The 70679-nt window shown below is 41.7% G+C and overlaps 1 protein-coding gene across 2 annotated transcripts; it reads right to left on the bottom strand.

Annotated features, from left to right (window-relative positions):
- Positions 1–42341: 42341 nt before the first annotated feature.
- Positions 42342–60301, bottom strand: ZNF438 (zinc finger protein 438). Of its 2 annotated transcripts, XM_010712473.3 has the most exons (4): positions 60208–60285; positions 52517–52621; positions 45879–47739; positions 42342–44308 (listed from the first exon to the last, which is right to left on the bottom strand). In XM_010712473.3, the coding sequence occupies exons 1-4, from the start codon at positions 60233–60235 to the stop codon at positions 43696–43698; spliced, it is 2607 nt and encodes an 868-aa protein (XP_010710775.1). In that variant the 5' UTR covers positions 60236–60285; the 3' UTR covers positions 42342–43695. The 2 variants fall into 2 exon arrangements, with proteins under 2 accessions (XP_010710775.1, XP_010710776.1); XM_010712474.3 differs by lacking the exon at positions 52517–52621 and having other exon boundaries at positions 60208–60301.
- Positions 60302–70679: the final 10378 nt, after the last annotated feature.

The following is a 70679-nucleotide window of genomic DNA, read 5'->3' as shown; positions in this document are numbered from 1 at the left end:
AGCCGGGGACGGGGGTGGTCGAGCCGTGCACGCAGCCCTTATTTGTAAGCGCTTGAGGTGCTGAGTTAAGGGTTTCCTACTCTGCGGTGGGAAACCTGTCGGAAAGGACTAAAGGAAGCAACAAGCCTCGCTGCTCTGGTGGCGGTGTGCCTTCATTGCGTTCCACAACATCTGCGACTTCTAAGATAGTTTTCAGTACCCAGGAGGGCACGGGAGGGCTGTGACATCAGGGGATAAGGGAATGTCAGCACCTCCAGTGCTGTGTTCAGTTTGGGGCCCCTCACTACAAGAAAGTCATTGAGGCCCTGCAGCGTGTCCAGAGAAGGGCAACGAAGCTGTGAGGGGTCTGGAGCATAAGGCTTATGGGGAGCAGCTGAGGGAGCTGGGATTGATCAGTTAAAGGTCTTTTCCAACCTTAATGATTCTGTGGTGTGTCTAGGACAAGAGAAGTAGGAGAATGAAGGTAGAATGAGAGCCCCCAGTTCAAGCAATGCTGGTGATGCCCAGCCTACCGCGCCCAGCCCCTATGTCAGAGCATCAGCCCCTCAGGTCAGGTGCACTTTGGGGCAGTTTCTTTGCCCCAGAGCTCTTCCTATGGAGATAGTGAGGCACAGCACAGGAGTCCCCAGAAACCTGAAAGCTGAAAGTGGTTTCGTGTAAGGGAGGGCAGAAGCGTGGCACATCAGAGGCAATTGGAATGGGCAAGGAGGGTGGGATGTGTCTGTCTGAGGTGGGAGCACTGGGAATAGGTGATTATTGGCAGTTTGCTCATTCCTGAGACAGAGATCCAAGTGGATGACCAAAACCAGGCTTGGATCTTCTTGTGTCTCACTTGCTATGACTTATTTATAGGGTTTATTACTGTGTAAATAGATGTGGGAGGGAAGTGGGCCTTGCACATTTAACCTGAAGCCAGCAGTGGCAATAAGCTGCATGTTCTTACCACCAGCAGCCCAGAGCTGCCCTTGCACTGAGGGCTGGTAACAGTGTGAGGTGTGGTGCTTCATAGACATGGCAGTGTGGCCATGATGGCAAGACTGATGCAGTTGCTGCCACCTGAGCTAATAAGCTCCAGGTTGTTAGCTTGGGCAGTGTGCTGCACTGACATCAGGAGCTTGTGCTGGCTCCCAGACCACCAGCATGGATGCCTCTGGGCTGTTTTTCCTGGTTAAGCACAGACTCAGGGGCCAGGGTAACTACATCGTTCAGACTGCCTACCTCGCTTTCTGTAGCACTTCAGAAAGATGAAATAGTTCCTCAGCTTTTGTTCTCGCCTACAGAGGAGGAGATGACCAGAAAGAGGTAAGCTAAGGAAGAGCATGGGACCAGCTATAAGCAGCTTTTCACTGCCTACCCACTCTTACTTTTGTCTGTTTTCAGTCTTCAGATTTGCAGAGGCTTTGCATGTGAGTCCGCCTCAAATCTCCATACTGAGGCTGGGAAGAGGCATTGGATCGGACCTGTAGCCAGCAGAGCTCTACTCATTGCCACTGCTTGATTCTAGGATTTTGAATTATCTCATCCATAAGAAAGCGGGACAATCAGGTGAATTGTACCCAAATGACTTTTCTCTCTCACCACTGACTGTAAAGAAGCTCAGCGTATATGCCACCTCTAAGAGCACTGCTGAAGTCTGCAGGTACTGAAGTTTTCTCAGGGCTTTGCAAGGTCTGCCTCAAACCCTGCCATTGCATCAGTGCCCCTCACTTCTATCTAAAGCTGTACAGGAGCTCAGCATACTCCTTCCCTCCTTGGAAGGACTCAGAATGCTCCACTAATGAGTTCTGCACAGAGCGCACCAGCCCTGGCTCCTCTCATGATGAAGCAGAGCTGGTGGAGACAGCACCCAGTAACACCATAGTGTCTACTGCAGAGACTTTGCTTTCAGGTTATCTTCCTGACCATCTGATGATGGCCATCTGCTCACCATTGTACCCTACATGCTGGGGGAGCAGGAAGGGGAGAGCTGAGGGAGGTTAGGTTAAGGCATAGGGAGCTCAAGTGTGCAACTCCTCTGTGCGTTATCCAAGCCCCAGGGCTGGGCTCACACCACACTCCGTGGAGCTGGCCCTGCCTGTCAGACAGCTGGGTGCTGGGAACCTTCCCCAGATTAGGTCAGACTTAGTTTCCAAGATCATTTGCAGTCTAGTGAAATGTAAGCCATTTCCTGCTAAAGAGATGGTTGTCTAAAGGCTCAAGGCACGGAAATTAATAACGTGCACTGCGTGTCGGCAGACACGATGCCTCAGTTGTTGAGTGGGAAAAAGCCCCGGGGAAGTGAGAGCTGCAATGATGAAAGGCCGTGAGCAGCTGCTGAAAATGTTCATGAACCAAGAGTAACTCTACATAAAGAACTAAAAATTAAAGCCTGGTTTGATTAAATGGATTTGAGAAGGCCAGCCACCTCCTGGAGAGCAGGAGGTGTGAGACGATCCAGGCTCTTTCTGAAGAGAGAAGATGTGCAACAGCTTGCTGGCCAAAGCACTGTGCACTGTGCTCCTGCTCCTGAGGCAGGCCGCGGGCTCCCAGAGCCAACTTTTCATCTTCCTTTAGTCCTGGTGCTCTTTGGCAGTACCAGTGTCCCTCTGCTCTTTGTCCCCCACACCAGAACACACACTCATGCACAAGCAGTGTATGATCGTGGGTGTGTGCAAGTAGTTCCAAAACTGCTGAAGTTTGGTCACCTTCACAAAAGTAATTTCAAAGGTGGTGAACGTTTCTGCTCTCAGTTAAATCACACCCAAAGCTCCAATTCTTTAGGTAGTGGGATTGCCAACACCACTGGTGGAAACTACGAATACTCAACATCTGAAAATCAGAGCACATTCACTTTTGTGTCTGACCTGAAAGAGCTGCCTGGGAATAATGCCTGATCATCTCCCCTGAGGATCAGTGCACCTCGCAGGGAGCCTGGAACCTTTGTCCTGCACACCACACGGGTCAGTGGGTGACAGCTCCTGCCTGAGTAACGGAGGGCTGCAAGGGAAGGGGCGTTTGTTAACACACAATGTGTCAGTGTGCCTGGAGAGGTGGGGTATTGTGGAGTGGGTGACCTCTTTGCAAAGTGGCTTTCAGAGTTCCTGGGCGCGCATCTGAGGTCCTCTTGCCTTTCTCTCTAGTTTGGGCCAAATGGGCTAAAGCAAAGGAAGAGAGATATAGCCATACAGGGGGAAACTGGAGAGATTGGAAATAGAAACAGAAGATAACAAAATAAGACTGTGCCTGGGAAAATTGAGGTTAATACAGTTGGGGGAAATAATCCAAACCACTGCTACTTGATAGGACAGGGAAACCTGGAAAGCAGACTGCTGGCTGCAGGTATGTTGGTTAGCATCCCTGCTGCAGTGCAAGGCAAGGCTGCAGTTGGAGCTGCATGCAGAGGTGTCACATCACAGATGGGGATGTGCATAAGGCTGCACCAGAGCTGCACCTGTGCTGATGTGAGCATTTCTGTGCACCTCTGGCACGGGGTGATGCAGGTGGAGTGGGAATTGTTCAGAGAACACCACCACAAACCAGAGGTGGGAGGGAATGGCTCATTGAGAGAAGGCTGAAATAGTTCTGCACAAATAATATGTCCAAATGATGAGTAAGGGAAGAGGATGTGATAGCCCTCCACAAGTATTTGGAAGCTCTGAACACCAAAGGTGGCTCATTTAGGATAAGATTAGATGTAATTGAGTGAATTTATGGGCAGGAAAAATGTGTTTTATGTGAGGACACAATGTTCTGAATGGTACCAGAAGATACTAGTGTTTCCCAAAGTAGTGTGGAAATCCCCTTGGCATATACAGAACTGCTCTGGGTGTAAAAAGAATGTTCATCATTACCTGGAACTTTCCCTGCAGTCAGCTTGTACCGTAAAGGAGGGTTTTGCTGGGTACAGCCAGGAGAACATGGCAAGGGGCAGCTGGCTACAATCTGCTATCACCTGCAGTACTGGCAGTATCCCAGCAGTGGCAAGATGGTTTCATCCTACTGCATTCTTCCTGGAAATGAAACTTAAATCTGGATGATAGCAGCAAAATATTTCTCCTGTCCCATGGTGGTTGATTGCCCTCTGGGAAGTGAGGAGAAGACGGGAAGCGGTTTTAGAGAAACGGGATATGCACATATGCTGCTCTGTTGAGAGGAGCATCCTACAGGGCTGTCAGCCCAGATAGAGCTGTACTGTCAGTGTAAGATACCCTCACACTGTGCAGTGGCAGATGAGCTATGGACAACAAGTTAGGGAAGGGAATGGAAGGGGAAGGGGAAGGGAGGGGAGGGAAGATTTCCTTCACCTTACCGATGACAAGATGGTTCATGAGAGGACATAGAGCCCTTCATCTCTCATTTGAATTGCTGCAGGCAAGGCGAAGCCCCATCTTCTACATTCCAACACCTATCTTGGATGCTCTGAGTCACCCTTTGGGTGTCACTTGTGTTTCCATGACCATACAGACAACTCAGGTACTCAACTTTGGGTGCTCTGAGTTGTACTGCAATGTGACCATCTAACATACGTAGTGCAAACATTCCCTGTAATCTTTATTTATTTTCCAAAAGAAACCTGTGGCCAGGCACTGCATGATTTAAGTGCAGCAAATATTTTTGTTAGAAAAAAAAGTGGTGGGACAATTAAACAAATCTAGAAATTTTCTAGTGTATAGAGAGTATCTGTCAGTCTATTACGGTAATTCCTGGGATTGCAGGTCTCAGAGCCTCCAGGGAAGGGTCGCTCCTGTTCCACCACTAACTTTTCCTCATGGCACAGCTGAGCAAGGCAGTGTTTCAGCTTATGTTTTATTCAGTCCCTTTGCAAGTTGAGGCTTTTAAAGGCATTTCAAGGGAAAGATTCTAGATGGATCCAATCCTATCACCTGCTGATGTCTCTCTCAATCTAGTTGGTATAAAAGAGGCAAAAAAGGTGTTATTTTCTATCTCTTTTCCTCTCCCATTCCCTGAAATATGTCACCTATAGAGGCCAGGATATTCAGTACTACAAATCCTGCACATTGGCTCATTAAAATGTCAGACTCACCACTGCAGACTCAGTGCGCTTGTTCCTACTGACAGCAACGGTCAGTGGGAGCTGGGGAAGTAGAAAAAATCCCACAACATTCTTTATGGTGCGATTAGAGATCAGAGTAGCTTTAAATTACATTAAAATCCGCTCGTGTCATTAAGCAGAGCTTTCAGGCTGTCCTGTCCAACATACGCGTGCAAACATTTCAGTAAGTTTTCCCTTCTTGTTTAACTCAGGAAATAGATGTGTGTTTGACACACCCCTGCACAGTGACACTGCGTTTCAAAGTGTTTGTGTCGCTGCTGATCTGCAGTGCATGGGGAAAATGGATATTTCTGCTGTGCCTCCAGCTTCTCTAGCGCAGCACCACACAAACTGCTTAATAAACACAGAGTAAAGTGAGAAATAAATCATTCTGAGGAAAGCTGGAGGTGCTCTGAGAGCTGAGCACAAAGCTGTCACTCTGCTTCTCATAGAATCACTGAATGGTTTGGGTTGGAAGAGACCCTTAAGAGTATCTAGTTCCAATCCGCTACTATAGGCAGGGACACCTCCCTCTAGACCAGGTTGCTCACAGTCCCATCCAGCCTGGCCTTGAATGCTTCCAGGGAGGTGGCATTCACAACCTCACTGAGCAACCTCTTTCTTTCTGATATCTAGTCTAAATCTACCCTCTCCCAATTTAAAACCCCTTATAAAGTCCCTCCCCAGGGAAAAACTCTTCCCATGTCTATTTTCAGCCTACAGAATGGAGTCAGCATCTACTACAAACTCTGCTTTTCCGCTTGCAGCCGGGCTCCTTGCACTTCCAAACCTTAGCTAACCTATTTCTTAGTGTGTAAACAAGTTTCTGCACGCAGAAATAGTGCAGTACCTGAAAATAAGCACTGACATTTCAGTTTGGAAAGCTGACCGATTGCTGTCACCTTACTCACATATACGAGGATGCCCATGCTCTCACATTCAGATGAAGGCATAGTTTCCCATATGTGGGACTTTTCTGTCCCCAAATATATCTAATAATGTTTCCAGCTTAACTCTGGAAATATCTTTAACAAGGACTATCTCACTTCTATTGAACTGATACAAAGGAAGCTCATTCAGTATAATCAAAAGGTTCCTCAGTTAATAAATTATCATTTTATTTTGTATGAATGTGCAAATGGTTCTCAGTATTGTTAAACATCTCATACTTGAACCAGTCTTTCACAGTATGACCAGGGAATTATTTTTTTTTCCCCAAAGGAAATCCAAGAGTTAGTGCTCCTGCTTCAGCCTTCATTTTCTGCTGGGACATTTCTAGAAGTGAAGGGAGCAGCAGTGACTGCCATCCGGGCTGGGGCACGCTGCCCTGGGGACAGCCCCCGGGAGAGGTGGTGGCCTGGGCAGTGCTGTCCCACGCAGCCATCGGGCACTGCTGAGTACTCAGGGTGCCTGCACTGTGGCACACACCATTTAATTATCATGTTAAATAGAATCGTAGAATCACTCTGGTTGAAAAAGACCCTAAACATCATCAAGTCCAACCACAACCTAACCATATTACCGTAACTCTAACAACCCTCTGCTAAATCATGTCCCCGAGCACCACATCCAGACAGTTTCTAAACACATCCAGGGCTGGTGACTCAACCACCTCCCTGGGGAGCCTATTCCAGTGCTAACAACCTGTTCTGTAAAGAAGTTTTCCTGATATCCAACCTACACCTCCCCTGGCACAACTTGAGGCCATTTCCCCTCATTCTGTCACCTGTCACCACTGAGAAGAGACCAGCCCCACTCTCGCTATGATCACTTTTTTAATATTGGAAGAGAGCAATAAGGTCTCCTATCAGCCTCCTCTTCCCCAGACTAAACAGTCCCAGTTCCTTCAGTCTCTCCTCATAGGGCATATTCTACAAGTCCTTCACCAGCCTTGTTGCCCTCCTTTGGACCTGCTCCAGTACCTCAGTGTCCTTTCTGTATTGAGGTGCTCAAAACTGAACACAGTGCTCGAGGTGAGACCAGTGCTGACTACAGGTGCAGGATTACTTCCCTAGTCCTACTCACTACAACATTCCTGATACAAGCCAGGATGCCATTGGCCCTCTTGGCCACCTGGCCGCACTGCCAACTCATATTCAGCCATCAGTACACTAAGGTCCCTTTCCATCAGGTAGCTTTCCAGCCACCCCTCTCCAAGCCTGTAGGGTTGCCTGGGGTTGTTGTGACCAAAATGCAGGACCCGACACTTGGTCCTACTGAAACTCATACAGTTAACCTTGGCCAATCGATCCAGTCTATCCAGATCCCTCTGTAGTGCCTTTCTACCCTCAGGCAGATCAACACTCCCTCCCAACTTGGTGTCATCTGCAAACTTACTGAGGGTGCACTCAATCCCCTCATCAAGATCATTGATAAAGATGTTGAATAGAAGTGGCCCCAGTACTGAGCAGGTTTGGCACATTCTAGAAGGTTCCTCTTTTACCCTGCCCACTATTTGTTATGGTCTTCCATGCTGAATCACTATATTGCCAAGACTTCAGCTTGATATTTGGTTCACAAATCAGTGCCAATGATGATGCCCAGAGGTGGTCCCAGAGTATTCCTATTTCATGTCAGCTGCAAGACAGTGCTACAGCATTTCTTACTTAAAAAGAACTAAGGAAATTACACTCATGAAGCTGTCTCTGTCTCTGGCAGCACTGCTTCCAGACAGGGTAAGAAATTCTGCCATTAGGCCATCTCACCCTACACACTGGATCGTTCCTTTCAGAAAGATCATAATAATGGTGGGTAAGATTTCTTCCCATCATCTGCCTCGAAGCCATGGCTGTCTCTGAGGTTATGGCTGACCCATCCCCACGCATTCTCTCTCCCCACATTGGCTATGTGGCAACTTGCCACCCCCACAGGTGCATGGAGGAAGCTCAGGCTGGTACCCAGGAATGCCCATCCTGCCTTCCCCATCCAGACTGCAGGCACATCTCACTGACTTTGCAGTGCTTTGGCCTAAGCTGATGTGACAGATCTGGTGTATTTCCTCTTGCAAATGAAAAATGGCATACACACCAGTAATACCAATATTATTATATATATTTTTAATTTGAACTTCACACCTAATTTTTACGTAAAATATGCATTTTGAGATGTGTCGTCCATTGTAGCCCAGCTTTCCTCATTGACAACGACTGCAGTTTTGGGAAGAGTGACTTGATTACTGTGCTTCCCAAGCAGTGCCCACCACTGCCAAGCTCTGACTCAGTGGTACCAGTGTGCCACTGTGCCATCTGCACCTTCAATAATGCCACACGCATCCCAAACACCCACATCTGCTCAATAGGTTTGCAGCTTAAGTGATTTCTCAGATACGCAAAGCAACATTCTCTACCTGGAATCTTGCTTGGAAAATGTTTGACATTTCTATAGCAGGCATTTGCTCACTTAGGAAAAAATTATCCAGAGAAAATAAGGCCTGTGCTGCCCAGCCAGCTCCTACGCAGCTTGCGAGCAATTCCTGCTCTTGTCTCCATTCTGTGAGCCATGGGTTCCTGTGGGAGGGATTCCTCGGCTGCCCACAGGCTGCTTGCTCCCCCAAGGAGCTCTGCTTTAGTGTTCTTAATCTGGCATGGTCTGTATGCTTTTTTCTTGACAGCTTGCTAGCTGAGGATCAGCAAAGCTTTTTTTTTTTATTATTTAACTTATAATTTCTCAGTAACGTAACAGGTCCTGTAAGAGGATTTCCATTTTCACTTGAATATGAAAATCCCCAGCAGACAATCCATACTTCCCACTTGTTAAGCAGGCCTTTTGAAAGCCCAGCTCTATTTTAAAGTATCTCATCTTTTTGTAATTTTTAAAAATTTTTTTTAATAGAACTGTGTACATATGGTGAGGTTGGGCCATATCATCACATAAAGACTTGGATAAAATCAAATACAGATTAATACACATCAGCATGAAGATGCAATCTCCTGTGGCTGGTTACCAGCGCCAGTATTGCTACTGGAGGCAGTACTGGTGGGTTGGGGTCCTGTTGTATCCTAACTGGTATGCAGAAGGGTGTGTACAGGATTGGGATGAAGGCTCGGAGTAGCCTGGTGCTGGCAGCAGAGGCACTTAGCTTGGGAAACGGAAGCCTGGGTGGGAAAGCACAAACGTAGCGCTGGTCACAGCTGGGACACCAGGTTGTGATGCCCTGTGTTGTGTGAAGAGGGTGAGCCCAGCTGTTACAAAGTGCATCCTGCACAGGGAAAGAGGAACAAGAGGATTTGCAGATAACTGCCAAACACTCAGGTGAGGACAGGAGGGCAGAGCTGGTGTTTGTAGCAGTGTCTTTTCCTTCTCAGAACGCAGAAATGCTGGAAGCAGCCTAGGAGGTGAGGGATTGTTAGGAGGCTAAAGATACCTGGCCGCTTCTCTCCCAGCTAACACCATAATGCACAGAGGCATCCCCCTCTGGCATGTGTGTTGTAGTCATACACATACATACATATCTACACAAAGAGGGGAGGGAGGCAGCACCGTGGCTGTCCATAGCCATGTACTGACCAGGGCTATCTGAGCCCCCGGCTCTACCTTCAGACGAAATGTAGCCTCAGGCAGCAGGACCTGATGGCACAGCATGGCCCAAACATGTATTTCTTCCTTGTAAACCACAGACTGGGGAATTTGGCTGCTGTTACCTGGGATATAATTAATCCACCCTATCTTACACTTTTAATTACATCTCCACTCGAGTATCCAAGTCTTTCACAACCCCAACACTTCTAAGGTGAAGAGAAAATACTACAGCTGTGGTGTTACAGGGAGAGGGAATGCAGCATGGAGACTGAATAAGCAGGGCAAATGAGAGGAAACTTGTATAATGGCTGAGAACAGAGCCCAGATGTACCAAGGGTTTGTGCTTTAAATACAACTCTAGGATCCTTCTCACTCATGATGCCAGTATAATGGCATTTCCTCTCCTGGAATGGTGTGTTTGGCTCTGGCCAGCATCTCTCTCTCTCTGGAAAGTCAGGGGGAGAGAATGAGAAGGAAAAAAGGCCAGAGAAGCACAGTCCAAACAAATCTTGTTGGGCAGAGTATCTCCCTACAAGGCAGTTGTGGGACTGCAAGGTGCCTGCAAGGGGCTGGGCTCAGGAGATGGGGTCAACTCACACTCCGCTCTGCTGCCCTGCAATGACACCTTAATATCACTGGGCTTCTCTGCCAAGTGAAAGTGCTGCAGGGTGCAAGGTGAATGTCTGCCAGAGGTGGGTGTCCTACACGTATGCCCTGGGGAGGGACTGAGGTTGCTGCCTCTGCCATGAGAGGGAAGCATGCAGGTGGGCAGTTGTGGAACAACAGATGTGGCACAATGGATGTGGCATGATGGGCATGGCATGATGAACGTGGCACAGTGGATGTGGCATAACAGACATGCCACTTGGCTCCCCTTCAGCACCGTGTACAGCAGTCCTGGCAGAGGCAAGCCCTCGGTCAAGAAAACCAAAGCTCAGCTTTATGAACTCTGAAGGCTCTGATACGTGGTGGTGATACAAATGCAAAGTGTTCTTTTTTTCAACCCTTTATTTTTCCAGCATGATCTGCCTCAAGTAACCCATGCACTTCACTGTGCAATTGTAAAACAATGTTTACACAAAGGAAAGTCTTGAAAAATAGACAAGAAAATAGGTTAATGAGACCAAAACAGCCTTCTTAGTTTCTTAGCAAAACACTTCCCAGATGGGTTATAAAAAAAAAAAATCTTTATCAGAGCTTTTGACACTGCGTAATTACATAATGGATCTCTTCCAGTTTATGCTTGCTACCCACTGAAAACAGCAAATTATTTATCAAAAATTCTTGGTTTATAGAAAGCCACGAGGCTCAGTGTCAGAAATACAGGCTTCAATGGAGATGTGCTGTGGACGTTAATGAGGCCAAGCTCCCCACGTCCATACAGCCAGCAACCCAGCAGGCTGCAGGCCCTTCTGCCCAACCAGGTGCTGCCGTGCTTTCAGCACTGTCACTCACTCAGGCCTTTGCCTATCCTGCCAGCCTGCTGAGTTGCTATACTGTGACAGAGACAGAAAGAAAGTTCTCCATAAAGTCTGTACCCAAAGGAGTGGCTCCCTAATACAGATGGGGAAGTGCAATTGCCTGATTTCCAGCCTTTTTTAGAGAGCCCTTCAGTGTTCCTGTGGTAAGCAGCAGCTCAGAGCTGTGGGCATCTGCTTCTGTGCTTGGAAATGAGGGAGACCAGCAGAGCCCACAGCATCAAAACCCAAGGATGCTTCAGCTCTTTCATCCCACACATCACCTATCCCAAAGGCATCCTCTCCTCAGCCACATCTCGTTTACCACCACTGGAGGCCAAGGTGACCCTGCCATCCTTTGGCTTGTTACCTTTGGCTCTACAAAATCCTGTTTTCCCTCCTGACATATACAGCAGAATGAGCAATTTATTGTCCGTAAAGCTGGGGTCCCTCTGTGAGAAAGCATCTTTTCCCACATCTGCAGGTCTTGCAATCACTTTGAAATCTGAGATACACTTATGGTTGGCTCCGTTGCTTTCTGCACATGTTAGTGTTAGTGGCTGTGGGATTTCCATGCAACTTGAGACGGAGTTGCTTTGGTGACCACATTCGTGACCTGCCTGAACCCTGTCACTGAGGGTCCTTTGGCAGCCTCCAGCCCCCATTCTTAGTTTGCACAGCTCTCTCCTCTCATGCTCAATAGGAACTTCCTGTAAACATTTGCCAGTTTCTCTAAAAATCTCTTCTACTATGATGGCTACAAAAAGCTTTCTAAACACCAGTGTTGGGTATTAATGAGGCTGATTGTGTCCCACAGTCCCTTGGCCCAGTATCGTACACTGCCTTTGCAGGACCAGCATCATGTCTATCCTCTGCACTGCTCCTGGAGGGGATGGTCCAGTATGAGCCATACTGTGTAAGACTGCAATTAAAGAAGTGAGCAAGTGCTCAGAGCAATGCTGGGGAAGGTACTTACTGGAGCACTGGTAGGAGAAATCAAGAAATTCCTCTGACAAGTAAGTTATTCTAGATATCTTCCTTCATTCAGACCAGGCTATCAGGACCTGTGCTGATCGGTCTGACTGCCTTTACCCTCATCACAACCTGCTTCTTCACTGACTCCTCAGCCTCTGACACTCTTCACTTTAAGAGCCTGCAGACATAAATCAATTGGAAATAAAAGTTAATTTGCAACATCAAAAACAGTCACATTTGGAAACAGCCTAATTTCCTGATACTCAAAAGCACATCACATTATAATTTATCAACCATCACATTTTTAATGATGTCAGACATTTGTCATAAAATCACCGTTAGATTGGTATCTAATGGCTTCTAATAAATGTCAAAATGAACTTGCAGATGCCTATTTGAAATATATTAGGAGCCATTAAACAGCAGTTAAAAGGAAGTTTCACAAATAATGTTTTATACTTGGTATGTCACAGAGCCACACCAGGAAGGGACAATGACATTTTGAGGAACCTTTAAAGTACTCCCTCGTTTCACACACTTCTGTAGCAATGCAGTGCATACTTCCCCATAGAGCAGTTCCCATCCAGAGCCCTTCCTGCAGGACAAGCAGGGCTGTGAGTGGGAGGCAGCTGAGAAAGAATCATAGAGGCATCATAAAATGGCTTGGGCTGGAAGGGACATCAAAGATCAGCTAGTTCAACCTCCTGCTGCAGGCAGGGCTGCCACCCAGCAGCTCAGACTGCCCAGGACCCCATCCAACCTGTCCTTGAACAGCTCCAGGGATGGGGCACCCACAGCTTCTCAAGCTGAGCAGAGAGGCAGCGTAAGGCTACCATGGTGCACATGCACTGTGCCCTGAAGCACATGCAACTCACTACTGACTCAGAGAAAAGAGCTCACACCACTGTGCCACCCTCCCTGCTGCCCTTTCCGTTTTTGCTGAGTCCATGTGCGAGCAAACCTCAGCTCATGTTGATGGCACAATGTGGAATGGTCGTGTCCCAGGCTCTCCTGGCAGGGCACTGCAGAGCCCTTTGCCTTCTAGCCCAAACTCCTGAAGAGCAGTGCTGTGCTGAGAGCAACCAGGGGCCAGTGCTCCATGCTGCTCTGGAGCTGTTGCTTGAAAGGTGCCATTTATCTACATATATGCAGACAGATATATGTTTTACATAAAATATATTCCCAGGTATGATGCCCTTGGTTTCTCTCACAGCACATAGCCTACTTTGAGCTGCTGTACCTCGTAAGTGTCTGACATTTAAACACCAGGAATCCCCTGACAGTCACATGCCTTATCAGTCCGATCACTGCTCAGACAAGGTTAAAAGGAAGGGCTTAGTCCCACCACGCTTCATTCTTAAGCGAAGTTCCCTCTCTCTTCACATCAGCCCCCAGAGAGGAGAAGGGAGGTGCGTGGCTGGGCCTGGGCTCCTCCTGCTGGGGCTCAGGGAGATGCAGACAGATGGGACAGGACATTCGGGGGGGGGGCAAGCGGCGGGTTAGTGCATTACAATGAGGTGTGAGCAGCAGTGACAGCCTTTGTGTCAGTGCACAGCTATGTTGCTACATTCCACCTTCTCTCCTGTTTGTTTCTGGCGGTACTATGGATACTTTCCTCACCCATTTACGCAGCTGAGATCTGATCCCAACTCAGAAGAGTGAGAAACACCACTGCTGCCTCCACCCACCCCGTCACCTGCTCCTCAGAGAACCCATTTATACAGCAATACAGGAGGTGTGTATTTGCATATTAAACGGATGGAGAAAATATGTGGCATATGTTGCAAACAGAACTAATGTCTAAACACACATGTAAACCTGGGCTAACGGGTCCTGCCAAAATATTGTAACCATCTGTTTTTACTTAGCTGTTTTTGAACAAATTATGTTTATTATGTTAATTTATTTTACTGTCAACAACACCAAATGACAGAGTTGCTGCTAAACAGCATCATTATATATCACATTCTGGCATAATACCAGCAGGTTTTTTTTTAATGTGACAGGAATAAATGCATATTAAAATGTCAATTTGTTTAAAACCTAGTTCGGGCTGGTAAATACATCTGCACAAACGCAGCGTGTTCCAACATACACTGTCTGCACAAAGACTCCTTAAAGACAGGGTGCTTTGGTGAGGCTTGGAGAAGGATGTGGGGTGCAGGGGTCCTGCCTGGATGCCTAGAGGTGGTGTGAAGGGGGGCTGCTAAGTTCCTGCTCTGCCACATTGAAGAGCTTTGAGAAGCTTCTTGCATGGCTGCCTTAGTTTGCAGCATCCTGGAACGCACCCTTTGACAAAACAAGACAAAAAAACTGAGACCAAGCATGGAGGAAGCGATCTTCATTTCAGGACCATGTCCTCTTCCCCAGCACACCCTGTGTGTCTGGGTGGGAGTCCCCAGGAGCAAGTGACAGTGAGGGCTGCTTTGGGGACTCAGCACTCTCTCACTACATTGCATGGTGTTTTCCTGCGGTGGCACAGACTGCTTCTGGTGGCCACATCTGCAGTCCTTTGCACAGGGGAAAGACCCTGCTCCTCCCCGCAACCAGGTCGAGGAGGTGACTGGAAAACCCCAGCCCACCTCACTTCCTCTACTGGGAGAATAGGCTGTGGCCCCACACAGCAGAGAGTTTCATGTTCTCCAGAAGATGGCTAGGGAAGCGAAGCGGGGAGTCCTCTGGCCCATGAGCCAAAACCAGGAAGAAGGCACCATCCCACCCAAATATTCCTCCCCCAGAGGAATGTCTTCCTCCAGAGGATGAAAAAGAAGCAAGTGGTAAAGGTCAAGGCAAGGCCACAAGGGCAAGGAGTGCTCCGTGGCCTTTACAAACCCCCATGCCTCTAACAGTCTGTTCGGGTAGCTGGAGGCGGTTGTGACATATAAGCCAGTGACAAGGTGATATATTGCAGGATATGGTACAACATAAAATGCAATCAGGCTGTGGCCCTGCAAAGACTCGTGGGTTTGCGTAATGATGCACACAAGCAGTGCTGCAAGCCCCATGGATGGCTGTGGCACAGATGGTTAAAAGCCCTGCTTAGGTATGGCCAGTGAGGGACTATCCAGCCCTGAGAAATCCTAAAATAGCTCAGTGCTGCCACTAATGTTGAATTAATTAGCTGAGAAACAATCAGAAATGTGACACTGCCTTCTGGGATCAGGAAGCAGGCATCTCGGGACAAAATTGTAAGACGAGGAACAGGCTCCCTTTAATTAACCTCAGGCTTTTGAATAGCACAGCGAAGAAATACCCAGTGTATAAATATTTTGATATCTCACTAACAAATATTATAAGCCATCACACCTTTGTTTAAACCTCCGTCCCCAACAAGTCCGGGGCTGATACGCAGAACTGTAAAGCAATCAGTGTTAATAGCGTCCATTACAGCACTGGCCCTTGCAAAGCGCGGCGCCGCGTGAGGCCGCACACCAGGGTGCACACTTGGGGCACTGCCCCCTCCTCTCTCTAAGTTCTGTTTTTACTAAGAGAAAGGTTACAAGGTTTATATTTCAGGAGTTGAAGTCCTGAGAAAATAAACCTCAGTCCAAGTACTTGTCCAGCCTACAACAGATATTCCATAAAACGTATGGGCTGATTTCACGCTTATGGCTGCTCATTTTACAAGGGGATGATTAAGATGGTCATGGTTATGTTGGCGTTTAGTCCAAAAATGCCTCAGCTGCTCTGGATTCATTTAAAACCATAATGTACCTCTGTGTGCAGAACGAGATCAGCCAGCACTCCCCTGCTCTGCAGCCATGCAGACCCAGCTCTTCGCTTTTGACAGCCTTTCCAGCACGGTTCATTAGACACCGTTTGCTCCATCTCTCTCCTCGCAGCCTGCCATCTCCCCCTCCTCTGGTACCACAGAGACCCAAAGCGGGCAGGGTGCCTTTGCGAAGGGATGAGCTCTCATTACTGCTTTCTGGATGCCATCTCACACAGTCTGTTAGAGCGCAGCAAACTCGGACGAGCAATTTCTTGACAAGCAGTGGGAGAACAGTTCTACAGCTTTGTCCCCCAAGGCCTTGTGCCCCAACCCAAAGTAGAAAGGAGCTGGCACTGTCAGGAGAAGCAGCCCTCACCCCACCGGGGGGAGAAGGCTTTCATGGCACACTCATTTCTGGGCTTTATTCCTGCCATGGCCCATCCCCAGCAGTCACACAGAGAGATTAAAAGGGCAGACTATGAGTCAAAAGGGGTAACCACCTTTTCCCACTTTAATCTGATTTGGTTGTCTCCGGCTCCTCACACACACTACTTGATACTTCCTGCTCTGTGAGATTGTCTGCAGCTGCCCAGCATCTCCTCCCCTCACCTCCTCACAGCAGGACACTGCTCTAGGTTTATCTCCTCACTGTAAAAAGCAGAGGCATTTATTGCTGCATTCATGTTATGTGATTACTGGGTAACAGAAATAAACTGCTTGTTCCTATACTATCATAGATCACTTTGCAGAGCACAGGCTTCAAACAACAGAGGTAGAACTCTGCAATGTTTTCCTGTGAAGCAATCTTTCTTTCTTAAAAACAAAACAAAACAAAATCCACAACAAAACCTAAAAACCTGAAGTCAGTATCTTCCCACAACTGCAGCTGATTTCCTGTGTAAACTAAAACCATGTGATATTCCATAAATGCTTCCAGCTCTAAATTACAGGAAATGAAAACCATTGTGGAAAAGGAAAGCTTTGGAAAAAATTCCCAGATCAGATATTGCTATAACTGCACTGCAGCCCAATGACAGGTCGCTGCTCTCTGACATACTGGCAGACATTAAAGGAGCTGATGGCCGACAGTGTGTGCTGTCACCCAGCCCCACACAGCACCTGGGCATCTCCCACAGCCAGAGCAGTGCTGCTGGGGTGAGCAGCTGGAACCGGGGCTGAGGTCCCTACAGGGAAATGTTTTTACTTGGCTTTGTGAAGGTCGGTCTCTGAGCTTTCAGCTGTGTTGAACTGCATGTGCCCTGTGCTGTCACAACTTGCAGTTAGCGGCCCACACACACCCACAGCTGCACACACACGTGCTTTCCCACCACCAAGGGCTTGGTGGCTCTGAAGCTCTGCACTGCTCAGTAACTTTATCTGCAATAAGAAGCCAGGGTTGTACAATGCTGTATGAGCCCATGCTGGTAGAGAACATAGACAGTAAAACGGTAGGAAAGGACAGCAACTGAGCTCGCCCCATCCCACCTGAGTTTTGAATGTATTCTTGTTTCTTTGCAAGTGCTGTTGCCCACAGCTAGCAGTGGAGGCTGTGGGAAAGATTTCATAGAATCACAGAACTATTTGAATTGGAAGAGACCTTTGAAGGCCATCAAGTCCAACCCCTGTGCAGTGAACAGGGATACCTACACTAGATCAGATGCTCAGAGCCCCATCCAGCCTGACCTTGAGTGTCTCCAGGCACGAGGCACTCACCACCTCTCTGGGCACCCTGTGCCAGTGCCTCTCTACCCTTACTGTAGAAAAACTTTTTCTTTATATGTCCAGCCCTATATATGCAGTCTTATATATTCAATCTTATATCAGCCATGCTTGCATGCTACTGTGGTTTGTGGTGTAATTTCTAACAATCTAGGTTGTCTCCAGTTTTTCATAGGTCTCTTTATGGGGAGCCACTGCAGCCCCCACGGCTGTGGTAATCCCACCGCCAGGCAGATCCTCCTTTCAGCCTGGCTTTCTGTGGCTCTTACCATCTTCCTGGCAAGGCCAGTGGCCAGGTTGAGATTTATAGATGCTTTTCTTCTCCCGGTGTCCTCCCATGCATGGCTGTAGAAAGGGGACTTTCATTCCAGTGACCTGTGCATTCTGCTCATTTCTGTGCACCCCAGGACACTAAATCAGCTCAGCACCATCAAGAAATACAGATTTCAGTTCAGCAAAGTAATTGCAATGCCCTTAGATAAATTTGCTAATTTATGCTAGGAGTATTTTTTTCAGCTTGTTCAGCCAAAATAATTACAAATCTCCCCTTGAACTAATGCAGTGAATAATTATGAGAGTGAAAAGAGGTTGCAGTGAATTACTCACGTGAAGGACAGTTCTTAGGTACACTGTCATTCATTTCTCATTCCAAACATCAGAGGAGCGACGCATCACCCACCCTGTGCACATGGCTCTCGCTGTGTGTCCAACTGACACCTGAGCATCACAGTGCCCCTTCAGATGCTTTAAGCATTGCCATCACTTCTTTACATGTACAACATTTAGGGCAATCTCTAATGCTGAGGATGCTAAGTTCTAGGCGAGCCTACTCTTGGTTAGATGATACAGACAAGCATATTTCAGCCATATGCATGTGGGCTAGCACTGATTTCAGCCTTGATATCAGCATGTGGCAGATTTCTGATGGGGCAGAGGGCCACACATTTGATGCCAAAGGAACCCAATTTGCACAAACCGAAGACTTCAGCCAATACTTCTCATAAGCTGTTCTTGCAACATCCCAAATAAGAAGCTTCAGTGCCAGCAGAATCATTAAAGTGAGCTGCTTTGCCCACTCCCTACCCAGCAGACATTTCTGTTAGTGTAGGTCATTAGTTATTCCTGAGGTAGTTGCGTTATCGCATTGAATCTTAATCCATCTAATTCATCCCAGCACACTCCCATTTGTTTCGAGTGCTTGCCTTTTAAAATACCATTAAATCATGTCAGAGGCCTTCTCTGCACCTGCCAAGCAAGCTGCATGCATGCTGCGTTTGTCTTTGCCAGGTGAATTCTATTTAGCCTGTTCCTGGAGAAGACAGCTCGTTGCAGATCCCATTTCTCCTTCTCCTATTTCTCCTTCCCAAGCAGACTTCCTCACATGCAGTGACGGGCTTTAACTGTAACGCCGCTGGGCTGCAGGCAGCCAGCACTGTCCTGAGCAGCTGCTGGTGGGTTCTGTTGCCTTCAGGAGCCTGGGTGTCCCACTTTCTCTTGCTGAGAAGTTATCAGAGGGAAGAGAGAGGATCGCCTCTGATAGTGTAACACAAAAATAAAGAAATCCCAACAAAGCCGCCTTATTCTGCATAAAGCCCTTTGGTTAAAAATTCTTAGCAGGATGCTAAAAATAGAGAAACTGCTGAGATCAGTGCACAGCTTTAAACCAAACATATAAATTAGTAAAGAAATGGCATTCTTGATGCTAGATAGCCTATAAGAGAATTACACAAAGGCTTTTACAGAACAAAGGAACCCAAAAAACCCTAATCTCACTTTGATGGAAAAAAGTCTCTGATTGTTCCACCTGCCACTTCTCTCTGTGCCAAGAAAAACTCGAGTATCCACCAAAAATACTGAAGGGGAGTTAAGCATTGCATTAAATTTATGTACCACCAGAGACTAGGATTGTATGTGCTGACTGAATTTATTCTAATAATGTAGATGGGAAAAATCCATACCACAAATCACCTTACTTAGGTTGGTTTCACAAGAACTATTTACCCAAGAGGGAAACAGCCCTGAGTGCTGATTATTTGCTCTCTCACCCCAGAAGCAAAAGCTACACAGAGCCTCAGATCTTTTTCTAGTATATCCCAAGGAGCTGAGGGGCACTCCTGGGATCAGGGGTGGGAGAAGGAGAAGGAGAGGGAGAAGGCAAAGTTCCCAGCGTCGGGGTAAGGCCCCTGGGAAGGCTCAGGAACAAAGCTGCACAAATCCACCTTCCTTAACAATTGCAGGACTTGGTAACCTTGTGGGGAAGCCAGAACGTCTAAGGGCAGCCTACTTTGCAACTGTGTCTTCAGCAGCCAGTTCAGTGCCTCTGCCCATACAGGGCTCTGCAGCCAGCAAAGTTTCCAGTTAGCACCAATTTGGGGTTTTAATTGGGCAGATACACATCCCTGGGAGGCAGTATGAGACCCCTCCACTCACACTGTGTAAGCCACCAAAAAACATTAAATTTAGTAACCACTTTCAGTCACTACCAACCCACACTAGATTTGAACCATCCACTGAAAGGGGAAAGGTTAATGTGAGCTAATTTTTTTAATCATTGCTGTAACATTAGGAAGAAGCTCTGCTAACCTTTTGCGGACTGCTGACTTATTGCCTGGTGTTCATTTGGCTGATCCTACAGGCTACAGTCATGATAGGGGAGTTTCCCAAGGGAGCAAATAAAATCCGAGAGGTCCATTTTTCTTCTCAGCACTTGCCTGCTATAACACTGAACCCTTTATTAAAAATGTGATAAGCCATGCAGTATATTTTCCTGTACATTACAGCCTTTAATCTTGAATGCTAATGACAGAAACGTTACCATTAGCAGGACCATATTTTGCTCCACACTTTAGACATTCTTTTATAACCACGTTTTCCTGTCCTCTTTCAGGCAGATGGTAACTATTTCAGCTTGAATTCCATTTTATATTAGCATTAAGAGAGATTGAAAAAACAAGCTAAGTTATAATATAACTAAAATAGAAGATGGTGAAAGGTCAAACAGTTTTTTCTTGCCATGACCACACTCCGACTTTGCTGTTACTAGGTGTGTGCCTCAAAACTGAAGTGAGTTTTGTAAATACTGCTGACAAAGAGGATTCAAGCCACCTCAGTCACCAAATCATGCTGGCTTGACTTGTGCCCTGTGCAAATGTTGGAGGACAAATTATTGGATGATCAGCTGGAAAAATCGTGTGTTTATAGAGCACGTAAAAGGCACGTTGGAGAGTAGGGCTTGGTCCAACAGTTAATAATAATGCTAGTAAAAAAGGAATTCCTACAGTCTAATCCCAGCTACGTGTTTCTCTGTGTACTTGGCACAAATCTTTGCAGCTTCCCCTTCTTTGACCTTTTTAGCTGTTAAACATAGGCAATAGTACTGAATCCTGTAAGTCACAGTGTTGTATTTATTAATGGTGTTGCCTCTGTTTAAAAGGTTACCGTCACATTTCCAGTACAGTTACAGCCAACACCTGAAAGATGCCATGGGTTAACCACCACACTTCTCCAGGCAGGAAAGCAGTCACAAAGAAACGTGTCAGGTGTGAGCTGGGGACTGGGGGTTGGAGGCACAAGGAACACCTACCTAGGAGAGGAGGGACACCAAGGCAGACATGTGCTGTGTGGCTCATGTACAGGCAGCACCAGGAGGCACCTGGAGATTTGAAAAGCCAGTAAGAGAGCCTGTCAGGGAAAAGTGATAGGTGTGACAGGCCTTGATCTTCACAGGCAAGACTGAAAGATACAGCACTGATATAGCAAAGCAGAGGGGAAGAAACCTGCTCCTGCAGTGGGCCTGATTTTCTCCTTGTCTCTGGACTCAGAGCCCATGGCTTCAGACAACACTTCATCTCACTAATGTGCAGGAAAGGCCAAGCACAGCTCCTCTCACTTTAAATCAGTGTAATAGTGTTGGCATGGACTGTATACTTTATCTTTGAAAATCATTATTTCTTAGTACCAAGACTTTTCTGCAGGCAGCACAGCTCCCTGGGGCAGCAATCCTCAGTGCCTGGGCTGCAACATCAGCTCCAGCTCCAAGAAGCTGGGGAGCAGCTGGGCTGTGTGAAGATCAAAATGAACTGAGACTCGGCAGTGCTAGGAAGGCATGGGATCAACCCTCTGCTTGGGAAAGCCTAGTTGCCTTCCAGCTGCTTGCCTTTTTGCTCAAGGCTGAGGAAAAGGAGAAGAGATCTCTGGATTTTAAGGCAGGGACATGACTGCTTGTACTGAACACCACACATTTTTTGCATTTATGGACAATTTTTAACTCTTATATGTGATTTTTTCTATTAATTTTAAGTGGATAAATCAAATATTTGAAGATCAGCAGCCTCATAACCACGGTGTTTAAGTTTTTTCCCCCAAATCTAAACTGTTCAAAACTCCATTTTGAATTGTAGGGGGGTCAACATGTGAGAACATGAGCTGCTGAGAGCCCTGCGTTACTGGAGCATCTCCCACTAGCCTTTCAATGGGAAGATGCTCTCATTAAAATCTTCATGTTTCTGGCCCAATAAATCAGTATTCTTTCAATCTTCTGTTTTCATTAACAGCTCTATATTATAAGCATCATAAATATTACCTGCTGCTGAGGTTCTGTCGTGATTGATAGTCTCAGTGTTTTGCTGCTACTTGCATTTGCAGCCATGCTTGACGTAATCAGTGCTACTGTCTTTGGAGGATCACAGAATCATAGAATGGCCTGGGTTGAAAAGGAACACAATGATCATTTAGTTTCAACCCCCCTGCTATGTGCAAGGTCGCCAACACCAGACCAGGCTGCCCAGAGCCACATCCAGCCTGGCCTTGAATGCCTCCAGGGATGGAGCAACTACAACCTCTCTGTGAAACCTGTTCCAGTGTGTCACCACTCTCTGTGTGAAAAACTTCCTCCTACTATCTAACCAAAACCTCCCTTGTCTCAGTTTAAAACCATTCCCCCTTGTCCTATCACTATCCACCTTCATTAACAGCCATTCTCCCTCCTGTTTATATGCTCCCTTCAAATACTGGAAGGTCACAATGAGGTCTCCCTGAAGCCTTCTCTTCTCCAAGCTAAACAAGCCCAGTCCCTCAACCTTTCCTCAGAGGAGAGGTGCTCCTCTCTGATCATCTTGGTGGCCATTCTCCTCTGGACTCATTCCAAGGTCTTCGTGTCTTTCTTGTGCTGGGGGCCCCAGGCCTGGACGCTGTACTCGAGATGGATCCTCACAAGAGCTGAGTAGAGGGTGACAATCACCTCCCTCTCCCTGCTGGCCACTCCTTGCAATTACAGTACAGTAGTACTAAAACGTGATCAGTTTTCCTAACTAGCAGAAAAAACATTGAGTCAGCAATGAGCTTAATTAGCACAAGACAAGAAACTTTTGCTCTCCAAGACGCTGTAGGGCTCTTCCTTGAGAAGAAGGCACACTGACCCTCCTTGCTGTCATCAGTTTGGTTACAATTTATTTTGTTACATAAAGTTCCTGTCTGGGAGATTTTATCTGTGCATTTCCCTGTAAATCAGTACACACTTTTTAGCACGCTCAGTAAATAACAACAATAAATATTCATTATAAGCAGTTATGGTTTCATCACACCATACCTGTCAAAAGCCAAAAGTTTACCTCATCCTTTACTATAATATTAATTACCTTCCTGCCGGTTCTTCGTTTGATTTTCAACCTCTCAGTGAGAGACTAAGACAAGGAAAAGAAGGCAGGTAGCGGTAAGAATAGCACTGTTCATCTTGGTAATGATTTCCCTCTAAAAAATTACTTGGGTTTCCAATCTTTTAGCGGGCTGCTGAACATATATAATCTCCCTTTTTTGTTTCTTGGACTTTCAACAACTTGATCTCTGCTACTAATGACTTCTTGCGTCTCCAGGGGGAATAAAGTAGCAGAAAGAAGATAATGATTTAATCAAAGGCAACTCAAACGGTCGCTTTGCTGAGCAGACCTCAGCAGAATTTCTGACTTTCTCTAGATTCCTTTTTGATAGCGATAAAGAAAATGCTGCACTTAATAAATAAGAGTTAATACACACTTTAAATAAATATTTTTCTCTTTGAGGAAAGAATTGGTCTGATGTTATTGGTTGAATCATAAAATTAAAAATCTTCGTGATGCTGTGAAGATGTGTTTATTATACATTTTATCTTCACTTCTTCCTTTATTCCTTGCAGTAAAATCAAATAATCGTCAAAAGCCTGATATTTTGCTGTAAAATGAAACCTGAACCACACAAGAACGTGCAAAATTGCTCTGGTGAACCTTTAGTGCTTGAACCTTGGCTAAATAATGGACCGATTCAATGTTTTACATTACTCTGAGATTCTCTTTCTCTCATTTTGAAGTGCTACTGGCTTAAACAGGCAGTTAGTGTATGGAGGAGTTTCCCTGCCATTAGTAATGATGGATGGAGGCATTTTAAAAATTGATTTACCTCATGTCTTCATTTCAATTTGGGAGAAAATGGCATAATCAAAGATATCGTACTAAGGATACTACAGATTAGGTATCTGCTTTATTGTTCAGCAATAAAAATCTGTACATTACAGTGATGATTTATTTCAGTATTGCTTTCACTACTCCTTTTTTAATGGTGTTAACTGGAAATTACTAGGGAACTTGTAAGTGCAAATTTGGTTTGACTTGTTGGAGACTAACTAGACGAAAGGTGAATTTAGAGTAAAAATAGTGTAAGCAGCTTAAAGGCTTATAAGTATAGATGAGAGATTATATTCTGCATGCGAGTTTGGCAGAGAACTTGGGGGAAAAAAAAGTGTAATGTCACTCACAACTTTGTCTCTTTGCATCGTAGAAATGTGTATTTCAGGATAAGAATCCTCAACAAATAGCTATAGCAGTGTTACAAGCTGCTAGAATGCCTCATTTCCTTTTAACCTGTAACATTTTGCAGATATTTTATTTTATTCCCTTTCTAAAAAGTAAATAAAGGCAGACTGTGCTACTTAATAGCATTACATATCAGTCTGCTCTTCTGGAAGGACCCAAATCAAACTGTGTGGATCAAAAGGAATATAAATGCTCCTGATATTCCAGCATATCCAGAAATAAACCACATTCAATAGGACTAAAGAGAAGGAGGATATACATTGCGTATTTTTATTTCCAGCGTTCTTTCACAGTTACTGGATTAACTCACCCTTCATCCCTGCTTTACTCATTCACATCTTGACTCCTTTATCCTCTGCTGGCAAATTGAAGGTCTGCCTTGCGGTCAGAGGCCACTGAATTAATCACTTTAAACAAGAGCTTTGCTGAGGTTTCAGAATTTCTAGCATGACCTATTTCTCCTTTCTGTTTTTCACAGCTTTCCCAGCTTTTCTCGTGTTGTTTGTAAAGGAAAATCAGTGGAATATAGTCAAAAGACAGAAAATGCCAGGAAATAAGTGGTGCTGTGGCCTGGGTTACAGGAAAATGAGCGGCCTGCATCCCCCATTGGGAGGGGTGGTTTGCTCATGGCGTTGCTCTGGTGCAGGAGAGCACCCGTGGGACTCATGGTGCAGTGATGCCAAGCCCCAGATGCTAACACTAACATCCACCTCCTGCCCTGGCAGCTGCAGACAGAACCCAGTTACGTGGCACATCCAGCTGGAATTGCACTATGATTGATCTTATGCCCAAGGTACTTTCCAAATTGCCATTGTATGAGTGTTGCAGTTGCTTGAGTTTCAACGTTTTTCTTTGTTGGGTATTGATAATAGGCTCTGCAGAGAGCAAATTACTAGAATAAAAGAAATCCTCGGTCTGAAGCATTTTGGAAACCTGGAAGGTGAGCAGGCAGGGAGAACTCAGAGGAGCTGTGCTGCCTGCTGGGGGCTGAACCGCAGCAGGGCTGCTCTGAGGTCAATCGGAGCCTGCGATAGAGACACTGGGGCTTTCACTGAACCAAATGGGACTTAAAGAAAGTGCTGTAAGACTCAGTGAAATTAAGGCTATGGCTGGGAGCCAGCCCTCAGAAATACGTTCCTTGCTTTAAGGTCTTTTCAGACATAGAGAACGAACTACAAACCCAGCATTTCCCATTCACACACAGGGGAGGGGAGCAGATAGGAATTGCAGGCTGCTCTCAGCTGTTCCCTGGCCCCATAGTTCCTGCCCGGTGCCCGCAGTGCTCTCAGGCATTCTGCAGGCAGTAATTAATTGCCCTTCGCTGATCTCCTCTATTTTCTGTTCTTTCCTTCTCCAGTACAACTTGAAATATTGCATTTAAAATGTAAAATAAAAAAGAACTAAGTCTATTAACTCAAAATAGGTCTCTAATTGACCTCTTAATACAGTGTATTTAACATGACACCATACCATTTTCATATGCAAAGAGGATGGTTCTCAATAATTCAGCACGTCTGTTCTCATTCTATAGGATACATCTTCCAAGGGAGTGGGGAGAGATGTGTGAATTCCTCTCATCTGTCACCCAGCCACAGAAATGAACCTGCAGCTGCCACTGACGTGAAACAGGGTGTTTTGTGACCACCTTTCCTCACTTTGCGGTGCTGGAGCTCCCAGATCTTTACAGTTTTCCTATTAATAAACACATCGTCAGAAATGTGTATGCGAAGAAATCCTTTTAAAGCCCTGCCAGCTCCTGTGGGATGTGGCTGCCCGTTCTGTTGCAGGGTGGGCCAAGCCCTGCTGCCACAATGCCTGGCCATGGCAGCACCCCAGGGATGAGCCTTGCTCACCCCCGCCTGCCTGGCTCAGGCACTGTGCCCTTTGCTCCCACAGCAAAAACTGTTTAAACAGGCCTGATGTTGCAGGAATTTGTTTAAATAATTTCTAGTCCTTAATTTTAAGCCCCCAGATCCACCTGAAACATCCCCTCGCTGAGGCAGTCAGCAAGGCCTTTAATTTGCTTTCATTCAGCCTTGCATTCAGCTGGGAACCGGGTGTGGTACAGGCCGCCGCACGATCGATCGTTGTTTGGTAGATACAAACACTTAAATGAAGCACCATCTCACTGAAGGAAGGGCTTTGTGCAGTCGTTGCTCTGTGCTGGGAGCACTTCCATCACACTGTGTCTATATTCATTGCTCCCTTTTGTCACTGGCTCGCTGAGGGCCAGCAATGACCAGCATGAAGTGTTCTCACACAAATAGGGTGCAACAGGCATGGGATGTGTCCTCCCAACATGTGTCTTCCTGATATGTTTCCTCCCAGGTGGCAGCAGCTTTGCTAGAGAGCACGCAGGTCAGAGCGTCCCAGCCAGACATGCAGCATTACCCCATCTCATGGACCTGTGCTGTACGTAGCTGCAGGTGTGTTTGTGAAGTCCCACCTCAGCAGGTCAGGACACACTGTCGGGGTGCACCCAGGCCGCAGCATTTCTCCTCTGTTGGTCCCCGACATCTGCCATACACTTGCTGCATGGCTGGAACATGAACAGAGCTTTTAATTCTGCTCTTTGAGTCTCACATTCCTGTTTTTAAGTGCTGTTTGTGTAATTTATGCCTTGCAAGACCACAGAAGTATGGTGGAAGTGAACTTCTTCTTTATTTCAACTCCCTGACGTGCAATATTTCTTTTGGCTTATTTTTTCTCCTTCTTCTATGCTTATACATTATCATCTGACAAATTGGATGTATTCTTTTCCAGCAAGTTATTTGGACATGTAACTGCTTTTAAGAACAACACAGCTTTCAGACAATTTCATTGTTATTTTATGTACCAGATGTAGTTTGTTTTCCACAGCTGGAGTATTAGATAAATGTTGTGTAACATCCATCCATTTTTCTACAAACAGAAATTATATTCCACAGATAGAAGATAAGTGGGTCCCTGAGTTGCCTGCAGAACCCCATGCTGCCTTATTCCACTCCTCTCTCCATGCTGAACTGAGTTCAGCCTTGTTATCACCTCCCTGCCAAAATGTGAGCTCACTGCTCATCTTCACCTGGGCATCCACAGCCATGCATGTTCTCTGCACTTAACTGTCTGCATTTGACTTAACACACCTACTGATCAGAATATGAGACACCAAAAGTCATCTTTGCTCCCACCAAAGCAAGCCAAATAAGCCTCTTGATCAAAGCTGCCATGTTGTACATGGGGTGCAGCCAGCTCTGCTCCATCCCACCCATGCCCCAGAGCGCCATAGCAGCAGCACTGTGATGATGCAAGCTGCCACCACAAAAGCCCAACCTGAGTGCCACCCTCTGTGCTGATCTCCTGGGAAGGCACACAAAGAAATATTCCTTAAGAAAAGCAGTTCACAACAGAGATCCCCATGGCAATGGCAAACAGCTCCATGGAGCTGCCCAGGAACCTGGAAACACCCATCCCCTCCATACCCAGGGTCTGTATCCCAATGGAAAGACTCTCCTGGGAGAGCACATCTGGGGTGCACAGAGAGAGGACGAGCTGCCGGCCTCTTGTTCCCATCAAAGGATGCAAAATGCAAACAAACACATTTAGCTCAATGGAAACCAAATTGGGCAGCCAAAGCGTGCATCCACGCTGAGAGCTGCACAAGGTCTGGATGACACCAACTTCCTTCAAAAAGAAGGACAGAAAAACAAACGAGTTTTATGAAACCTACAAGAGCTGCCACTGGAAATAACAGCTAGAGAAAATGGAGGTGTCAGCTGAGCAGAAAGCCGGAGTCAGACCCGAGCTCTAAGAGAACAGTGCTTTGTTTTCCTCCAGGAACTGCTTTTGTGCATGTCTCTGTGCGTGCACCACTTCAAACATCTGTGACATTGTATTTGTCACTGTTTGTACTTCAGAAAGGAGTCAGCATCACCAGGGCGTGCACGGAGCAGAAGGGCCTCCATGGCGCATGTGGACAGGCAGAAACAGAACGATGCAATGTGTGAAACCAGGCAGTGTGTAAATCATTGACGTGCCCAATTTGCAGAAATCTTCAAAGCAGCATCTCTGAAGCATTCTACTTATTTTAACATTTTAATTAAATCCATTTTATGCATTCATCCCATAAATGTTGTATGGTCACTGACTGTGCAGTTTTCTGAACTTCTGTGATAGGGAACACGTGGAAGGGGAGTTCTTCAGACACCAGGATTCAATATCCTCCTGTTTTATTTTCAATTTTATAGATAAAGCAGGTCAGGAACTCACAGACCAAGTATGAGGGCTTCAAAAGGTTTAAATGCAAGCATGAAAAAACGACATGCACACACAGCATTTTCCCTTTTTGAAGTGTCACGCACACATTAATTAACAGATAGATCTTGCTGTAGCTAAGAAAGTTCTGGCAGTCATGGTTGTTCCCCTAATGCCAACAGAAAAGACCTTTATCGGAACTGCTGCAGTTGCACTGGGCACAGATTTTATCTTGACTAACGGGATGTGATGCAATAAAAAGCTTTAGAGATAATGAAACCATCTTTTAAAGTAGGCTGTAATCCATGGCAGGACAGGGTGGGTCACCGTGCCTCTGCTCCCAGCAGGCAGGACCCAGGAGCTGCTCTCTCTTGACCCCACTGCACACCCACCAGCACACAGCAGCTTCTCTGCTGCCTGCTTAAGTGCTGCCGGAAGACATTTCTTTCTTTGGGCACTCAGCCCTTGAAGGAACAGCTGACATAGGTGTGTAGGGTGCAACCAGAAAGCCTGGCATGCTACTTACTTCATTATTCCCAAGCCAATGTGTCATATAGGTAAATCTTAAACTCACTGGGGCTGAGAGCTTGTTTTTCCTAATTACCTCTGTTGGCTCAGCATCACTATAATTAAAAGGTTCTGCTCTTTTCACAGCGTGAACTTGACACCACATACAAATTGTTCAAGATGAGCCCATGATCAGCACACGCTGGGAGGAGGACCTGACAGCTCTGCTGGCACAGAACCAACGCGGCTGGGCAATGCGAGCCACTCTGCTGATCACACCATTCCTTAATAGAGATATCTCCAGGAGAAACATGCTAATGCCACTTGGACAGGACACCTCTTCCCCTCATCACTCTAAAAGTCATGGTATAAAATCATGCTTTGAAACAGACTCCAAGAAAGTCAACATCTGCGTGCCCAGATTTGTGTCCCTTCACATTCTCAGGAGCACTAAGTGGGGAGGGGACTGAAACACCACTGCCCTCAGCATCTGCTAACAATCTCTGTTTGGCTTTATGGCCCCTCGTGCAGACACCACGCTAACACACTTCATGGCACTTGCAAAGCACTTCTGAGGTCCAATTTGTTGCATTATTCAGAATCATTTCATTAAGCTGCAGTCATGCTGGTCAACCTGTTCTCCGGCTTGATGCTAACTTTGCAGTATCCCATGAAGAGACTCTTGCAAGAACTGCAGCTCACACTCACTATGGTGGAGCACAAACAAACTGCCACTACTGCAATCTTTACAGATCAAAATTACTTGGAAAAAAATATTTTTAAGAGACAAAGTACAGGATTAAAAGAACAGATTAGTGTTATTATATTATTATTTCTAATAGCACCTCTGTCTGGTTAATTCTGCCCATTATTTTGTGATCAAGCACACAAACCTTACATGTCCTATGTGACAAACATTTATCTTAAAGAGAAGTTCCACTTGGGCAGGTAAGTACTACACTGACTTACAAAGTACCTCCCTGTTTCCTAGATAACATGAAATGAATAACGTAGGGAAAATAATCCCCTGGCTGCTGAGAAATGATGCATACAGCACAGGGACAAATGGAAGATATGCTCTGTGTACATATTTATACATTCCCTTGCTGCCCCTGCTAACAGCTTGCCACATCAACTACACATCTGGTCAGGTATTCTTCTGACATGGAAAGCTCTTGGTCGAGCAGGAATTTTTATCTTAAAAGCAGCTGAAACCTTTGTTTACCATCTCGTAGGACATACTGTCAGACTCTCCTGCTGAAGATTGCTTTTAATGACATGCTCGATGGGTCTGAACAGTGTATGTACACCAGCTTTCACCTTCACTATTAATAACAGCACAGTTCCTATCTGAAATGTCTTCTATAATTGTGTAATTACACACCTCATTTATCCAATTGTTAAGCCAAGAGTCTGATTAAATATTAACAACTGCTTGGTTCTCCTGGTGTCATTATTTGGAAGGCAACCCTGTAATCTCAGGTAACACATGATGGTAATTATCCTTCACAGTTGCACTTAGCTGAAAATCCAGCACCATCGGTGCAGATAAGGTGCCCAGCAGAAAGCACATTGCTCTCTATCCCCTGTTATCTTCATGGTGCCTGTACTTCTGCATGGGCTTTCCGCTACATAAAAGCAAGCAGTCAGGGAGCCGTGCAGAGTAGGGCACCGGCTGGCTTTGCTCCTCTAATCCCATGCTGCATAACCAGATATTGCAGCCCGCATTCAAAAGCAAAGATGTGATTTTCATTTCGTATCAAACACGGGGCAGGTTGGTTTTGCATCAGCAAGCAGCCTGCTCTGTGACCCTCACAACTTCACTGAAATACATAAACCAGGAGCGAGTTACATTTCCAAAATGCTTTGCTTGGAAGGATCGCCAGAATCTTAAAAATCAAATGGAGCACCAAGATGTTATAAACAACCCAAAGCAATGGCACACAGATGTTTGCTTTGCAGCAGCCCCTAGGCAGGAGCTGGGCACGGGGCTGCGTGTGCGGTGGGCATCGCTGACTCCCAGCCAGCACCCCCCAGCTGCTGCTGTGGCGTTAATAGGGACCGCCGAGAGCAGCGGGACTTTTCCCCCATTAACATCTGATTACGATGAAAGGCAGCATTTATACCTCCTGGAGTTATTGCTTCCAGCCCGCCTGTAAACACAGGTGAAACCAGATGTGGGCATCTGGATCAGGTTTCCAGGCTTCCCAGCGAGGACCCAATTCATGTGCAAAAACTGTGGAGATGCTGGGGGTGGTGGGCACAGGGCTGCCATCCCCTATCTGCAGTGTGCCGCCATGCAGATGGCAGGCAGCACATCTGAAATAAGGCTTGTAAGATCGGGGTCAGAAATCAATGAACTCCATCAGCAGGGCCCTAGCAGCTATCTGAAACAACGGGCTGCAGTGGCTGATGGATACTTGAAGGTAGGAAAATGAATTAAAAATAAGGGCAAAATATGATCAGAAAACATGCTCTGCAGCTGCCAGCCCTACTGGAGAGAAAGACCCAGGAGGAATAACTACATTCAGGTATGTCCCTTAAAAAGCAGTCAGAGCAAGCTCTGAGAGGATAACACATTTATCTGGGGAGCAGGTTATGCTTGCAATTACCACACAGTTCTTTGAGTTTCAATTGCTCAGTTTTGCAGCTCATAAAACTGAATTATCAGTCATTGTGTTCTTTCTGAAATCTGCTTTGTACGACCCTCATCTGCCCCTTCACAGTAATCTTCCCATGATATTTGCACCATTTGTATAAATAAAGGCTTTGGTGAGATACAATCATCACTTACAACTCAAGTCCCCAACGGGGAATTTGGAGTTTCTGCCTCTCCATCAGTTTCCCTTTCTGGCCAGAGCCATAGGAAAAGGGCCCCATGCCCAGAGTGGTGCACGTGGGCAGGAGGCAGGCATGTCCTGTGAGACGGTGCTGGTCAGCAAGTGGGCACAGAGACACCCCGTGTCATTTTCCGAGGGGAAAACCCATCCCAGGAGGAGTGTCAGATCGGATGGACAAATGAAGACTTCGTGGTTGATGAGCATGAGAGAGCATTCAAGTGTTGAACTTGACCGGTTATGGTTTCTGATGCCAGGACGAGAAGAAATGCAGCCTGCCATTCCTCTTGGTGATGCAAACATGAGCATGGCTGTGCAAAATTCTGCATGTTTCCCCAGAAGATGTGGCCAGCAGAGCCAAAGAGGAGCACGCACAGCCCAGTGAAATGGTTGCAGCTCCTGATCCTTCTTGGCGCTGGCTCCAGCAATTACAGTGAGAGGAGATGTGTGATCTCAGGGAGCCACCTGCAAAATCCCACACAAAACTGTTCCCCAGAAACCTTCCGGCCTCGTAAACCTCTCACGGGCCCCTAGAGGCCATAAATTCTGCGGGGGCTCTCATGGCTGTTTCACAATGCTTAATGTTTTCCTTCTGCAGTGTGGTTTCCCTGCCTGCCATGAGATCTCTGCACCCACCTGCTGCTGGGCCCAGCTGTGTGCAGAAGCACCAGGGGATCAGCTACACTGTCTTGGGTGACATCTGTAACAGGTAACATTGATGCCATCTCCTTATGATTTGATTTTAAATTCAAAGCAAAGAAGTGATCATGAAAGTGAGTATTTCAAGTCAGGATTTCAATTTCTAATGGCAGACTTCAAGGAAGAAGTGAAAGAGGTTAATAAATCAACTGGACTGAGGAGCTCAGTGCAGGGCAGGCACGACACTTCTATCAGGAAACAAAAAATGCTATTCAAATGTCAGCATCCAAAAAGGATTTTCCTTCTAAGGAAAATATCCTATCCTGCCATTGCAGAAAGAATGAAGAAAAGAAATACCAAATGACTTTTTGGGAACAAAACTGGCAAAGCAAAATTAACTGTTACAGGTAAAAAGTTACAGGGTGCAAACGCTGCCAAATTAGAAACCTAGTAAAATCTTTCAAAGCAAATTAAACAGGAATGCAGGTGTAAAACTGAGAGTGCCCACATCCCACACAGACAGGATTTTGTGGCACAGAAACTGGGAATGACTGGCACATCTCCACTGCAAACATCTATCAAATGAAGAGTTCATCCATGCATGAGCCAGAACCCATGACAAAGAGGGGAAAAGCAATCTCAACACTTGCATCTTCAGTATTGAACTAACACTTGGAAACATTTCTGAAGTCAAAAGATAATTAAACACATGAAGTCCTGCACATAGTCCCAAGAGTTATCTACCTTCAATTTGATTTACTATAATTATTTATCAGGATAAAGGACTTTTTGCACAGAGCAATACATTAAGTATGAGCAACTTGTGCCTCTGTTAAGAGACGCTATGCAAAAAATGGTTATTTAATGAAGTGCATCCACAGTGGGCAGAGGCTGGCTGAGAGAACATCAGTGCATGGTTGGGAGGCACCAAGGAGAGACGGGCAACAGGCTGGAGAAGGCCTGTTTCAAGACACTTCAGTGAATGTTTTTAATAGCAACTGGTTAAAACATTAAGAGAATCCTAATGAAATCTGTGAAGAATTAGCAGGTATTGTAAGCCTGAGGGGAATACTGGAAGAGTTTGCCAGTGATGCCTGGCTAGGAAAGCCATGGGCTGCTCCTCCCCTTCTGCCTCCAGCTCTGGAGCTCCTCCCCTTTGTTCTGGGGTGGCCCTAGGGCTGTTGACTCCCCACTTTCTCAGCAGCTGAAGCGAAGCCTTTCAAGATTTAGGTATCAAAGTGCAGCAAACCGAAAAGTACACTGATTATTTTAACATAAAAGTTGTATCAGATTTCCCCAGCAAAGCATTTTACGTGGGATGAAAAGTACCCAATGACAAGTCACTTCTTTCTTCCTGGGACGCTGCTGGAGACGGCAAAGAGCTGCCCTGGTTTGAACATCGTGCCCATGAACACAGCAGGGATGGGAAATGTGGAAATGGCTGGGGCAGGATCACACACCCTCCCCTAGCCCATGTCAGTCAGCCTTGCTGCTCAGCCTCAGCTGGTTTGTCATTTTTCACTTCTGATTTGTTTTAATTGCTGGAAAGGATTGTTGCACCCAGACAGGAAGGGGATGTGAATGGAAAGGCAACAAAGAACGCTATTTGCCACGGCACATAAGAAAATCAAGCTGCTGTTAAGTTTTCAAGGCCATTTTTCCAAGAGTATTTCAGTCTTTCTCTTTGAAATCCCTGAAAATACTTCCAGACCTGCTTAATTACTTTTCCCAGACCATCTATAAAGTATCAACCAACCACCAACACTACAGAAGGAAACTGTACGAGGGAGAAAAATCTACAGCGAAGTGCCTTTACAGTTTGTGAGGAAGAAACTGCTTTGTGCACCCATGACCAGTCCTTCCTAAGTCAGTAACTTCTACTTGGACTGATGCACTGCTGCCCTTGGCAAAGACTAGCCAAGATTTGGTGCTCTAGAGGCTACCACAAAGAATGTTACAATACAGGAATGTTCTGCTTTCTGCCCACCCAAGCAGACACCGGGCTCAGACCCTGTGCTTTCTGCCTGTGCAGAGCTGCTGCTCCCATGGGATGCTCTCGTGTGTGAAAGAGCAAACAGGAGGGCAAGGAAAGCTGCCCCGGGGATTTAACAGAGCAAGGAACCAAACAAACAGTCTTTATATTTAATCCCTTGCAGTGACTTTGCTGGATATAAAAACATTTGCATCCCTTTTCAGTTACCTTGATGTGCCTTTACCAGCTCTAAAGACAAATCTGAACTTTTTCAAATCCTCACCAGCATTTATTGACCTAATTTGGTGCTTTCTGCAAGCTGCAATTTGTTCAGTGAGTCCAGACCAATTTATTCCAGTTTGAATTGTTATTGTGCACAGCAGCTGCCTTCTTTCTCAGTAAATAAATCTAATCCTTGATTCCCTTTTCTCAGCTTAGGCTTCCTGACAGAACTTCACTCTTCCACCTGTGGCTGCAGGGTAACCCAACAGGAAGAACATTCACTGACTGAACTCCAAAGGTGGCTCTGGGATTTCTTGACCCGTTGTTGGGACCACTGCAATCAGCACAAGGAATGGGAGTTTTCCTACTACACATGCAATTTTCTCATAGTTAATGAGATAAGACACACTTGCTCTGCAATTCAAACGAACTCTCGCTTCACAACGCCTGCTGGTGTACGCTCACCAGAGAGGGAGGAAGGTGGCTGCATTTACCACACTGCGTGAGCCCGGCATTTAGATATAAAGTAATCACTTCAATTTGACAGCGAGCTAAGCACTATTTGCTGTGTTGTCTGAAAGCCTTTAGAAGGATTTGGATGCATTTAGAGGTTTATTAGAACACTGCATGGTTTGCCTGCAGACAGTGATACTTCTGGATGGCTGCGCTGAACTGATACTGATGTGAATTACATCTAACACCAATATAATGAGGGGCAGGAAACCTGAAAGGTGAAAAGGTGAACAGCAAGAGACTTTGTTATAATGGCTTGGTTTTTTAAGGCTTGTGACATTGAAAACTCCCTTGCTTCATAGGCTTAAAGGTGATGGAAGTTGTAGCATCTCTGCTCCATGTGAAAGATCACTCTCGTATGATGTCAGAGAGGAACACTGAAAACAAATGCTGCATATAGAATTGAGCAGCAATTCTAAGTGATAAACTTTGCACTATGCCTCTATATCAGCAGGAATGTCTCTTCCAAGTCCTCCAAAGCTAAGAGATTGTTTTCCTTCAGTTCTAAAGGACTTAATTATATTTCAGTGTCATCAGAGCTGCTGAGCAGGAACTCCAATCAGGAATTTTATCTGGAAATGTTCACACTCAGACTACCAGCATTTGTCAGATTTCCTGCCCATTTTTTTCTAGATGCTTTGTTACACTGTATTTGCAGCTCACTCTATTTTCCTTTTTTCTTTTCAAAACCCATGCCTCATTATAGGCACACCCAGAAGATGGACTAAGGGCAAAACCTAATTTTTCTTTTAAGTAAGGATAAATCTTCATAACTACATGAGTTAGGAAGCCATGACATCAGAACAATTCCCCATATAATAGCAGATGTACCTACTAGAACAAAACCTTACTCAGCACTGAGTAAACACTACTGCACTTTCTCCCTTTAAGTCCAACTTCATCATCGTGCTTTCCTCGGACACGGCTGCACAAGGGGCACTATTTCTCATGGCTGACAGTGGGAACACAGTGCCCAGGGGCAGACAGCCCAGACACCTGACAGGCTGCTCGAGTTGTGCCTGAAAAATGGGATTTGTCTAAGTACTGCAGAGAGAAGGGAAGGGCTGAGCCTAATTGGTCCTGGCTGTAAAAGTCCGATCTCAGTTTTCTCCAGAGATGTGCATTGCAGGAAACACTGCTAGAGAGCCTGGATCCTTTTTAAAGAGGCAGATATAATCAGGCTCTAAAACACTTTATACATATGATGCTGTGAGGAATTTACATATAGTATTTGACAGTAAATGCCATCAAACGTTTCTCGTTAAATGACACCAAAATAATTATTTGGGAGAAATATCTTGTATATTAGCAATAAAGAAAAGGTCTCACGTACAATAAAGACTCAGAATAATTTGCTAAGAATTAATTCAAAACCAGATTCTACCCATTATGCACACAACGAAAACATGAGACTGAAGCTCAAAGCTTACAGGAAGTTGACAACGATAAAGCTATGGGGACGATTTGTTACCAAGTGACAAAACAAGTTTGGTTTCAGAACATCCTCCCGTGCTGCACACAACACTTGGAGCTCCAGGTGAACACTTCAACAGGGGGTGGAACTAGGTCTGAAAAGCCCCTTCCAACCCAAACCGTTCTGTGATTCTACGATGCCATCACCAGCTCTCCTCAAGCCACATCCCCATGCTGCTGGCTGAGACGGAGCAGCCCTGACGGCCTCAGCAGGCCCCACGTGGGCCCCACAGCCCCCAGCACAGCCCAGCAAGGCCAGCAGCCCCAGCAACCCCAGCCCCATGCCTGCATGGCTCCCCAGGGGCTCTGCACCGCTCACTTTTCCAATCCTTCACCTTATATAAGCACTTCATTTATCAGAGAGAAAAGGGAAAAATCCATTTGGTGCTGAAGCAGACTGCCACCTGCACTGCTTCCTAATGTAAGCAAATCCCAGTGGATGGATTCAGCACCAGGCTTTTCCGCTCTACCAATAAATCACTCTCAGAAATATTGTTTAAACTCTACGTGGACTACTAACCAGCAAGAGCAGCACGTTTTTTTATATGAAATTCAAACAATTCAATAATTAATCCAATTTCCTGGAAGAACCCAGATGGCCATAGCATATTTCAGGAATCAGATCCACCATAAATATATTGGTGGTATAATAATCATACTGCTAGTGCACTTAATAAAAGAAAAATATCTGGAGTACATAGTGTACAGTACGGCTCTACCAAGTCCAAAAAAAATGTTCCACAGATCCAAACCTTTGTAAGTTTGTGTTTGGTGGCTCATGCGTGTGTGTAAAGGGATTGGAAATTCTGCTCCTGGAAAACTGCAGACCATGAACCGTGCAGACATCATCGTTGTCTCCTGCAGTGCTGGCATCCCATCCATTTATCAGGCCAGCTGTCTCACCAGGTAAAAATAAAACAGTGCTCTGCGTACACAGGGATGGAATCAGCTCAGAGCCGGGGCTCACTACATTCAGGAGTCTGAAAGTGGGCAGGGAGAGCATCACAAACAGCAGCAGAACAAAAATCAGTTCTGGTCTGGAAAACTCCTCTAGCAACAGAGAATAAAAATAAGTGAGTGTTCAAACAAACTGTACACTTCTCTCTTTCATAGTTCACTGCAATTAATTTTAATTAACTTACCTAATTGAAATGGCTAGAATTCTGTCCCCTTCAAAAAATGTCTTCTCACAGACTTTGATTAGCTTCACAGAAACATGGCAGATGACTTTAAATGGCATGAAGGTGGATTTATTGGCAGCAGTGTCAGATTTGCACTTAGCAAGGAATTGGCAGATAGCAGAATATGACTGGAGAGGATTCAAGCTCCAAGGACTCCAAGCTGTAAAAGGATTGATTTGAAAAGCAAAGCATAACATATTTTCTTCAGTTAAAATTAATAAAAGCTTTTAAGTAAAAACATGAAGAAATTAAACTTCCACTGAAAAGCAACTGCATTGCTTCAAAGGTATGGTCAAAGGGATATTTATTGCTTTCCTCCCTTGCTGTGTCATTTATTGCTTCTAGCTATAGGAAGGTATATTGATCTCCTTGATCGGGTATATGTTCAGAAGTCAAATTAAACCCGAAGCTGCACAAAATTATTTAGCATACAGGAAATAAAATGCTTTATTTTCACCCTAAATCAACTGTAGAAAAAAGCAGTGTATTCACTGAGAATGAAAGACAAAGAGCCTGAAGCCCCAGAAAGCACAGAGTACTCCGAGTAGGAGCCCTTTGTGCAGGTATACAAAGGCCTTGGCCAGGCTCTACAACAACAGAAAGGATGCGGTTTCGTGCCAAAACATGTTCTCACTACTGAAACATCACCAGCTGAAACCATCACTTTATTTGGTCTTGGGGGGATTTTTTATCCCAAGTTCGGTTCTTTCTTTACAAATGTCACAAAATTGCTTGTAGCAGTGCTTAAAATACCAGCTCCCACACTGACACCTCATTAACGCTGGCAGCCCTACCGTTGGGGACAGGCCAGCGGTGCCGCTGACAGAACTCTTTGCCAAGACACCAAGCAGGCCAGGGTTGCTGCAATGGGGCTGCAGGGCCTTGCTGCAGCTGCCTCAGCCCCACACATCCCCAGCCTGCCAAGCCATGTGCAGCTGCTGCGGCCACAGCACAGACATCATATATGGCACCATTTGACTTTGTTGAGTCATTTCAAAACTGTGTTCAGCCAGAATGGTTCACAGAGGATGCAGAAAAGGCAAAACCGCTTTAAAAAGAGAAAAGGAAGAGGAGAAAGGAAGAGAGAGAGGAAAGGAAAAAGGGGCAAAAAGATCAGTATCTCAGCTTTGCTGCTTTATGCTATCACAACTGTATGAGACACTTCTGTGTTACCGATGGGACATTCTGTCTTTTTCCAGTGGCACTTAAAACCCTCAAATGGTATTCAACTACTTCTTACAGTTTCTTACAGCTACAGTTAGCTTTTTTCTCCTACTGGTACCCATCAGCGATGTATCTGCAGGAAACTGAGCAAGTCATGTTCCTGCTTTGCAGGACACAGCATTAGATTTCACTTTCTTGGAATAAAGCTGAGAGATGCTTTCCCTGGTAAACTGGCAGGTGATGGGTCTGGTCTAGTAGCCAGGATGGAGCTCACCTAGCTCCAAGTCTGTAACTGAGGCCCCAAAAAGAGGGGCAAATACAGTCAGCTCTGCTGTTTGGATAAGCTTTTGGCCTGGAAAGCCAGGGATGCTACAGGCTCACACACCTCAAGCGACAGCAGGCTCTAGAATCACATGACTACAGGCATCAAAGGGAGACATTCAGAGGAAGGCTACAGCAGAAACTTCCATGCACGCAGGTCACCAAGGGCCAGTAACACATCCTGCATTCAATGGGTTCTGTTGCTCTCCATCATCACTCTCTGCTCTGCGCATTGCTTCTCCTTTCTTCTACTGAACTATACTACATGCTGCAAGTGCCTTAGAAAATGCCTGAATAGCATGTCTTTGGCCATGATGTGTACTGGCACAGCAGCAGTACTGAATAAAATTCAAGTCAGAACAGCAAGGAATTTTTTAATTCTCACTTCCCTTGACCACTCTTAATAACTCTGGATAAGAGGAAACTGTTGGCATCTACTAGTAGGTCTGTCATCCACAAATTTCATCCGTTACAGAGTGCAGAGAAACCCACACATGGACAGTTTACTTACATATCTCTTTTTGAAAGAATTTTCTTTTCACTGACTTAATCTGTTATTCTAGATTAAATTGCAAATTTCTGCAAAATAACCTAAGAATAATGTATGTTTTTGTCAGCAGCAGAAGTTGTAGTTCATCCCATCGTTTCTAATGCTTACATGAAAAAGTCAATAAAATGTGAAAAAAACAGAGAAAGCTCCCTTTGTACTTGACAGCCCCAGACCTACCAAGTTTTAGAATGCTGCTAGTACCACCACATAAATAAAATTGCCAAACAAAGCACAAATATAGAGGTACGTTACTGTTACTTTTAGAATTTCTTAAGGGTTTGCCAGTAAGGAATTAGAAATTCATTCATGTCTGAAAATTATGCTATTTTTTCCACTTAAATTCACAATTTTTACTTTGGAACTGCAGAAAGGTCAGCCACAAAGTCACACACTGAAGCCAGATCTTCATGTTGCCTTGCTCTGCGCCTGCACAGCAAGGTCACCCAGACAATTTGATCCACAGATGTGTCTGCCTGCAAGGGGAGAGGAAATCAACACGTCTTCATGAAACTCACTTGCCTGTCTGGGTCCTCCTTAGTCTTAATAACAAAGTAAAATTAGGGCACTTTACGAAAAAGTGGAGGAAATCATAAAACGTGACAGATCAGCTATAAAACCACCCAGTGAAATGAGGACAAACTTTGCCATTCTTTTCAAGCTATCAGAACTTTCTCCACGAGACCAGATCTTTTCTGTGTCAGACTCAGCATGAAGAGATTTTCATTTTTAGAGCCATAAGGAACTTGACAAGTCAACCTACTATAGTTAATAGTGTGTTAATCTTTATGCATAATAATCGCAAACCCACACTGTACAGGTTTGGTAATCATAACTGACATGAGCTGAATCTGAAGTATACATTTCTTTCAAAAATAGATGCGTATGTAGGTGGATGCGTTGTAGAAATATAATATACTACATGGCTGAGCCTAGATAAGCTGGCGATTCTCAAACGTCAGCATCAGCCGCACAAAGTTAGGGTTGAAATCTACTCTCCTAAATACCTATTCATCCTTCTTATGACACTGACTCTAAGGAGCTCAGTGAATAGTAGATAAAATAAGTATCTAACAAGGTATGACAGAAACTCTGATGGAGCAAAACAGCAGGCATCTAAATTCTAATAAATAAATGAAGTAAAAATTTACTGCCAGCAACCATGCTGGCAGCATAGTTGTTAGCCATAGGTTAGCCATATGTTAGCCATAGGAAACTGTAGCTCTGCAGCTGGAGAAGGGCAATACTCAGCAAGCCAGAGAAGCAGAGGAACTCATCCAGCTTTGATTATTTATGGTGTGATGATGAAGGAACAATTTTCCATACGAGAAACCGCTTTCAAGTTTAAGAGCAAAGCTGAAACAGAGATTTAATGAAAAATCAGAGGGGAAAGAAACTACAGCTACAAAAACAATAACATTCATTTTAACAATTTAAAACTATAATTCGTGTGCAAAACCAGATGTTAGCTTGTCTGACTTGAAGGCAAACAACCAACTGCACTCATGACAACCATTCTGTTGAACAGCACTGTCTAATGGTACTGTAAATACGGCTCATTTCATACTTCCAAATGCTATCAAACTGAACACAAATTCAAAACAAACGCGTTTTTAAAACCAAGAATAGCTTTGCATTAAATACAGATGTATTTTCAAAAACCCCAACCTTTCATGATCTACCATAATCCTAATAGCCTGAAATGTAAGAATGCTTTCAGGCTTAGAAAAAAAAGGTTTCTAATTTTAAACATTTATGAGAACACCGAGAAGCAGCTTAGAACTATGCTTTAAACCATACTTTCAGGCTTTAAATTGCTGAAATCTGGGCCCTGTTTACCTGCTTGGCCTGGACTACAGAAGGAAAAAGAAGTTCAGGAACATAATGAAAGTGAAGGATTGTACATGAGAATTTCCAGTTAAATAAAAATAAAAAAAAACAACTAGCTCCTGAGTCCCAAACCAGCACAGCAAGCCCCTCCTTTAAGGAAATGAGAGAGTGACTCTTCTTAGGTAAAAAAAAAAAAAAAAAAAAAAAAGCACCAAACCACATCACTGACTCTGATGCATCATTTTAAAACACACTTTTGGAAAGTATTTTGGAAGGACTACCCAGCCATCATTTGTGCTGTTCCTGCATAGGGGGAACTCAGTGTCAGCGCTGCTCTCGTTTCAGTGCATTTTAAAGTATACTCAGTATATTCTATGGATAAAACCATGGTTTTCACACAAGCAAAAGAACTGTGTTTTTAGAGCAGTTCAGCATACAAAGTATTATCCTAAAACAATGAACCAACCAATTCTGTATTCAAAGGAACAGACAGTAAGAAAGAAGTTGTAAAAATCCACAGGGACTCTTCCACCTCACCAAGCAGCCCTGCACTTCTATGAGACCTTTCCTCTTTTATTTTTTCTCAGCTTGAGTCTCGTAGTCCAACACCAGGCACAGCACCGTAAGAAACAACATTCAAAACCACTGGCTCAGAAAGCTGCCTTTACTTTTTAAAAACAAAAAATATACACAAAATATTCCAACAGCTTCTGGAATTCCCCTTGAAATCCCCAACACTTTTAGATCTCTTCACAAAATTTTTTTGCAAAATAGTGAGAGGCCACGCAAGGCATTTTAGGAATGACTCTTTCATCACTGCAATCCCTCAATTACAGTTCGACCACAAGAAGAAATGAATGTAGTAGTAGTTTAGAAATAGTACTGGTGTATTTTTCAGTTTGCCTTCTGATATGCTGATTTCTGTTGAACAGTGATACAGTGACTTCACAGCATCACAAAGAATGGCTGGAAAAGGCCTCTGGGCCCATCTGTACAGTAGATGTGGGAATACAAGTGAAAAAACTTCATTACCTGTATCACAGACTCAGAGGAACGATTTCTCTTTGCAGCTATGTCTGGGCCAACTACACAGGAATAAAAGAGAGTGTTAAAGGCAGAGTGTTGCTAAAGGTGTTCACAGCAATAGTGCTGCTGCCACTGGAGGAACACGGAAAGTGCTTAAAGTTCACAGTGAAGCATATGATCTATTGCAGATCATCAGATTTCCCTGCAGTAACAAACTCAAATTACTATTTTTAAAACAACAACTTTTTTCTTTTTTTTTTTTCATTTTCTATACAGCAGTCAAGCTTTGAGAGTTCCATCTCCACAGGTAGTGAGTAACTCTTGTTTTCAAAGGGCTACAGGCAAGAAAAAAAGAAAAAAAAACAAAAAAAAGACCCCCAAAAAAACCAACTCTGTAGATTTTTCACATTGAAGTTCAAAGATCCCTGCTATTACAAGGACTGAACATAACACCTAAGAAACTTAGTGTCCAAAAAGACTGAAATTCAGAAAACAAAATGTAAAGGGTTTCTAAAGATAACTATGCTTTGGAATGCAGGTTGCGTGTTACGTACCTTCAAAATGATCTACTGAACTGCACAGAAACACAGTTTTAGCATAAAATCTAGAAGCACAGTTGGGATAGAAATCACACTTTCAGTCTGGTTTGCCATTTTGTTCAAGATTGGGATTAGTTCATATAAACTGACTTATTTCTGTGTATAAAGTGTAATGGAACTTGAGCATCTTATTCATTTTAACCATTAGTGTTGAGTATTTGCTGCTGCAAATTCCTCACACATGAATACAAAGTACAGTATTTCATAACCAGATTGCATTTACCCATCTGGAAAGATAATGGATTAATATATGTTCTATTTAACAAAATAAAGGTGAGCAAAGATTGTAGCTGATAACTAAAAAGCCACCGTACTAAGCAAACTTCTGAAGCAACGCATCTCAAGGCAGTTCATCAACACAGCACCGTGGAACTGAGCCTCAATATTCACCAATGCTAGAAAGTTCAAAAATTCCCTGTTTTGAGAACAAACTAAAAATTGTCCATAAAATAGAAGAGTCTTCACAGTTATGACGACTTTGCCAATGATTACAAAGATCCTCCTTTCTTCCAAATATCTGCTTGCATAAAATGCAGTTATATCCAGCTTTAGACCAAAATTCGATCTTTTTGCTTGGTGTCTCACAACCTACATTTTGCATCTCCTTGGCTGCTTCACTGCTTCCTGTCTGAGTCATTTCACTTTTAGTTAATGTATCAACATTACTTTGATGGTGAAGGTATATTTGTCTTTTCAGTTTTGGAAAAGTATAAAACTCCTCCTCGTTGTCACTGCATTTTGCCAAATGTCTTCTTTCATTGCGCTGTTTCCAGAAGTGAGCTGCATGTTTGATAAGTTCTCCCCTAGCTCCTCTATTTCCTTGCAGAGCTCCTTCCTTTACTCTGCCCTGGATCTCTTCTCCATGAGAGCATAACAAGTGAAACTTCATTTCACCAAAAGACTGTGCAATGAACTGACATTGACCACATCTGATCTGTAATTTAACTTCTCCTGGATTATGGAATAGGTCTTCAAAATCGCATCTATTTCCCCTGTTAAAAAAAAAGGAAATAGAATCTATTTCAGAACCAGCCATGCTCTAAAGAGATGATAGTTTCTGTCCACGCAAGTTTCAAGATGACATCTATGAAACAATCTTTTAATTAAAAACAGACACTGTTACTACAGTATCCAATTTATTAGGAGCAGCTAAAGAACCCAATAAAATAACAGTAAGGCTAATTGCCTTCATAATAGCAAAGTAATCTCAGTAAAAATAATCTTTTAATGCCACTAACCTTTTAATAAAAGGTGAATAACATTTTTTTAAGTTCTTAATTTGGTGATGTCATTTCAAACTGCTGTAGCTCTGTGCTAGGAAAGTGCAAATGAGTATTTCCAGTAGCTGACTATTAACAGAAACTATCATGTACTGACATGAAGCCAAAACCACAGGTTCCACCTCTCACTCTAAGCTGGAACCAGGAAAACTTCAAATTTTAGTCTTTTTCTAAAAGCTTGTAAGAGCATTAAAGAAGTTTAAAAGGTAATTTACAACTGGACAGCCCCTTTCTCTAATTTAGGACCGCTCTGCAGTAGAAAGGAAACAGATATATGTATGAGTTAATATGCCCCTGGGCTTAAGTTAAGCCAATCAAAAGAAACTCAACAGAACCCCTCTCTTGCAACATCTAGGAAAAGGACCACACTGTCATTTATTTATATGCATTTATCAATATACTTTCGACAATTACCTAACAAAATGGATATACTAAATGATTCATTGTATGACAAGTAACGACTGAAAGAAAAGCACTGGTACTTCTTAAGTCTCAGGACCTTAAAAATTCTCTAAGAGATGCCCCAGGAAGTGGAATTACACAAAGCAATACACACACAGTGCAGTGCAGAGGCATCAGGTCAAAGCAGTGGACTTAATAAAGCATACTTAAAAGTAAATGCACAATGGAGTTAACAAAAATGCTAACCATTTTACTGTGCCAAGAAAATTCTCCTCAAACTCATAAAGTAGAAATAAAATAATGTTCTATCCATCTTAATATGGTACATACTAACTTTTTTACTTGGCAAAGCAAAAGCAAAAGCAGAGGTAATCAGCACACAAGACAGATTAGCTCACAGCACTCCAGAGAAGGAAATGGGATAATGATATTTAATAGTGTAAACAAACTACAAGCTAATACTGAAATATGAATTGCTTTTCACTTATTGCAGTTGGTTCACTTATCTTCTGGGAAAAAACACAAAGTGCATACGATACAGAGATTCAAAAGATTAAGAGAAAATGTTAGTCACAAGCTATCAACTGATCAAAATTACTCCAGCGCCAGTTGGGTATTCCTAGAATACATGCAAAACTATTTTGGACATTCCAGTATCAGTAATAATTTATATTCCATAGATCAACTAAAATACACTAGATAGTTTAATACATTGACTAGATTCCATAGGAAAAAATATTTAAATCATTATCAATCTTACTTGAGAGAAAATATATACCAAGAAAAATCAACAATTTTCATAATGGTGATGTTTACGAATTTCTATGAAACTAGTATGAAATTCTACTTTCCTTAGCTTTTGATCACTGAAAACGCTCACCTTTCTGTTGCTTCTTCTGCCTCTTTTATATTTGTGTCCCTGTTCCTCAAAGCATCTTGCATCTGTTGCTCACTACCAGAGGGCTCTGTGCTAATAACAACCCTGTGCACTTCTCTTAGGTGACCAAAGTATACTTTTGCATGGCCAAAAATCTTAGCACAGAATTCACAACACACAAACTTCTTGGGTTTTCCTTCATTGTGATGCAATTTCATATGCGTGCTCAGGCTTCCAGAATGAATGTAAGCCTTGCGGCAAATTCGACAAGTGTAGGGTCGTTTGTTTGTGTGTGCATTCATATGGTCCTGAAGATGGTGCTTGAACTGGAACTTATGGTTACATACATGACATCTATGCCACGGCTTGGGTAAAGCTGAGTACGCATTTCTACCCAAATCAATTGATGTAGCTGATGTGGTATCACTGTATTTATAACTTGAATATTTATTGGCAAGTGAACTGCTTAAAAAAACACCTTTATCTGAATGGTCAGGAGACTTTTCCTCTACCAGTGCTGTAGAAGTCAGCGGTGCAATGGCCTGCACAACTACCACTGGCTTGGGTCTAATATTACGGTATTTTTTCACTGCCTCTGCTTTTTTGTCTTCAGGTGGCTGAAGATCAGCTTTCGCCCTCTCTCTTACTTCTCTAAATTTATTAACGATGCATTTCCTTCGCTTGGCCTGAAAAGCCAATAAATCATCTTGGACTCTTCTCTTCCTGCCTCTCCTTTTAGAGGGTGTACCATTCAACTTTTTAAAGCTGTCAACATCCACTTTATTGGATGGAGAGAAAGTATTTTCTGGAATGGTTTGTCTGGGGGCTTGAGTCAAAGATGCAGCTAATCGTTTATCAGATGCTTTAGCAGGAGCAGGACAGGTTTTCACCAAAGCTGGCGTCTTTTCACATTCAGGTCTTAGTGAAATATCAGATATATCCCTTACGTTAGCACTTTGTGATTTACAAAACACTGAATTTCTCATTCTTGAGTAAGGCAAAATAGGAAGTTTTCCTGTTGGTGCTGGTGGAGTCATCTGTATTGTACTGCCAAAAACTGCTGGTGACAGGACAGAAACAGAATTTGCAGAATTTGTGGGTTTTTCCTTTAGTTTCTCTGACATAATGAATGACTCTTTTGTGGTTGCAGATGCTGTCTTCACAGAGTCAAGGCTAAATTTCACAGGATTACTTGAATTTTCTGGCTTGCTTAAAGACTCTTTTACTATAGATGGTCCAGAAACATTACTGATAACAGTTTTTGTTTTGCTCACTGATGGAGATCCAGATTCCACACAAGTGTTCTTTCTTTGTAATGTAGAAATCATCATTTCAGATGAATTATGGTCTGTTAGCATCACTGGCTCAGACGAATCTGAGCTAGAATGACTTTTCGGACAGTCTTCAGCTAAGGCAGTCATGGGGGAAGTCTGCAATGAGGTCTGTCCTTTGGTAGATACCTTGCTCTGTGTATTCAAAACAGAGGCTTGGCTTGTTTTATTGTCACAAAGCAATTTGCTTCTTACAGATTGGTAGCGAGGGATAGGCAACTTTTGGTTTTCAGAATGGGCCATGTTAGTTCGCTGGCTTGGCTGTATCACAGCAGAGGTAATGTATGGCAAGGCCAAAAGGGAAAAAGTACCCTCATGACCAGCAACCTGCATGATGGCATAGTTTTGAGCTGGTACCACCAGTGGCTTAGAACCTGCTGCTGAAATCGTTGTACCTTGTTCGGGCAAAGATGACTGAAGACAAGAAACCATTCCAGATGTTAAAATTTTTGGCACCATTTTTGGAGCAATGGTCCTAAACTGACTTTTCTTCTGAAAAGTTTGTATTATGTCCGTAGGGGATTTGTGTTTATCTGTAATAATAAAATAACACAGACAATAGTAAACAGTATAGTATTTCTCTTTTTAAAATTACTGTAGCAGAAACAAAACTGCTTACGAAGTACACTATTAAACACAAGCTTATTAAAAATATAAGTGAGCACTAAGCGAAGTTTAGAATTGCAAAAGTCTCAGACAAAAATACTCTCTGAAACAATGCAAATATTCACATGCAAAACAAAAACAAAAAAGAACAAGAAAAAAATTGTTTTTTATTCTAATTTTAAATATACGTTTCATTCTAGATTACAAGCTATGTGACACTTCAGGACATATGTGTTCATAAGGCTCTTCTGCCCGCAAAAATCTGTGCTAGCACGGTTTCAGTATTCATTTGGAAGAACAGGACATGGATTGTATTTAAACTTTTCACAGTACAGAAGCTTACTGAGCACATGCTTGATCATGCTTTTTATGTGGCATCATGCTACCTTTCAAAATTCTCGTACCATTTAGAATTTGTGGGTTTTATTAGATGCAAGCTACAGCTTACCTAATGAAGCTGTGAAAAAACCAACTGCGATAAAACATGCAAATGTGTAAAAGTAAATAAATCAATGAGGACTTAAGAGAAGATGAACCTATGCTAAAAACCCAATCACACACATCGTTCATCCGTTACAGCACAACAGAACTGTATTGTTGAAGTAAGTTACTCAATTATTTTCTTAAATATGCAATTTGCCTAAGTTATACTCCAGTTCTTTGCTGTTTCTACTTGTGTTGATAAATGCCATAAATGTTTTTAAGGGAGAACAGAATAATTAAGGAAAATGAAAAAAAGAAAAAAAAGAAAAAAGAAAACCTACAATGTATAAAATAAAAGCCACATTCAGTTGCAGAGATATATATTGACCTTTCGCACGCTCTATAAAAAAAAGGCTTAATATAAAGCTAAATTGCACTGCTACCATTTCATATAACAGCCTCATTACCCACTCTGAAGTAAATTCAATTAACGATGCTTCCAGTTCACAGAAACTGGAATAGGTTTTCTCAAACAACAAAGGAAACAATAATCCAGCAATCTCAATCACTGAAAATTCAATCACAAAGATACCAGAACACCGGACATAAAAACTATTTTGGAAAAGCAATAATGTATGTAAGAAAAAAATAAATTTAAGAAAAGATAACATACGAATAATATATGTAAAAACAAATACTGGAATACCGAAATATTGCAATGGCAATGAGGTAATTCCATAGAGAAGTATCTATTCCTTTTTAAACCCTGAATTATGAATGTGTTTATACATTGTTACAGATTGTTACAGACTTAGAGGTAACTGTGAGTGACTACCAACACTGGGAACTCCAGTAAGTTTATTTTAATACTGGATGTTCTTTCCAGACTTTACACACTTTGCAACATGCACTGGAAGTTACAGAGCTATCGCATTTCATGACTGAGACTCCTGGACAGATGCACGTGCACACACATGGTAAGCACATGTGCAATAAATCCACTGCCTTCAGGACACATTAGATTCACTGCTCAATTGCACAGAAACCGTACAGATCATACACAGCAGGGCTGATGCTTCTTCAAAGCCTTCGACCTACAGCATGTTTATAGAGCAGCTATACAGAGCACAGTCCTTTGATCCTTTATTCCATCTAAAGCACCAAAATCCAAGTCTATCATACATCTTTTTGTACATCCTTCCCCCCAGTTCAGAGAATCTACTGGGCACCAACTGTACCTTTCTTTTTTGCTTGATGCTTGTAGAATTATTCACAACTCCTAGATATTCTGTGAAGACTGCACTACAGCATATGTGCAAATCCCGCACAAATACCAAGAGATTCCTACAGCAGTAAAGCCTACAGCAATAAAGCCAGGCCTAAGAAGTTTGTGCAACATGGATGAAGCAGAAATTTTAAAATTATCTTCTTATGCTCCAAAAGCTAGAGGTATGCACTGTTTTTCACTAAGCACCTCTATTTTGCCCGCCTCCAATCACTGTACATAGGTAAATCCTGATCTTTTCAACTGCTGGATTGCTAATAGCACTAAGAATTGTCTGTGCCCTCCATGGTATCTTCTTGTTGCTGATTTTAAGGTGATATTTTTAAGAGCTTCTGAGAAGTATTTTAAATATTAACTAAAGTAGACTCTGAACTTCAAAGCCAGTTACAGGTCAAACTGTACAATCTGAATGCATCAGATTACTGAACAAGGGTATTTTTCTTTTAGGGGAGGGAGTGTGAGCTTACTCCCCAGATTATGCCTGCCATTTAAGGATAATAAATATTCTTTCCAAACCAGTAGCTATTCAGTGTGCAACAGTAAGCAAGATGAAGCAGTTTCCATTTGCTCTTCATGTCTGCCTTGTGTCTCTCCCTTCTTCGTTTTTCAAAATTTCACTCAATAATCTACATAAAATATTTAGGAACATCAGATTTCTAGAGGACTGAGCTGCTTCATGCTGCAAGTTAGGAGGTTACCTCCTCTCCAACTAATGGAGGCAAATGCCATGTGCTCAGGAAACAGATTTTGCTGTGGACATGCCACTACAAGGATGCAGAGATGGCAGCTGAAGCATCAGGAGTGTTTAATTCACAGTTAGAAGCAAATGCTTGCAGTAATAACACATTACACTGGGTTTAAAAATAAGCACACTCTTCTCAAATATGTCAATTTGCCTATTGCAATTCAAGATGTAAAATCACTTTTACTTATAGACCGCCGACAGTATTTTTTCACGGTATTTTTTTCACAGTATTTTAGAAGAAAGTACCATTCAAGAGGCCAAGACTCTCAAAAAATTAACCACAAAATGCTGTTTGAAACAAGGTCCATTTAGATCAACATTCTTCTTCTCCAGCTAACCTAATGTATTGATACAACTGTTTCAGAAGGGATCTTTATACAAATGCTCCTTTTCCATTTAGTGTGATTTTATCATGAATACTTTTTCCAGGCAAACCATGTTTGGTAGCAGCCTTGAGTACAAGTTGTATTTGTTTTGTTTTGCCAAGTTTACATTAGACCTTTTAGTGCAGAAATATGCATTGCCATGCCTCTGGAATGCAAAAGATACTCAGCTCTGTATTTCCTCCTCATCCCACACAGCTGCTGCTGTTAAGCAGCTTAGCCAGTGCCTAAATATAGAGATGGACCAGATGCAGAGTAGCTCTCTGATGGTCTTTCAGGCTCAGTTAAGATTGCGATGTGGACTGGGAACACTAATTTGAAGACAATTTAGCATCTAGGATCAGCAAAAAGGTCTCAGTCAATCCACAATTTGGAGGTTCTACTGAGCCCTCCCAGAGCACCCAAGTATTATCAATGATCAAAACTATTTCTTTCATTTATACTTTGCTAGAAGTTTCAACAATAACTTTTGGACATACACATACTTTCAACATACTTTGGACATTGGTGAAGTTATTCATGTCTTTGCCACCATGACACTTAAGAAGTGAAATGACTTGAAGATGCTCTGGCTGTCACCATTCCAGAAGGCTACCTGGATAATCAGTACGCATCTTTCAGGGTCATTCCCCTTCTATTCCACTCTATCTTCCAAAGTACTTCCATTAGTTTGAAGGACTCTTTTTTGACAAGGACTAGCCAGTTGTGAGCTGAGCAAATGAAGTCTGGCATCTGAGAAGGGAAACTGACAGTTGTAAGAGGCACTGTGATGGCATTCTTAAGAATGGGCCTTGTTTTAGAACACATTCCTTTTAAAAGTCATAGTCTACAGGTCTGTCATTGCAGGGCAGCAGCTTTTATACTTTCTCCAGAACAATTTTCTTAGAAATAAAGGAAACAAATGAACACATTGAATGCAGTATCTGAATGATGTGCATCTCATTTTTAACTGATGTGTATTCAGTCTTTCACTTTTACATCCAGTTGGAGCAATAGGTAGACACTTTTAAATAATTAAGTACAAGGTTAAGTCGAATGCAATTCAATCCATTTGCTGTAAAAGTCTCTGTTGAAAGATTAATGGTTACCACACTCATACATGTGAGTATCAAATTACTCTCATACTTGCAGGATGTCATAAGCTTTCCCTACTTCCACATTATCTTAAAATTGTATAGGACTGGCCAATGATACACCAATAAAAATCAATGATGCATCAAACTTCTGACAAAGTCATGCTGAGGAGAGTCCTCTGGAGGAATGAATACTTTCCACTGGGCTGCCACTCATACGTGGCTCCCTTTTCTTCACGAGTCACTCAAATTTAGTTTATTCCAATCTTTTTTGCCTTCTTTTTGTATGTCTTTCTGTTTGTTCTCACTATACATATAGCATGCAACACTGGAGAACTGAGGTATCACTGAAAGCACCAGAAAAAATTATATTTCCCACCTAATCTGCTTCAAAAATTACAAAAAAAATTAAAAAAATGAAAACAAAAAACAACTCAGAATTCCCAAATTCTGTGGGTATTAATGCCTTTTTTTCTTTTTTAAATAACTCTTGTAAGCCTTCCTTACTTGTGCAGACATATACTTAATTTGTGTATGATTGGACAATTGGCAGAATGTAACACAGAAGGACCACTCAGTTCTGAAAGAAAAGGCAAAATACATATAAAAAAAAGATTAACAATATTTTAATATGCATTTACTCTGCAGTCCTTTGCAAACTTCAAAAAGGTGACTATTGAGTTCTTTGGGAAAGAAAATGCATAACAACTTTTTAACACACAACACTAGACTTATTTCAGTCAATGCTATATGAAATATCACTGATTTTACCAAATCTCCATACACACTAAATACCTGTGGATACTGTCTTTCCAGCACAACTTTCTTGTTTTTGCTGACCCAGCATACTGTGTTGAACACTTTGTTTCTCTGCAGGATTAGCATGCAAAAAAACACCACCTGCAAAAGTGCTTCAGTCAGTTACAAATAGATCCCAGCACCAAAAAGTATATAAAACATTATCTTTCAGTTAATGCATTAAGAAAGCTATTGCTTCTTGGTCTTTGCCATTTTCCCATCTTCACAAATATTTTAAAATCCAGTATGTTACATACCAAACACAAGGCAACAGTTTAATAAAGAAATAAAGCTGTTTAAAGTGGTAAACAGATGTGATACTTTAACTTGAGAATCATGGTAGAGGGACAAGAGTACCAAAACTAAAAGCTCAGAAAAATGAAGTTTCCATAACTTTATGGAGTTTTTTTTATATACAGAAGGTTAAGTTCTATGCCAATTGACACTTCCCATAATCTTGCATAAATTAACAGAATGGCAGCATTCTAGAAAACAGAACCTGGCCTTTCATGTTCTAAGCTACTTTTGCTGCACACCTGTAAGATGTGAAGTTGGTAATAAAATGCACAAGTCAGGAGTGTCCAACACCACATACACCACATATAAGAAACAGTGTTCAGTCATTTCTCTTTGTCAAACATAAATGGTTTGAGTGGAATGTTCCATTCTAGCTACCTGCCTCAGATAATTTTAAAAAACTAACAGAAAATGTCAGCCATCCCCAGGTGTGTGCATTTTTATTTTTGTTAATAAAAATCTAGTACATTACTAGAGGAAGTCAAATGTCAAGGTCACAGTAATTTCTTGTCTTCCTGAAAAGCTGCCCCAATTTGGCCCTAGTTGTAGGCTCTTGGCATACGTTCAGGAGATACTTTAAGAGACTAGCTTTTCCCAAGATTAGTAGATTATGCTCTACTAAACGTGCTCGTGCTTCAGGCTGAATCAGGTTTTTCCAAAAAGTACAGTTTTAGTTTCAAATATCAGTATTGGAAACAAGAAAACAGCCTCACTCTCCTTAGCTCTTAACTGTTGGGCTCACATAGCATGAAAGAGAAACTAGGATATATACAGGGCAAGCAGAAAAGTGACAAGATAGTTAAAAATGAGATTTGGAAAGTGTCTAGGACAGAACCAGATGGGGATAAAGGAATTATGAGTCGACTTAAGATGAGAAAGGAACATTACTATGACATGTAATTTGGAATGGAGAAGCATTTAAACTGCAAGGATAATCTCATATCTTGCACTCCTTACCTTTCAATGCTTGGTAACATAACTACGTTTACATAGGAATTCTTTTGTGCAATTTAAAATAGATTGGGAAATCAAACATTATAATGAAGTACTCTATTGCAAGATTGGAAAACCATGGAACATTTGCACAAAGTCTAAGATACGTAACTACAAACACTAGAAAACATGTTCTGACATACCATTGGAGGAACAAGATCAAAACAGCTTGTTAAATTACTAAGAAGGGAAATTAGATCTCTTTAGAGCTATATTTAATTAATAGTGATTTTAGCATCAATATAATTTGACAGTTGTTCACAAGGCATTTCACTGTTAGAGACCTCCTTTGCTTTAAACTCTGTGCACGTTTACTATTTTATGGGATCAAGATTAAAGCCCATTTCAAGAAAAGCACTGAACAGCAGGACACTTCCTGTATTCCTTAAGTAGTTTCCAAAAGGCTCTTCTTACCTTCTTACAGTTGTATTTCAGAAGTTTAAAAAAGTTCCTTTTGAAGGCACTATCTTTCAAATTATGATCTACTCATTTCATATTAAGGTTAATATGATAGGCTTTAAACAGATTAAAATGTTTTCATATCAAGAAACAAAAACTGTGACAGAAGAACTAGATATAAAGCATCTATAATTATTAGTAATATTATTCACAGTTGAAGAAATCACACACATTTTTCTCTCTAACACAGTAAGAGAACTTAGGTAATGTTCATGCAAATAGATCTAAGGTTGCCTGGCCTCTGAAACCACTTTTTATCTTTATGAAGATGAGAATGCTCGTTCTTCTCTGTTTAAGAACAGAACACTTCTGTCTGAGAGATGCTGTTACATGCATACGTGATAAAAGAGCACATTCCAGCTTCTATACATCTCTGTACTAGATTCAACTATCAACCACACCAAAACTGAAGTGTGCACTTTCTAGAAACCATGCTGCTCTGACACAGGTCAGTTGATTAAAAAAGAAATGATTTAGATAGCACTGCAATTCCAGTACTTTATCTTTGTTCTTTTTGCCCAGTCATTCCACTCAAGAGAGGATTCCATCCCCAGAGATTTGCAAAGCAAGGCTTCAGTGCTGCAACCACCTGGAGGAACTAATTGTTCATAAAAGATAAAAGGAGGTGATGTAAGCACTGTTTATAAATTCATAAAACTTCAATGGCATTGTGAATATGAATTATGTACTCTAGGAGGTGGGAACAAACATCAGTTTCAAAAGAAAAAAACAAGTGGATTTTTCAAAGTTATTTTCTGGAAGACCTGCCACTCTAAATTTCTTTAAGTGAATTTCAAGAAACATACAGACCAAACACTAATTCATTCATTGTAAAGTTGATGTCAGTGTAAAATCCTTTTTAATAGGACAATCAAGATCACATCAACCTGAACAAAATCCTGATACACCTAATGTAAGTGGTAATTAATACTCTTTTTTTGTTAAGTGCAGGAGACAATAATGATGGAATCTGCTACAAAAATGAAGGCAGAATTCTTCAGAAACTGAGCAGCACAAAAGGTCAAGTAGAACTCTTTTATGAATAAGTCATGAAATATTTTCCAACTAGATTCTTGCTCACCTTTCAAATAAGGCAATGAGAACAGAATCAATCTTCATCTCACTGGGAATTTAACTTTCCTTCCATCCCTCTCTGGGATGGAAAACTACTACTGTTGCAGTAAGGGAAATAAGACTGCAATACCTCAATTCTTATTTTTTTCCTCCACAAATGCTGATGTGCAAACAAAGCACTAAAAAAAGTCAGACTGTTAATCATTTTATAGGGTACCTATTTTATGTTGAAGTCAGATCACTTCTGTCTGAAAAGAGAGGGTGCAAGAGAAAACAAATGATTAATTCACTGCTTTGTCTTACAGATTCTCCGCAAAGCAAATTTGTATTACTTCAGATATTAGAAGCATCTATCAGCTAAGTTTTGCACTCAAAAAGCATTCCCTCACTGAAGATGAGCAAAGGATCAGAAGATGGTTAGACACAGCCTGACTTGTTCTGAGTCTTCTCATATGAATAGCTTTTATAGTTCTCTTCTCCAAAGGAGAGACTGGAATATAGAGCACACTGTTCAACTTACATGGATGTTTAGAGAGTATGTTCAGATGGATTTAGTAAATAGCTCATTTCTTTTTGTTATGATCCAACTCAATTACCTTTTGACAGGCTCTGGGCAGCCTGGTCTAGTGCCTGGCAACCCTGCCCGTGGCAGGGGGGTTGAAATTAGATGATTATTATGGTCCTTTTCAACCCAGGCCATTCTATGATACTATGATTCATTCCATGATTCTACGAATGAGGAATCTCTATGGCTTTTGCTCTGGAATGCTTTTTTATACTATTCCCCCATCCTTTTTTATCACAAGAAAATTTGCTTCAGAAGACGTATTACATGGCTTTGTCTGAGATATGCAAAACACTGCTACCTGTAATCAGTTCCAGTAAGAATTAAGACAAAAATGAAGATCATAGGATCTCCACAATACTCCAAATAGATTGGATATTTTTGAAAGGAAACACGTCCTCCATAGAGCAAATGAAAGTGAACATCTACAGAAAGAGCCTGGCTAATATATTTGTTTTCAGAACAGAAAATTATCACTTGCTGCTACGCCTGAACGTAGCTAGGCCCTTCCACAGCAGGATGTAGCAGAAGATTTAAATTAGAGTATCTAAATGCTGTCCCCCCACCCCAAGCATAATTCCCATTATCTTCAGTGCTTTATGACATTATCACACTTGCTCATGCTAGCTACCGTGTTACCTAAGGCAGCACTGATTTTCAGAAGATTGTACCAGATGTACTGTAAAGAAATTGATCAAATATGCTGCTGATAAGTGATCATGTATTAGCCAATGCTTGTGAAGGAGTACCGACATACAATGGAATTAAAACAGATACACAATTAGCAAGAATGTAGGCCAGAGACGACATCCTTCATTTGCTACGTGCAAAAATATCATTAAATTTAACATTAAATTTATGTTTAGCTGGAGCACTTGCTGCGTCGAGTGGCAACTGCTCCCGTAGACAAAGCAAGTCCTGGTCATACAAGTCCAGCAGAGGGAGTCAGGTGTAGTACAAAGCCCCATCCATCCACCCCTGGAGGGTAGGGCTCCTCAGGCCTAAGCACTGAGGTCTAAGCCATTGTTTTGCTTTTTATTTATTCAGTGCCAACTCAGCTTAGATATGTGAACTTGTGCCAATTAATCTACAGTAATTTTCAAAAAATGTAAAGGCTGGCCTACAAATCTGATTTTTCTTGTAACAGTAAATACAGCTTCTGCTGAAAAATCTTAAATGACACAAAAACTTAACATACAGTCTTTACACACTTCCCAAGGTTACTTTAGTATTGTAAAATATTCTACCTAGTGTAAACCTTTCACTCAACTCAGTATTTTAAATAAACTTGAGAACACGAAAAACTTGAAGCAAAGCTGTTGAGCCTTCCTGTTAAAAGCAATTAAACGAGTTATTATCTGTTGAGCCTCCCCATTAAACTATTATCTTCTCTAACTGCAGTACAATTTTTCACAAAATTGATTTAAAAAATAGTTTAGAGAATTCTTAAATGTCGTTAATATCTCAAATACGTCTGCGTTACTAAAAACATCAGTAACTATAACAGATTTTTTTTTAATAGACATCTGAAAATTAAGTTCTGTTGCCACATATTTTTCCATTCCAAGCAATGCCCTGAAATCTTTGTCAAACTTTCTTGCTTTCATCATTTCTCAGCTCATCACACAAACCATCTGCATAAATAAAGATGTAAGCATCTGCCGTATGGCAAATGGTCTCAGGGGCAGATGTTTTTATCCTTGCATTCATGTCACTGGCTTGGATACATTATTTGAACAGATGTACACAATCTGAAAGTGTCGTGTCCCACAGTGAAATGTCTCCAACTGCTTTCTATCAAAGTGCATAAATGCTATTTGCACCTGCATTTATGTTAATGATATAAAGGCAGCAGGGGTTCCAGCAAAGTGAGGGCTGATGCTAAGGAACACATTTACATGGTTAATTGAAGTCTGAGATCTCCTAGCACCAAATGACTATACCAACATTGATATTAAACTGTGCACAGTTTAATATAATTTTTTTTTGAAAGTTATATGATTTTTATTAAAACAAACATATCAAGGAGCAAAACTCTACCAGCCTATGAGCATATTTTTCTAACGAATATTTCAGAAAGACGAGAAAATATTAAACAAGCTCCTAGAAGAAGCATGAGTCTTCTACCTTACGTAACACTTGTACAACACACATAGTTATTACACATTAGAGATATTTAGCAAAAGCACTTTATGAATCTGATAGTACCACTCATCCAAGGGGATTTTAACTCTCTGAGGTTCAAAGTTATTTTGTGCCATTATAGAGCACTATTAAAAAAACCACAGCATTTGTTCAAACACAAATATCTACACGGATGTGAATGATAGAACAAGACATTTCTATTATGATTTTATAATTTTCACTGGAACTTTGAAATCTCAGAAGTTAACTATTTCTCATTACTCAGAGAAGCTACCTGTTTTAAATGTATGCCGCTGTTCATTGTATATGTAAAAAAAATCACCTTTCTTACATAGTATTTAAATATGAAGAAAATATGTGCAGAAGGAGTACGTTTCAGATGACAGAACTCATGCTGCTACATGACAAATGGTAGCATTCCGGTTACGTTGTCACTCAAAGCTCTTGCAATCACCATTACTTCCATACTCAGCTGAAAAATAACAAGCCTGTTGACAGTACAGAAGGGCTGACAAAAATACCGTGCCAAGTGTAGCTGATGGATATGTTCTACTTCCAACGCCATTCATTTTCAAACCTTTTATTTGTAGGAGACGTACTGATGTTACAGTTGCACATAAATCATAATAAATTGTTAATAACTTTGATATTTTCAAAGGGCCATAACATTTGAAGAATCAAAGGTTGCACATGGTATTAAGGACAAAAAAGAGTGATAGCCACAGAACACCAAACAGAAACTGAGCCAAGTACATTTGTAAAGCACCATGATTTTCACACTGATACAGCTCTTGGTCAGGATCTGGTTATGAGTTGCATCACGAGCAACACTTCCAGAAGTTAGAACATGGCCCTTATAATGCACTCTGCGTGAAAGCTGTTAATGGGATACACACTGCAATGAATTTTTCTTAAGGAAACAAAAGAAAAACCCACCAACTTATTTTTGAGTTTGCAAATAGCTTCACAGTCTGTATTATTCTTCAGTTATCCGGAAATAACTTTGTTAAATATAAGAGTTTAACTACATGATGGTCAAATACCCTTAATTCACCTTCTCTAAATTATGGGAGTTTCAGGTATTTCACTCCTAAGTATGTGGATGTGGAGCACACTGCACAGTGGATGTCTTTATACAATGCTACATACTACCTGCATTGAAAGAACAGTCTTGTTAGACAGAACTACATCAACAAAGATCAATTCATATGATGCCCTCTTGGAATAGCTTCCTCAGAATTATCATAGACTTGACAGAAGAGGTAAAGTATAAACTTATATGACAGCAAAAGCTCAGTGCTTCCAGGCAAGTAATATAGAGTGCTTTTCTTAATTAACACAAGTACTAACAATGGAAACTTAACAGACAGCCTAAAATGATTCAGCAGGGTCCATTAGGCTTTATGTCATATCCATCAAACATTCACTTACGTTTAAGAGCTACCACTAAAAATAGCGTATGCTAAAAATTATACTTAAATACCAGTATCACAACACAGAACAACAAGGACAGGAAATAAAAGTTATAATAAGCTGAACACTTGGAGACTTCAGAATATACAGCGGTGGTGTAAATATAATCACTAATAATGAAGACAAAAATTCAAGACACTCCACTGAAAAACTACATCAAAAGATGACTTTGGAAGAGATAAAACAGCAGAAACATAGTTGAACACAATAAATATTGATAAGGATAGAAATGCTGGAGAAAAGGCAAAGTTTGCATTTAGAAAATAACAACACCTTTTCTTGTTTGTGCTAGACTTATAGAGTAACTTGCACATAGATCAGAGCCCCAATTATACAGGAACCAAATATAGCAGTGATTTTCAAATATATAAGGATTAAAATTGTAACAAACCCTGAATATTTAACTCTGCTAATTCAAACAAGCAGAATTATATATATGTTAAAGTTTTAGTAACATTAATTAGCCTTGTCCTAAAAAGAAAACAATCTTAGCTTCTACAATCACTTAATGTGTTTGGTGTTAATATTTATAAAAATAGCAAATAGTAATTATAAATAAATAGTAATGAAAAATTAGGGCCTACTATTTAAGCTTTTGTTAACAAGGATACTATTTAGCCCACATTTTGAATCACAAATATCTAATTTCTCAAAGAAAAAATGTATAGAAATCATACTGTACCTGCAGAAAACGTTAAAGGATTCTGCATTATGCCCACTAATAGATAGGACAACGTTCCTGGAAAGAAGAAATACAGATGCTTAGAAATTCTGATACCTCTTTTTAAAAAAAACTAAATGAAGTTACTATCAATGTACAGTTGAATGAACAGACTCGCAATAATATTCCCACATCTTGCTGAGGAGATTTTTAAGTTAAAGTGTGAATTTAGAGGGAACAATAACATGTAAAGAGGTTTATCTTTCTATACATTCATTTCTTAATTTTCTTTATTTAATGTGCTTTGCTATATATTTTTCAATGTACAAATTAAGGAAAACCGTGTTCACTCTGAGTTCTCAAACTATTTTAAAGCAATGTATAAAGAAGTAAACAAGTTACTACTAAGCAAAACTTTTTATGAAAAGTAACAACTATTTTGTATGCTATCATACTTTTTCTTTTCATTTCTTTAGTCCTCACAGAACAAGTCAGTAACTCTAATTCTGAGATACAGTGTACAATCTGGCATCAACACAAAACCAAAAGTCTCCTTATATGTCCTAGCAAAAATGTTTTGAACTCAAAGGCCAATCTTCGCAGTGATAATTTAGTTCACTGAATCATTGACTCAATCCACTGAAATGCTTGACATCATACCAGTGTTGTACTACATGCAAGCCTTACATAGCATAATGAAAGAAAACAGTGAAGAAAAACACAAATCAACTGCATAACTGAAAAGTAATCTGATGATGTTAATTCAGCATACATGTTTTCTGTGACTGTTCTTTTTTCCACTTGAAGATCCCTTGACAAATTTTTAGTTACTGTTAGTATCCTCTAAAATGCAAATGTTTTCACATGTTATTTCCAGCACTATAGTGCTACACGTTCACCTTGCAGACTCAACACTGAAACTTTATTCAAATCGTAGTAATTTCTGGGTATTAGCAGCTTTTGCTGAAGTACAGAGGTCACAAACAATGACCATCTTTTCCACACTAATCTTTTAATTTAACTAAGTGAACAAAAGTAAACTTAGAACCAGTGTATTCAGCAGTTCAGCTATTTAGCCTTCAATTTTATTTTCAAAGCACACTTCAATCAATACATGAACTGAGACTCCTTTCACATGCCCATTAATACTCTTTTTCCCAACAGTTCTTCACTCTCAAAAACTAAATAGCTCACTACTACTACACACTAACAGTGACAATACATTTTCAAATTTTAACCTGCTGGTTCATTCAAAAAAACACCATACTAAAAGCAAAACTAAAAAGGTCCCTGAAAAAGTAATTTTTTTTTTTTTCACCTGTTGAAAAAGACTGGGTTTAGTAACAAAACAAAAATGGCAACAGTTTTCTAAAATTATTTCTGTATAGATCCCAGTATGTTTGTACCTTGTGCAAACCATACCTGAATTTTAAACCAAGTGTTTCACTGAGTTGCTTATATGCACTCATATTTCAGTTCTGTCTACAATTTAGGTTTCTTGTAATTCAAAATCCCTGTTAAACTCAAAGAAAGAAAATATGTAATGATTTCCAATAGGACAAACTATTCTGAAGACACATAGACAATGTAGGCTTAAGGCATCTGTTTCCTTTCAAATATCTGACTACATGGTTCCTTTATAACTGACTGAAAAGCAGAATCTTCCATGGATGTTACAATGAGGAATGCTAGCGTGCATTTGTGAAGCAAACATTACACTGCCGCCTCTCCTGAGCTTGACATTGGTCCTTACCACTCTATTGCACAGTGTTTGACATAAATCACTAAGTGGCTACTTGGCCACTGGCTGTTTCTTTCCAGTGCGATTTAACAGTGAAGTATGAAAGACATTATACAATCGCAACATAAAACTATGCTGTTATCTACTTAGGTTTCCTTTGCCATGAAATGGTCCAGCATCTGGATTGGCTGCATCATAGTTTGGTTTGGCTGAACAGCATGTTAAAGAACAAGACAGGAGTCACACAAAGTATAAAAATTCTCGTCCTCCCGATCCTCATTTTGGAGGCTTTGGAAAGGAACCGTCCACTGACTGACACACGGCTCCAACACGAGCACAGCAGACCGCCGGCCGCCCGGGCCCTGTCCGTGGTGCTTAACCAACAGCCCGGCCCGCAGCGCTCGCCCTGCTCCGGGCTCCCGGGGCACCGCGGCACACAGCGGTAACGTGCCTCAAAGCGTCCCTGGGCCACCGCGACGGAACGGGTCGTCGGGCTGCAGCCTTGGAACACGAAACTTCCAGGGACCGGAGGGGATTTTACACGTTTACTATATCCACGTTTTCCATCAACAGCAATGCTGCCTTTTGACCGCTGCCTGGTGCTGCTCTGGGAACTGGCCCCGCTGGCATTTTCGTATAAACACAATGATTAATGGCCTTTGCTCACTGAAAATTCGTGACATTTTTCAGCCACTCTGTAACATGCTTAACAGCTACTCAATAGCTACTCACATTTGACGAGTGTCCTAACATGTATGTTGCTGCCAGTTCAAAAAGTTCTGAAATTCTGAATGAACACACAGGATTGAACGATAGAACATCTACACGGCTACCTGTAACTTACCCTCATCACATTCCTTTCTTTCTTTCATTTGCTGGCAAGTCTAACTCATTGTGTTTACTTCCTCTTAAAAAGAACGTCATATTCAAAAAGATCCAATCTTAGAAATAAAATAATTAGCTGCAGTTTGTACGTATTTCACACCCCTACATCCAGAACAGATGTTATGTTGGCCACCACTTCAAGACGTCCTATTGGTTTTAACTTTTAATGACTGCTGAAGTGGAAATCATTCTAGGAGACTTTCTTATTATTAATGGACTTCATAGCACTCCTACTCTTCCAATATCAGTTCTTTCCAAATACAAAAGATGACACTGAGTATGGACCAATATAATCAATTTTAGATCATTCAAGCAAATGACAAAGCTTGTACATTTCTATACAATCTTAAAATCTATTTTGTTCAGCTTGTAATGCTAAGATAAGATAGTTAAAAAAGACATTCAAAATGCAGTACTCCAGAACGCAGAGTAATCCCTTGAAATCTGCTGTTAATGGATCTAAGAATTTCAAACAAGTGGAGTTCAAGTTGGATAGAATTAAAAAGTCAAATTCATCTTAATGCCATAAAAAAGCTCTATCATGTTTACACTCCTCCTTATGTTACCACAGAATGAAAGGATAAATACAGAAGAAAAAAAAATCAAAAAAAATGAAAAAGAGTCTTAAAATTACACTGTAAATTGTCTTCAACAATCAAAGGAAGCAGAGCTTACACTTGTAATAATTCAAAGTAATCTTCATGGAAAGATACTCAGGTCTTTACAGGAAATTGGTATCCAGACAGACACATGGGCTCTGAATATTAGGTGAACTCAATTAACCTAACTTGATGCTTGTCCATACGAGGATGTTTATTTTAGATGTTAGACAAAATCCTTCAGGATACTACAGAGAAAATGAAAAATAGGCTGTAAAGGTTATGACAGTAATTTTTCTGTTTTTCTCGTGCTTTAAGCAGGCATCAAAACTAAAAATCTTATCCTCTGGGAAGGGAGAACTATCTGAAAGTAATTACACTACTAAATATCTTAATAGTATTAAACTAAACCACCTTGACCCTAACTGAATTTATTTTTGGTACATTTGTTAGAAGAACAAAGCTTCTCAGTGATGACTATACCATCTAATGCAGTGAACATTAGTTCAGGTACTAGAAGAAAGCATTAAATCAAATTTGTAATTTCATATTAAGCTTAACTACAAAATCTAATTTAAAACAAGGCATGTAACAAAGCATAAGTTAAACAGTATCATGTAATTTCATTTCAGAAGAAAAATACTTAGCCAAAAAGAAAAAAATGAAGTACTTAGTTAAGAAAATACATCCTCCTAACAGAAGCCCATGAAATGTCAATTATGTTTAAAAAGCCATTTCATTTACTTCATTTTTCACACCTCTTCTTTCACATACTGTGTCATCTTTTAAATGATGGTTCCACGCCACCACTATTCCCCAACATTCAGAAACTTTTTAGAAACCAAGCTCCCCAGAAAGTACAGATTAGCAAAAGCACAGATAGCTTCCAGGAAAGTTAGCAAAACCTAACTATTTTAAGGCTGAGTTAGACTTGAAACAAAGCATTAGAACACTGAAGCTATGCAGTTGACAAAGCTCCTGAGGAAATGACAATGACATACATAAAGACTGACTAGTGCAACACACGAAAGCATTTGTTCAAGTAACAGTATTTGCCAAAATTCTGCAGTGCTTTCACTATCCAAATCTTCAGTCAGAAGCTTTATTTATTATTACTGAAAATTTTCTGTTTTAATCCTATTTTCACACCAGTATTTCAGCCTGCATCAGTAGCTCCTTATCCTACAAGTATGTATCCAAAGAGATATCCACAGACTGAAACACCAGCTTTCTTACAAGACAGATTACATACAGTTAATGTTCCCGTACCTAGGTAATTAATCAGGGAGAAAAGCGTGCCTATAGCAGAATTCTTTTGGCTGAGACCACTAGGTGACTTCAGCAGACAGCCAAAAAGAAACAGAAGCCTCACTGCAATTGGTCTTCCCCCACCCCCAGTAAAAACCCATCAGAACTTACAACCCAGACTATTTTTACATGTTTGGTCATCCTATGTGATGGCCCAGCCAGAGCACATTTCCTGAACTTCAAGCTCACTGAACGTCTCAGTGGCAATCCTGGACAAAAATTCCTTGCTTCACACCCTGCTATGTGATCTATATAATGGTTCTCTGGCATGGCTACATTATGCCCATCTGTCAGAGTGGAACTGTGCCTACATAACAGGTTCTATGCTACTTCCAGTAATATCTTGTTGATAATGAAAGCTTACTTAGGAAATGACACAGTGCAAGTTCAGCTTCTGACTGCATCTTTTGCCTTAAAAGAAAAAGCAACTGAAGGTGATTGCTTTTCTTCAGGAGATTTCTCTCTTGAAACCAATTTCTTCAATTGCACAAATAAAGACTTCACACATACACGACCAGAAATGAGAACATCTCAAAAATTTTCTACCGATGAAGACAGCTTAAGAAGTCACAGTAATTCATATTTCACAATTGTAACCAACACCAAAAGAGTAAGCTCAAGGTCTTGTGAAGAATTATATACAAGTTTCTCAAAAGTATGCATGGGAGCAATATTAATTGAATGAAGAAGGAGAAACACCAGCTCATCATTTTATGAAATGTATGTGAACAAAATAAATTGTAGCTGAGCAGTTTCTTTTATGACTGCAAATTTATCTATTTTCCATTTGTAAAAACAACACCATTTCAAAAGCTAAAAAGAGCAAAGAACAGAAAAACTGTTACTATGACAATTATTAGACAATTAGAAGATCAAAAATATTTTTCCCCACATTTCTACAGATTCACAGAATCACAGAATTGTAGGCATTGGAAGGGACTTCCAGAGATCATCGAGTCCAATCCCCCTGCAAAGCAGGCTCCCTGCAGCAGGTTGCACACAGATAGGAGTCCAGGCAGGTCTTGAATATTTCCATAGAAGGAGAATCCACAACATCCCTAGGCAGCCTGTTCCAGTGCTCCATTACTGACTGTGGAGAAGTTCCTTTGCATATTGGTGTGGAACTTCCTGTGCTCCAGTTTATGGTCATTTCCATTTGTCCTGTCCTCGCAGAGCTCCGATTCTTAAAAATCATGAAACAGAGACATCTCATACTCTTACTTGGCAACGAGTACTTCTGAACTCATTTTTAAATTCAAACTGTACAATTCCTTCTTGTTCTGCTTTCTTCCGTGCTATCCCAGCCCCAAACTAAGCATTAATTTGTTGTTTTGGTCCAAGTCACTATTTTGTTCTGCTGCAGTTCTCAGCCCATGACTAAGGACTGCAGGTCCATGAGACGGAACCTATAGATCTTAATGTTGTTAGCAATATGAAGCATCATTCGTGGTGGAATTGCAGCACATCATTAAGCTTTTCAGCTATACCGTAGTTTGTAATGACTGAGACTTTTTTTTTTTACTTTATTGATGTTCACAATTAATACTGCTTTGACCAAACAAGCACAGAATATATAATTTAGTTTTGCTATATATTAGCTTTCCTTTCAGATAAGGAATATCACAAATACCAGACAGCGACTGCACTGCACTTATAGTACAACTTACTCAACATTAGAGAAACGGTCAGTATCCACACAGCCATTAAGGCCTGCAGGGATCCTGGCAGGTCTTCCAGCCCAACTTCCCTGCTCAAGGCAGGGTCAACCTGCTTTGAATTTAAAGCTTTATCCAGATGAGTTTTGAAAACCTCCAGTTCAACAAATGCCCCTCAAAAATGAAGTTACATTTACTACTTGGCCAAATGGATAGTCTGAAAATCACCGTAACACCGAGCCTGTGTTTGTACAAGATTTCTCCGGTAATTCCTTTTCCAATGCTTTTACCACACTCCAGAAATAGCTGTACAGGTATTCTTGTTCTCATGCTACACGTGTAGCCAGTCAGGAAGTTGGATTCTTTATGTCTGGCAGTGAAAAAAGATACTTTCTAACAGAGCATCACATTTATTTTTTTTTTCCCCCAATTCATTCTTACACTAAAGATAAACAGGTTATTTCAAGGAGTAGAAGGAGGCTTACATGTTTGACAAAGTTACTAACATAAATAATTAAAGATTACTAAAGGAAAGATCAAGGAAACACTACTTGCATATTACTTCCTTTTCTTCATCTTCAACTTGAACAGTTGAGGAATAAGCTATTACTGGTAGTATAGTGACATTTTTCCGGCAAAAATTCACTTTTAGGATCTTATTATCAGCTTAGACCACAGAATTAACCAACTAGGACTGCAATGCTGTCAGAAGATCAAGTGTTCTGTTTTCTTAATATGGAGGTCTTAATGTATTTTAGATATACTCAATACTTCAGAATTTACTTGAACATAGTCAAAAGATATTTGAAAATCTTAGATAACACAGCCATAAAATTCCATTAAAAGTTTAATGATTAAGGTAAGAATATAACAAATTCACCTATACAAGCTAACCAACAGAAACCTGAGATGTGGCACTGAAGTACAGAATCATAGCTGGCGTTGAAATGACATGAAAACTAAATGAGAAACAATCAATCCCTAATCACTACTTCTATTTGTATTACAATATTTCAGGTTACTTGGACACTGATTCCCTCAGGGGAGACTAAAAAAAGACACAACCTCTTGTGCCATTCAGGAAGGATTTTGTACAGGCTTTTTCTTATTCTAATGAAGTCTGGAAATGTTGTTAACGCTCACACATTAGAAGGCAGATAACCAACAGCTGATAAAAATTCAGCAATCAAAAAAACACTCCAAATGTGCAAGGTGAATTGTCTTTGTAAATCCGACTCAAATAATGGTACTGGTTTTACCTTTACAGCTCCAAAGTTGAACAGTACTAAATTTTGCCATGTGATGTACAGTGAGCAACATTTACCGTGATTTCTGTAAGAATTTCTGCTAAGAAGTTTCTTAGAAAGTCAACTAGATAACTACAGAAAGATACAATCTCTACGCAATAAAAACATCTATGTTTGTGCAGCTATATCCATCACACAGAAAATAAAGTACATTTTTAAAAAGTAACTTCAAAGAGTCTTATTTGCAGACTTAAACAAAATAAGCATTCAAGAGCTGGACAGAAAAAAATAAAAGGAGCATACCAGAACACAGCAAAAATGAGAGTGAGATGGCCAACTTGGAGCTGGCTGATCAAGTAACAGATGAGCTAGGCCAAGGTGATACACAGTTCCAGTATCTTAAAATTCTAACTGCATACCGACTAATCACTTTTAAGATGTTTCATTGTGAAAGACTCCAAAAAAGGACTGACCTCTATCACACACTTTTACGCCTATGATCAATCAAAGCACAACAGATTCTATGGCCCAGCTTTCCTTCTGCAAAAACTAAACCATATCACATGTTGTATTAAGGACTGTTCTGACTGCTTTTGCGCTACACCGATCCTGTCCCCAAACTATGTCTACTGCACTGCTAACCCAGTCTGTCAGTGTTTCATTGCTAAGGACCTTTTTTCTGGATACCTGAGAGCCTACTTCACTCCAAGAACACATACTTACAAAACTAGATATGTAAATATAACAGTTGTGGTTTTTTAATTACCTTGAATGTTTAAAACACTAATTAGGAATTATAGCCTGTTTCTCAAAAATGGTAAACCAGGGAGTGGGACTTAGCTCCTTAAGACTAGAATTTGGAACTTAACAAAATATACATTAAAAAAAAAAACACCAAAAAACGTGGCTCTGTTATCAGCATTGTTCTGGTCACAAATTTAAAACAGAGTACCATAAAGGCTGTTAAGAAGAAACTTAGCTCCCTCCCAACCAACCCTAGTATAGCATCCTAAGTACTAATGAACAATCATTTTTTTCTCATTTAGACAAAAAGAATTCTAAACATACAACCAATGTATTCCAAAATTTTCTTGCAAAATTAAATTCAGTTCAGCTTCCACAGCCGAATAATTGGACTTCAGCCACAAGGCCCTTGTGAAGATTGCACCAAGGGAAGCAATTGTCCAGCTGTGTGCTGAGAACATGCAGAGGCAGCAGCATCCTCCCTCCCTGCAGTTGCATAACCAAACTGTTATACTCAGTCCTCTGAACAGGGAGGCTCAGCTGTTCAGTCTGCACTCTTTGCTCTTACAGTCATATTCATCTCTTCTTTCAGGAAAGGACACATTGTTTTGAGTTCTCCTGCACAGAATGCCCTGATTCCCTGAGCTCCCAGCAGTCTGATGCAAAAACAGACCGAGACATTATTTCTTTGAAGAACAAGTTCATCATTAAACAGTATTATTTTTCTTTAGTCAACCTGGCACAAATACATTTCCTAATATCAATCAAAAAAGTTAGACACAAATATTCCATAGGCTTGTCTACATCTGGAGATATTCCTTGATTGATCAGCAGCCAGAAGCAACACAAAATAGTGTCTATTGCTCAGAATGGAGAGCCATTTGCCACATAGCATACAGGACAAGATCTGCAGACAAGTTGTACATCCAAATTCTGTGATTTATTTAGATTATATTTTTTGTAGGATTTGTTATTGTATGCCTGCACAATGTTACCAATAAAATACCTTATTACAGAAAATCTTCATGCAGACAAACATGTAAAGAATAAATTGAATTCTAACCTGTCCTACTTCACTGCCTTCATTCATTTCTACTGTGTTCTTTTTATTGTGCAGATAATCCTTGCTAATATTACTTTTCCATTTTCGTATCCACTACCCTGTTAGTTCTTTGAAAAAAGAAAAGGTTAAAGACACAGATCTTTGAAGACTATTAGATGTATTTAATGAAGTGTCCCCCAAACATGTTCATGGAGAAAAATATGTGAAATAAACAAGTCAAAATTATTCCTGGCTGATGTCCAACAACCAGCTGTGGTGTTCTGACTATGCTAACCCTGGGAACATTCTTCCTTGTCCCTGGGCCTCCAGCTTTCCCTTCTGTTCCTAAGGATATTTCTATTCCTAATTTACTAGTTTAATCTCAATCTAAGCAAGACCAAACTGAATTCAAGAGAATGCTGGAGCATTCTCCTACAAAGAAAGGCATAGGAGCTGGACTTGTTCAGCCTGAAGAAGGCTCCAGGGAGACCTTACAGCAGCCTTTCATTATTTAAAGCTGCTTATAAACAAGGCAGAGACTGACTTTTTATATGGCCTGGTAGTAACAGAACAATGGCGAATGGCTTTAAGCTAAGAGAGGGGAGGTTGTGGCTAGGTGTGAGAAGGAAATCTTACTCAGAGCATAGTGAGGTACTGGAATAAGTTGCCCAGAGCAGTTGTGATGTCCCATCCCTGGACAGGTTCAAGGCCAGGCTGGATGGACCCTAGGCAGCCTGATCTGCTGGGTGGCAACTCTGCCCACAGGAGGGAGGTAGAACTGATAACATTTAAAGGTCTCTTCCAACCCAAGCCACTCTATGAAATATCTTGTTTTGTTTTTTGAAGAGGTCTAGAAGGGGTAGGGGATATAAAAAATATATATATATGGTACTAACTGTGAAAGTAAATGGTTGAACTGTGAAAGATATTTTCTACTTTTCTTCTACAAGTCTTTTGATACATCAATTTACTTACTGCATGCTTTACTGCACACAGGCCTCATGATCCATAGCATGTAAATGTCAGTGATTGTGCTATAAGTCTGGACTTAAATAACTTAAAAAAAAAAAAAAGTGCAATAGCACTGATAAAAGAGTTCCACTAAAAACCACATTCCTTTGATTAATACTAAAAAAAAAATACACATTACCATTGACTACAGATGAATAGGTAACTCATTTATTCAGTATTTCAGGCTTTCATAAATATATAATTTGCACAACTGTTCCCTACAGTAGCTGTAACATTTGCTTGATGTAAAAATGATGAAAA

The sequence above is a fragment of the Meleagris gallopavo genome, chromosome 6 (genome assembly GCF_000146605.3).
Source record: "Meleagris gallopavo isolate NT-WF06-2002-E0010 breed Aviagen turkey brand Nicholas breeding stock chromosome 6, Turkey_5.1, whole genome shotgun sequence".
Taxonomy (NCBI): domain Eukaryota; kingdom Metazoa; phylum Chordata; class Aves; order Galliformes; family Phasianidae; genus Meleagris; species Meleagris gallopavo.
Note: the sequence above shows the minus strand (reverse complement) of the source record. Positions and strands in the feature narration are given on the sequence as shown.

Bases quoted from the DNA above. Each gene is read 5' to 3' on its own strand.
- ZNF438 (XM_010712473.3), bottom strand. From the start codon at position 60,235: ATGCAGAATCCTTTAACGTTTTCTGCAG. The intron at 47,740-52,516 runs GTATTTAGTGTG...TTATTATTACAG, and splicing joins TGGAAAGACAGTATCCACAG to ATAAACACAAATCCCCTACG. The intron at 44,309-45,878 runs GTGAGCGTTTTC...TTTTTTTAACAG, and splicing joins GCAGAAGAAGCAACAGAAAG to GGGAAATAGATGCGATTTTG.